This window comes from Molossus molossus, unplaced genomic scaffold (genome assembly GCF_014108415.1).
Source record: "Molossus molossus isolate mMolMol1 unplaced genomic scaffold, mMolMol1.p scaffold_m16_p_3, whole genome shotgun sequence".
Taxonomy (NCBI): domain Eukaryota; kingdom Metazoa; phylum Chordata; class Mammalia; order Chiroptera; family Molossidae; genus Molossus; species Molossus molossus.
The window spans coordinates 102,005,507-102,077,595 of record NW_023425366.1 but is presented as its reverse complement, the minus strand read 5'-3'; the positions used below and the strand labels follow the sequence as shown (position 1 = coordinate 102,077,595).

The 72,089-nt window shown below is 43.0% G+C and overlaps 1 non-coding gene across 1 annotated transcript; it reads left to right on the top strand.

Moving 5' to 3' along the window:
• The first annotated feature begins 49,400 nt into the window (after nucleotides 1–49,400).
• On the top strand, nucleotides 49,401–49,507 carry LOC118642979. Its single transcript, XR_004961886.1, has one exon. It is a non-coding gene; the product is annotated as a U6 spliceosomal RNA (small nuclear RNA).
• Nucleotides 49,508–72,089: the final 22,582 nt, after the last annotated feature.

The window sequence follows — 72,089 nt, the reverse complement described above, 5'->3', positions numbered from 1 at the left end:
TCAATTTGACTTTGGACATATAAAGTTCATTGTTTCTCGGAGGAAGCAAATTATAATTTATTTCAAGGCTGAATTTAGAGGTGGAAGGAAGCCTTCCATTTCTTGTATGTCACATAATCATTTTTAAAAAGAGCTTTGGGTTGAGAGACATCTACCATCATGTTTGAAATAGTTTCGAACTGAATACAGAAAAGGAAAGACCCGGCCGATTCAAGACACTTTGAAGATGACTGCATTGGTGGGCCCTCGCTGTGTGCTGACCGCCGCTGCTTCCTGCACAATCCCATCTCTTTCCCGGGGTCAGGTCTGGAGTTCAGTTTTCTTGCTGTGTGTTTGAACCTGGATCCACTGTAGGTAGTATACACACTCACGATCTGTCCCCTTCACTTTCTCCCATAGCCCCTGTTTGGTTATTAGCAATAACCATCCTTTAAGTTATTTAAGATAAAAATGTTCAGTGATCTTTGACTTCCCCGATTCTCCCAAACCAGTCTAATTAGTCAATATAATTAAACATCAAGTGTTGTTGTTTCTAGCTCAGATTGTCTCTCTAACCCATTTCCCCCATTTCTGTGACTAGGTGCCTGGTTCGGCTCCTGTTATCTCTCCCCTCAGACAACATCAGATCTTCCTGGTTAATCCTTCTGCCTTCAGTGTCTCCATCCTCTTTGCCAGGAGTTTTCCTGATGCCTGTGAGCTTCAGAAAGTCCAAATCCCACACTCTAACTGTTTATAAAATTTTGTGCATATGTATATTGTTTCCTCCCGGGAGAGACTCTATAGTTATCATAAGATTCTCAGAGAAATTTTTGAACCAAAGAGGATTAAGAAGTGTTCTACTTTATGACTAAAGTGGCCAGAGTGATCTTTCTAAAACATACATGTGATCACGTTATTTCTTAGCTTAGAAATGTTTGAAACTTATACTGCCCATATAACCAAATAGAAGTTATTTCTCTCAACCTATGTAACTAGACCACTGTTAAAGTTCTCCATATGCATCTCTTCTTTACAAACAGTATATTTATTTTGTTGGGGGGGGAGGCATTGTGCCCTCTAAAAACACTAACCTTCCCAGACTTTCTTACAGCTAGAAATGTCCATTGGATCCAATTCTGGCCAATGAGAAGAGGTGAAAGTTCATTGGGTAGGATTGGGGGGAGAGCTCTTTCAAGGGGACAGATTCAACTGTCCAGCCCCTTAGGCCCTTTGCTACTCACTCTGTACTTTTTTCTGCAGGAGTCCTGATGCACGGTGACATCTTGCTCTTACAAAAATGAAAGACAAAAACCAAGTGCTAATGATGGTGGGAGCAAGAGCTTCTTTACCTGCTTAGGACAGCCTATGCTTAGACTACTTTTTTTAAATTTTTTTTATCCTCACCCGAGGACATTTTTTGTTCAGGTAGAGTGGGAGGGAGAGAGAGGAAGAGAGAGAGAGAGAGAAACATCGATGTGAAAGGGACACATCGAGTGGCTGCCACCCGCACGACCGACCAGGGCCGGGGACAAACTGCAACCAAGGTACATGCCCTTAGCGGGAACCGAACCCGGGTCTCTCGGGACCGCAGGCTGATGCTCTAACCGCTGAGCCAAACCGGCCAGGGCTAGACTACTTTTTTTTTGTAATAAAACCCTTACTTGTTTAAGCCACTGCTGACCTAGTGTTTCTAATTGATGCAGCTTACAAAACCCCTAGAATCTGACCCCAAATACCTTTAAGCTTTATCTCCCCTCCTCGTCTCAGCTACTCGATACTCTAACCATGCCAGATTTCTTGCTCTTTCTCCAACTTGTCCTATACTTAAAGAAAACCTCTTTGTTTTAGAATAGTTTTAGATTTACAGAAAAGGTGCAACGGTAGTTCAGATCATTCCCATACACTTCCCACCCAGTTTACACCGTAGGTAACATCTGATATTACCATGGAACATTTGTTGCAACCAAGAAACCAACATTGGCATGTTATTATTAACTTGAGTCTTTTTTTTCCCCCCTTCTTTTACCATATTTCATTTTTTTTATGGCTGAATACTATTTCATTGTGTGTATGTTCCACTTCTTATTTACCCAGTCATCTTTCAAAGGACACTTAGGTTGTTTCTATCTTGGTTATTATAAATAATGCTGCAATGAACATAAGGATACATATGTTTTTTTATAACTAAGTGTTTTCATAGTTTCCAGGTAAGTACCCAGAAGAACTATTTAATCATATATTAGCTCTATTCTCAATTTTTTGAGGAACCTCCATACTGTTTCCCACAGTGGCTACATCAATTTACATTCTCATCAGCAGTGTACAAGGGTCTTTTTCCCCCCACATCCTCTCTAGCACTTATTTCTTGTCTTTTTCATAATAGCAATATTAACAGGTATCAGGTGGTATTTATTTGCATTTCCTTAATAGCTAGTGATGCTAAACTTCAGTCTTTGTTTGGTTTCAGTAGTATTTTTCACGAATGTCCTCTTCATTCCAGAATTCCATTGAGGATACCACATTACATTAGTTGTCATCTCTCCTTAGTTTCTTCTGGTCTGTGACAATTTTCCTTGTTTTTGAGAACCTTGACAGTTTTGAGGAATCATCTTCTCTCAGTTTGGGTTTGTCTGATTTTCGCAGGGTTAGGCTGGGGTTAGGGGATTTCAGGAGAAAGTGTACAGAGGTGAAGTTTTTATCTCATCGCATCAAAGGCATATACTATTGACATGACTTATCACTGATTTTATTTATTTTTTTCCATTTTTTGTTCAGATAGAGTGGGAGGGAGAGAGAGGGAGAGAGAGAGATAGATAGATAGAGAGAGAGAGAGAGAGAGAGAGAGACAGCGACATGAAAGAGACACATGGAGTGGCTGCCACCCACACTACCCAACCAGGGCCAGGGACAAACTGCAACCGAGGTACGTGCCCTTAGCTGGAACTGAACCCAGATCTCTCTGGACCACAGGCCAACGCTCTAACCGCTGAGCAAAACCAGCCAGGGCTTATCACTGATTCTTGATCATCTGATTCAGAAAGCCTTTGTCAGCTTTTTTTTTTTTTGCTGTAAATTTACTTTTATTTTTTACCCTTTGTAGAAGATTAAGCTCCATCTCCTGGAGCGGGGAGTATCTGTGTAAATTATTTGAAATTCTTCTGTAGTAAAACCCTGTCTCCAAGCCTATAGTTATCTATTTATTTGGTCACTTATAGCAATATGGACTCATGTATGTTTATTGTATGCTTTGGGTTGTTATCCAATACTACACTATTTTGTTGCTCAAGTTATTACAGTTTGGCTTCTGTATTATTTTGACAAGCTCCCATTATTTTGTTTTTTGAGTACTTCCTTACTTTTTGGCACTATAAGCTGTTCTGGGGTCATCTTGTATCTTTCCTGACCCAGTCCTAGAATCATCCGTACCTCCAAGGAGCCCTGGCTCCTTTTGGAGAATAGTGTGAGAAACCAAGATATGGGCACTTGGTGTGCTCATTGTTACTCAGGCGTCATTGCTTCTAGGCTGACAGCTGACAGCGCTAGGACATACATGTGTGTATACTAACTCATGACTACACGCATATCCATAATTATTTCTGTATGTGTCCATGTCTATATTGTCTAAGTGTGAGTTCATGTTAATGTTTCTGACTCAAATCCAGCACCCTCTGGTGTAGTCTAGCCTTTACCGCCTGCTTGTCTGTCACCCCTCTCCTCGGCCTCCATAGTGATAATCCTGGCTCCCACCACGCATCATCTATTATTGGTTCAATCCCAATATATAAAAAACAGTCTAAGAATTTTTAATCTGTAACCTTGTGAGATCAGTGCTTCTTTTAACAACTCCCTCACACATTTGCAAAACATTTAGGTGCTTTTGTCATAGTCTGTGTTTCATCCTGGGACACCCTCTTCCCCATCTCCTGTTTGATTAAAAAAAAAGAATCTGCCTACTTTGAAACTCACTCTTTGTGATGCAAACTTCTAAGTGTCTTGACAAATGCATGGTAATGTATCCACCACCCAGTTCCATACAGAATAATCTTATCACTCTATAATTCCTATTTGTCCCCTTTGTAGTCCCTTGCTTTCCTTCCCACATTTTTACATTGCCGAAAACTGCCTTGTGCTCCTGTGCTAGTGTCTACTCCCCCAATTAAGGATGACTCAAACATGTCCTCTTCTGTGAATTCCATTCTTTGCATTCTTACCTCCCAATCCCAGAACACACACATTGCTACACAAATATAATCATTGCTAAGGTTCCCATAGTACTTCAGTACTATTTTTATTATAGAATTAAAATATCATGATACAATTATTATTTTAGTTATTGTCTTCCATAGACAAGCACCTTTGGACCAGGGACTATGCTCATTCATTGTTATTTTTCAAGAACTAGACTTACGGTTTGTGCTCATTAAATGTTTGTGGTTTTCTGAATTGGATATGTGATAGCTAATATTCAGATAAACCAGTTAATTAAACTAAGCAAGTATTTACTGAGCATAAGGTAAATTCTTGGCAGTTTAATAGGTGCTGCCTGTGAAGATTACAAAATAAGTATCCTATTTTAAAATATCTGTGAGCTTATAACGTCATTGGAACAGTAGTGGTTGATACTGACATGTGATTGTGGTCACGAGGTTGGAGCTGGGGATGAGGAGATATCCTTGTTTGTTATTTTGAGCAGGAAATCTACAGAGGTGAAGGCCAGGCAAAATTCCAGTGATCCAGGATTTGAATTAGGGTATCCTAAGAAATATTGGTTCAGATAAAGAAAAAGAAAAAACAAAAACAAAAGCCAAAGGTGACTAGCTTTTTTTCAGTGTCTCTTCTTAAAAGGAAAAAGGGCAGACTAGAGGTCCCATGGTTTACCTGCCCAGCTGTACGTATGCCAGCAAAGGCAACACATGACTTTGTCTGGTCTTTGTCCTGAGCTTCTGGCACAGAGCTTCTAAAACCCTTGGAATTTTCCAAGAGATAGGAGTGTCTTTGTTTATTCATGAACTCCCAGATCTCATGGGAGTTAATGCTGATGAAATAACTCATGGGCTCCTGGTAGCTTCTGGATGGGGAGAGGGGTGGTCACCAGGAAGATCAACCTTGGGATTAAAGAGTTGGAACTTTCAGCCATCTGGACCAATAGACAGCAAGGGGATTGGAGACTGAGTTAAATCACTTGATCAATGATTTAGTCAATCAATTTACATAATGAAACCCCAGTAAAAACTATGGACTCTAGGGTTCAAGGAGCTCCCTGTGTCCTGGGAGGGTGACATATGGACTGATCCCACAGGGGATGGTATGGAAGCTCTGCCTTTGGGACCCTCCTCGACCTTGCCCTGTGAGTCTCTTCATTTGGCTGGTCTGGATTTGTATCCTTTATAGTAAAACTATAATTGTATGTATAAAGCTTTCCTAAGTTTTGTGGAGTCATTCTAACAAATTATCAAATCCCAAAGCATCATGGGAATCCCCAAGTTCGTAGATAGTCACATGTAAGTGCAGATGGCTCGAGAACCCCTGATGTGCAGCTGGCATCTGATGCGAGGACAGTGTTTTGGAGGACTAAGCCCTTACCGTCTGGGGTCTGTGCTAACTGCACGTGGTTAGAGCCAGAACGAAATTGCAGTAAATATGTTTGGGTTGGAACAGAATATGTGCACCACTAATGAGTGAATAAAGCATCAGTACAGAATTCCAGGCTTGACATGAAGTCAGAGTTATGTCTGAGGGACTGGTCTTTTAAGTTTCTTCAAATCATAACTTGTGGATTTCTTGTCATATAATAATAAAGACAGATAGGTGGGTGCTATAGACTGAATGTTTGTGTGCCCCTCCCCCACCAATTTATATGATGAAACTTAATCCCCAAAGTGATGGCCTTAGGAGGTGGGGACTTTGGAAGATGATGAGGTCATGAGGGTAGAGTTCTCATGTGTGGGATTAGTGCCCTTATAAAAGAGATGCTAAAGAGCCTCTTTGTCTCTTCCACCCTGTGAGGACACAGTGGGAAGACAACTATCCGTGAACCAGAAAGTGGGCTCTCACTAGACATCGATTCTGCCAGTGCCATGATCTTTCTGTTGTTTATAAAGCACATAGTCTATGATATTCTGTTATAGCAGCCTGGATGGACGGAGACAATGGGAAAATATAGTTTGTAAACACGGTGAAATGTAGGCATGGAGCCGGCCATTTGGGAGACCATTTAATGGTGCTTCTAGAAACACTACAGCATCCAGTCTGTATCTCCTCCAGGGATGGATGCTCCTAGCTTCAGGGGCCGCAGACCTGCAGGAACCGCCATCCTAATGCCTTATACAGGGAGGTTCCTAATTCCCAACGGTCATGGTAGTAGGTGTTTAATTTTTTCTTCTCTAAAGGTAAATGTTATTGATATTGATATCCAAATGCTGTGCTGCTGAAAATAATCACATTGCTAAAGTCCAGCTTTGTGCTGACAGACCTAATTCTGACTGAGCGCAGCTCACAAATCAATAAACTGTTATTATTTAAAGTTCCATGCCAGGATCTGAACACCGCCCTAATTTAATAGGACTTAACACAATTCTGCATTGCATTTCTCTCCTCTTTCTGTCAGCTCAAAGACAGTACAAGTATGTTTGAAGTAATGACACCCTGGGTTACACACACCTGACTCCTTTGAATGTGACTTTTGGTGACAAAGTTGCAGAGTAGGAAAATATGTCCATGGGACTTCTCAGCCCATTGCTTATTTTTTCTGTTTCCCACCAGGCCTTTAGTTCCCACAATATCTCCCTTTGTCAGGAGAACAACCATTTTCCAACAGGAATTGGCTCATAATGGTGGTACCTTTCCCAGGGGCACTTGCATTTTAGTAAGAAACTCTTGAACAACTGAAAGTCAGCACGGCCCATAGGAAAGTGTGGAATGTGCTGGGTGGGAAAGTGCCTAGGAGCAGAGAGGTAGCACAGGTCCCGCATCCGCAAGGTCTGCGTTTGAGTTTCATTTCTGCTACCCTCTGGCTTTGTGACCTTAGGGAAGTTTTTAATTCAACTGGGGCGCAGTTTCTTTACTTATAACACCATGGAAGGGGAGAACTAACATTTACTGAGGGTTTTATAGAATCATCTCATTTAGTCCTCTCCATAATCTTACATGGTAAGCAGTATCTTTTCCATTTTACAGAAGAGAAAACTGAGGCTAAGAGTAAATATAGAAATTGCCCAAGAACGCGAATCTGGTGGTAAAAGAGCGAGCTTTTCAATGGTTCTGATACTGATGACCTAAGACCATTACTTTGAGTTGTCCTCATGAGATGATAAAGTGTTCTTACTCTCCAAACAGTACCCTTCCCACGGGGGTTTTGGGCAGCAACGAACAGTGATTTCTGACAGGCAATGGGAAGGCAGGCTTCCACCAGCTCCTCAGAACGGGGAATGGCTTTGGACTGGGAGGACACCCAGGCCAATGCCATTTACCCACTGGTCATTCCTCCTACCTCCTTGATAACAGGACCCACGTTTGTTCAGATCACAGTAAGGCAGCCGTGGTCATCCCACTCCCTTAGAGCAGACCTGCACGTGCCTAGCAGCTCGTTCTGGCCATCTGTCCCAGCTCTGGACAATGAGACCCGAAGGTCAGTGTGCTAAGGAGACTTCTAGAAAAGGTATTCTCCTCTAATAAAAATAGAGATATGGGAAGAAATCCCCTTTCTTTTCTTCGTTCTCTGGGTGGTGTTGTGGCAAGACCCATGTTTGGAAACGACTGCAGCCGTATTGTGACCATGAAGTCCAGGCGAGGAGTGTCCCAGAAATGCTGACTCATCCCGGTAGAACTCTGTTCCAGGTTTCTAGTCAGACGAGATAATTACATATCTCGATCATCTAAGTAACTCTTTGCCCCATATTCTGATACTTGCAGCTGAAGGAATCCTACTGATCGTCCTGGTCTGCAGGAATCTATGTTCCCCCTTTGTCCTCTCCCTCTGAGTGTCCTGTCCTAGGTATTTTTATGTGGTAGCGATGGCTCTGGAATTTCCCGGTTGGCTGGGACCTGTGAGATACACGCGTCTTTTAGCACCTGGGAGCTCCTGTCCTTTACCTGTAGTGACTGAAGAACAACAGAGTGGGGAAAGCGTCTTCACTTCAAGGTCCAGTGCAAAATAAAAATCCAGAGCTCCTTGTTCAAAAAGTATAAAGAATTTCAAGACAGTTACAGCAGAGCCTTAAAGCAAGCATGAGGCCCTTTTAGGCACAGGCCCTTGTATGACTGCTCAGACCATCCGTTCATGAAACCATCGTTGCAAGGAAAAGACGGTTGAGGACCACTGCCTGCCAGTCGGAATCTAGCCACATGGCTCTCTGTTGGTGGGAAGGAGGTTTCTAGTGTCCTCCAATTCCCACTGGGTTTTTCCTACTCAGATTTCAGGTAAAACACTTTGGAGCTTTTGTGTTTTGGGTTAGGATCCTTAATTTTGGCCTGGGTCCCTTCATATTTGTTCTGATATGTTTCTTCTCTAAATTTCTGTAGGGAGAAAGGGAACTAAAATTACTGAGCCCCTTTGCACCAGGCATTTTCATGTGTATTATCTCTTATCATTACAACCTGTAGAGGAGAGGTGTCTTATTTTCCTGTTTTACAGATGAAAACAACCCAAGATTCAGAGGCATGAAGTGACCAGAGAGGTGTGGTTGGGATTTCAGTACAAGCTGGTCTATTTCCAATGTTTGGACTCTTTCTTCCGCATCACCCTAGATCTTTCCTCCCTTGGTTACCTCTTTCTACCCAGTAAGTCTCCAATAACACACTTAGTTTCCATGAGAGAGTCCCCTCCCTCTGAGTGAAGTGAGAGCATTACGTCTTGTTCAGCCTTCTCTGTCCACGGCAGGGGATGTTTTAGCAATTACTTTCCACTCTGTTTAATCCCATGGGAGTCATTACTGTTGGAAGGTAACAATAAAACAGGCTCATTGGAATTTCCTGAAGGTAAGGCTCTCCTCTAAACAGTTTCATTGTGCTAAACAGTAATGGCAGAGGCTGTTCCTCTCCATGACATCTTTGATTGGCAGGGAAATCCAGACTGCAGGCTGGAGCCAACAGTCTCTTCTTTTGTCATAGGGATTGGGCCATGTTCCAGGCACCATTTCAGTGTGAGTGCCAAAGCTGATAAATGCCCTTGATAATCACCTCCCCCCAGCCTTCCAGTCCATCCCTTTGCATTCCATAAATATTTCCCCAAGGTCCACTCTAATTGCTGTGCTGCCTTGGGGCCAGAGAGTTGAGACAAAGTCTCTGCCCTTAAGGAGTTCACTATCTAGAAAGAGCGAAAGACAACTTAATACACAGAATACAGTGCAACAGTAAAAGTATGTCAAAGAGGAGGGACTGATTACTTTTCTGCAGGGAATCTGAGAAGAGTTTTTAGAGAAAAAAGACCTCTGAGTTTGACTCTGAATGATTAGTAACAGTTTTACTTGATGGAGGTGAGGGTATGTGTGTGTGGGGGGACTTTCTAAGCAGAGAGAAGAGCATGTGCAAAGGCATAAAGCAGCATTGTGTGTGTCACAGTTAGCTATCACTGCATAACAAATCACCCCAAAACTCAGTGGCTTAAAACAATAATTACTGTTTCTCATGGGTTGGCCTGTGGGCTGGTGGAGTTAGCCTGGGCTCAGTTAGGGACTGGCTGCATTCCAGGTGTCTCCCATTCTCCTCCTGTTGCCAGACCAACTAGCTTCTCTGTGTCATGTCATGAGCAGAGGTGCAAGAGAACAAGTAGAAACACGCACACTGTCATTTCTGCCACATTCTGTCAGATAGAGCAAGTCATAAGTATGAGTTCAGATTCAGGCATGGGGACGAAGCCCTGCCTATGATGGGAGGACACTGAAAAAGTTAAGGGCTTAGAGCTTAGATACAGGGATAGTTAAGGATGTGGGACCATTAATGCAATTTCCCAAGGAAAAGCTTCTCAACACTGGCACTATTGAGAGTTGGGGATGGAGAGTATTCTTTCCTGTGGGAGATTGTCCTGTGCACTGTAGGATGTTTAGCAGCATCCTTGACCTCTACCTGCTAGATGTTTGTACATCTCTACTTATGACAATCAAAAATGTCTTCAGAGTTTCTAAATGTCCCCTTGGCAGAGTGGGGGGTGGGGGGAGTTGGGTTGGCAAAATTACCCCCATTTGAGAACCACAGTACCAGAATATGTTTAGAAAACAAAATATTCCAAATTGTTGGAGTGTAAGATGCAAATTAAGGGAGAAGAAAGGGGGAGGGGAGGAGACGAGAGTAGAAATGGCTAAAAAAGCAGCTGCAGAGCTAGGGAGGGGCTGTTGTTGGAGGATCTCATTTGCCAAAATTAGAGATTTAGATTTTATCAGAGGATATCAGATTTGGGTTTTGGTAGGTTGACTCTGATGTATGGTGATCTGTTCATATGCAGCAGCTAAACCTCTTGTTCCCAACCCAAATGATGGCCAGCCCTGGTGCAGGGCCTTTCTGGGGCATAGCTGCGTGGCAGGGGCAGCTCTCCTAGCCACCAGGGGTGGAAGAAGTGACGCCACTCACACAAAGGCACAGGCCTCTCCGTGCTGCTTCGCGTGGCACGGAGAACTGGCTTATCTCCCCAACTGCATTAAGATTAATGATAGCCTTTTTCTGAAACATTTTGCTCCTGGGCCTCAAGGAATACATTGTTCCAATAATTCCTTTGATTTTTCTCATCAGGGGATGATGCAGCTGAGTAATAGCATTCATATAAATACTTCTTTGCCTTTCAGAGAGCATATACCCTTCTGAATTATACGCTGCAATTTAGAAATTACACTCACATGTGAAATAATATGGCTTGGTGTACTCAGGGAGGCTGGCATCAGTCCTTCAATTGTTAAAGATCCCTGGGTATTTCTATTATGGTGTAAATTAGCTAGTATTTTTTTCAAGTTCATTATTGGTATTTTTATGTCCATTATTTATTTATAAGGCATTAGAGGTACACACAGGTTCATGGCCTTACAAGAGAAATCCCTTCCAGTTAACTTGGCACTGAAGGTCTTAGCACAGAGGCACACTTACTTTGAAATCAGATTTCTTTCAAGTTCGATTGGTTACGGTTTATAGCACTCATACATAAAGGGTGTGTCTTTTTTCTTATTGCATTTTTGCTGAAGGGGACAGAATCCTGTGGGAATGGAGTGTTTCTTGAAGGGTGGCTTTTGACAGTCTAAGCCACTAGTTTCTTTTTCCCCCCTTTTAATTGAATTTATTGGGGTGACAATGGTTAACAAAATTATATAGGTTTCAGGTGCACAATTCCACAGTACATCATCTGTAAACTGTATTGCGTGTTCACCACCCCAAGTCAAGTCTCCTTCCACCACCATTTATCCTCCCTGATCAGGGTGAACCACAATGTCAAGTGGGGCTGTTACTGTGTAAAGTGGTTAGGGCTTCAGGAACGAGATTTGGGCTGTGTGCAGCGTTGAAGCCTAACGGAGCAATGTTTCCCAGGCTTGCTGGGTCCCAAGAGTTACCTAATGTGCTTGTTAAATATTCCTATTCTCGGGGCCCATGGAGAGAGGCCTGGGAATATGTATGTCTACCAAGTCCTAAAAGTGCCTAATGAACGGGTAAGTTTGGGAAGGAAAAGGAATAAGCTAGGTTCTCAGATTGGGCTTTTCCTTCTAATCACTGAGAAGGCCTTTCAAAATCCCAATTCCTGGGCTTCACTTAAAGTCTCTGGGGACAGGTCCCTGGAATCTGTACTTTAAAAAGTTCTCTAGGTGATCACTCTGGTTTAGATTATTCAATCCACAAGGTCAGAAGTTCAGTATCCATCTTATCTACCATTGGGTCCTAAATCTGCCAAGAACCATGCTCATAGTAGGTGCTCAGTATATATTAGTTTAATGAAAGAAGTCTTTTTTTAAATCCTCACCCGAGGATATTCTTTCCTTTATCTTCAGATACAGTGGGAGGTGGAGGGGGGAGAGAGAAACATCGATGTGAGGGAGACACACTGACTGGTTGCCTCCCACACGACCCGACCAGGGTCTCTGATGAACCACAACCAAGGTACATACCCTGGACCGGAATCGAACTGACGACTCATTGGTCTGTGGGCTGACACTCTAACCACTGAGCAAAACCGGCCAGGGCATGAAAGAAGTCTTAATACACCATGCTAGTTTTTGGTCTATTGCCTTTTCGTCTTCTGTTCTTTTTCAAATGCTATAAGCATCAGATTAAACATACTCCCTCCCTTGGACTTTCTTAGTAGAGAAACATCCATTTAACTGAGCTAATGTGCAGTAATTCAGTTGGGGACCTAGGGGGCTCAGCATTCTGATGGAAGAATGTTTGGCTAGCAATTCAGGGTTTACAGAAACAAAGCAAGCCCGAACAAAACCCCTTTATTTTTTTTCACATCCTTGATCTAGAAAGTTCTCACAGGACCTACCTATTTCTGTTTGCAATCTAATTACTCTGCATGGGAGCTGCTCTGAGGGGAAGAAGAGGACAGACTCTCTGGACCAGGCCAGTTACTTTGGCCTGAACACATCACTGAAGATAACACCTTCTCCACAGGGTTATTATGAGGATAAAAGTAAAGCGTTTGAAAGCCTTGAGTGAAGTGTGAGAAGTATATGAAGTATATGTATATTTATATAAAATTAATCTCTTTGCTCTGGGGAGACAGTGTATTAAAATGGAAAGAGCCCAGGTGTTGGCCTCAAACTGAGCTGCATTCACACCTGGCTATGCCACTTACACTCTCTGACGTGCTCTGAGCCTCAGTTTCCTGCACAGCAGTTTAGAAGATTAAAAGAATGTAAGAGGTCAGGCACCTGCACGTGGAGAATTTGATGCTAGAGGGAGATATCCTTTTGGGCATACAAGTAATCAGTCTGATTCTAAGGTGATTATGAGGTGAAGAACACAGCAGCCCCAGTCTGTGGCCAGATGTCCCTCCTGTTGCCACTGTTGGGTCTTGATTCCCACACTGCTAGACGGGAGGGAGGAGGTAAGTTACTGTTATTTGCATTTTAAAAATTGTGGTAAAATATATAACACAAAACTCATCATTTTTAAGTATACAATCAGTGGCATTTAATACAGTCAGTATTGTGCAACCATGGTGACTATTTAGTTCTAGAACATTTTCATCACCCCAAAAAGAAACCCTGTATCCATGAAGCAGTCACTCTCCATTCCTCCCAGCCCCTGGCAACCTCTGATCTGCTTTATCTTTCTATGGATTTACCTATTCTGGACATTTCTTATAAATGGAATCATATAATATGTGGTCTTTTGTGTCTGACTTCTTGCACAGAGCATAAAGTTTTCAAGGTTTATGCATGTTGTAATATTAACTGTACTTTACAGATGAGGAAACTGAGGCTCAAGGAAGGTTAGTAACTTGTCCAAGGTCACCGGAAGCCCAAGTAGTTTGGCTTGGGCCATTCCTCATCTTTATGGGCAGACTGTGCCCTGGGGGAAAAGGCATCTCATCACAGGCCTAATTCAGTGACTATGTGACTATCCTTTCAAGGTTCTCAGTTGAATTCAATTCTATATACTATGGTGATAAGTGATCTATCAAGCTCTGGGTTTGTCCAAACTTCTAAAAATAAACCGTATTTCTGGGTCAGCAGCTTGAGGGCCACGCTGAACAACGACAATGCCTCTGACACATTTAGCTCCAAAGCTTTTGTCCTGTGCTCTATCCACCCTTAGTTAAAACAGCATTTCCTATGCACTCTGACCTGGGCCCACCCCACTCCTATATGTAGGGCCCTGGGAATCTGTGTGTTTAATAACTGGCCCAGTTAAGAAAGAAGACATGGAATACTTTACTACAGATGGGGAAACTGAGACCCAGCAGAGGGGGGAACCTCCCCATGGTTTTGCATTTGGTTCTTTAAACTTTTTATAATGAAGAATGGAAGCCTGAGGTACCAGAGTACTACTTTTAATAAATATTTATGTTTTATTACCTACTTAGCTCTTTGAGAAATGGTTACATCAAAGGCCTATTAATCTATGAGCTCCTGGAAGACGAGGACAGATTGTTGGAGTGCCCTCCTAGCATGTTAAAAATTAGTGACGAGATAACGATGCTGATGACAATGATGATTAAACTCAGCGCCAGGGCCTGGATCCAGTCCCCTAACTTCTCTGGATGAAGTGTCTTCCTTTGTTAAATCAGGATAATGACACTCTCCCGCTGTTGTTTGTGAGGCCAATTAACTACTGCCTTGGAAGGACTCAGACCTATAAACACTCTGTAATCTATTCAAATGTAAAGAGCTTGTTGACTAGGACTTTAGTTTGTGAACTAAAGCATACAAAAGTCAGAAGATGCAAATGTTCCAGTCAGCCTTGTGAAGTTAAGCTGCCAACACCATCTCTATCTGCTGGCAATGGCTTTTCTAGTAATTGAAGCCCTATAAAACAAGCAACTAATGGTTCTGCATTGCAAACAAACAAAACCCTGTGTACAATGAGTATGACTTGGTCTTCAAGAGATTTTTCAGTCATAAACAACGGTTTAAGGAGTGTGTGTGTGTGTGTGTGTGTGTGTTTGGGTGTGTGTTATGGCTGTTATTTTGGAGTTCTTTTTTTCATTTTGTGGTGTCAAGGCCAAAATCATTATATGGCAGATCTGCTTTGGGAAATCATGCCAACTTAAATCATTTGTAATAAAATCCCTGTCTTAGTCCATTTGGGATGCTATAATCAAATACCATTGATGAGGTGGCTTATAAACAACAAAAATTTATTTCTCATGGGCCTGGAGGCAGGGAAGTCCAAGGTCAAGGTGCTGGCAGAGTTGGTGTCTACTGAGAGCCTGCTTCCTGGTTCCTGGCTGGCTGTCATCTGTCCCTTCCTTCACATGGCAGAGGGGCAAGGGAGCTCTCTGGGGCGTCTTTTATAAGGACACTAACCCCATTCATGACCTAATCACCTCCCAAAGGCCTCACCGCCCAATAACATCACACTGGGGACTAGGATTTAGCATAGGAATTTTGAGGGGACACAGCATTTAGTCTAGAGCAATTCCCAGCAGAGAAATCTCAAGTGGTATCGCTAACTAGGAGCAGTCTGCAGGCAGCTCTTCTGCCCAGGTTCACGCTGAAGGAGGGGAGCACAAGGAAGAGGGATGTGGGGAGGAGTCGCCCTGTCTGAATAACCCCACGGCAACTCCCACCCACATCAGAGCCTTCACTCTAGCTCCTGGGCCTTCCCCTGTGAACTAGTATCTTTTATAGCTTCCATAATTTACAAAACACTTTAACATCTCTTACTTCATTAAGCGTGAGAATAACCCTCTGAGGTAGTCAATGCCTTTATTCCCGCTCCATTTTACAGCTGAAGAAACTGAACTCCGGCGATGCGAAGCTTGCCCTGGCTTCTTGGTTTGGGCTCATTCTTGTGACAACCCCCACGCTTCCCCTGCATGAAAGAAATCCCCCCAGTAAAGTTGGCGCTGGGGCCCAAATGGCACACATGTTAAAAGAGTTTGTTCTGTGCGACGGCAATAGATGGATTGGGCAGGGTATTCTCTTAGGTATGGGAAATCGATGTGAGTTTTGGGGTTCCCCAAGCTGTGGTCCAGGGGAGGCTCACATTTCTTGAGCACTTTTAGCATGCCTGACCTTGTGCTCAACTATGGATATGCAGTATAGCCTAGTGGTTAAGGGTGAGGTTTTAACTCCTGATCTTCCCATTTATTAAGTTTTTTAACTTCTCTGTGCCTCGGCTTTCTCGTCTGTTAAAAATAATGATAATAATCATCACAACAGCCTGTTTCTCATAGAGTGACTGAAGACCAAATGTGAGGATTCCTATAAGGACCTAGGGACCATCCCAAGGCTGCACAGGGAGTGAGTGGCATGGCTAGAAGAGGCATCCAAGCCCCAGCAGAACATATGTTCTTAAACATCGACCTCTTCCCCTTTGAGACTACCTACTTTTAAGTACCAACACACCCAAGCTCTGATGTCACCCATCTATTTTATTTTTAATCCTCACATGAGGATATTTTTCTATTTATCTTCAGATAGAGCAGGAGGGAGAGGGCGGGAGAGAGAGAGAAACATTGACATGAGAAGGACACATCGACTGGTTGCCTCCTGCACGACCCCGACCAGCGCCAGGAATGAACCGCAACTGAGGTATGTGTCCTTAACCAGAATCGAACCCATGACTCATTGGTCTGCGGGCCGATGCTCTAACCGCTGAGCCAATCCAGTCAGGGCTCACCCATCTATTTATTCAAGTCTTTAATTAATGAGTGCTTACCATGTTACGGGCCACTTTGAACGCTGGGATAAGATCTCACCATGAATAAGGCGCTGTTCTGGCTGCAGGGCACAGGGTGAGGGGCTTGGCGTCTGCAGCAAGAGAAGCTTATGTGGCAATGCCAGGTGATAAGTACCACAATGGCCAGAAGCCGGCGAGGCTGGAGGCCCAGAAGAGAGGCACCCAACCCCATCTCGAGGAAGAGGATGACCCCTACACTGAGTCCTGAAGATAGGCCGAAAGGCCAGGAGTGGATGTGGAGTGGTAGAGGCTTCATGGAGAGAGCAATCCACTGGTAGCAGGGCCTGCGAAGCCAGAGGACTGCTGTCTAGGAAAGAGTGAGGGCAGTAGGGGAGGCTGCTGAGAGGGGAGGCTGGAGAGGACACGGAGACTGGATCTGGAGGGCCTGTGCTCCAGGCCACTGAATGTGAGCCGAAGGCAGTGGCCTGTGATCACATTCACATCCAGGAAGGATTGGTGTCTGCAGTGTGGAGAACAGAAGGGACAGGCAGAAGGACACTAACCAGAAGCAGGGAGATGAGCTAGCCATTTATTTAAAAAAGGGGAGCAGCAGGAAAGATAAGGGTGCCTGAATGAAGGCGGTGGTAATGGTAGTGGGGGCTGGAGGGAGGGGCTTCAGAACCTTCTTGCAAGGCTGGAACAGCTCCATCTAACTTTTAAAAATGCCTATTAAGTGCCCTTTGGTGACTTTGTCCTTCAAATGCAGTTAACCAGATTTCTTGGGAAACCATTTGGCATGAAGTGGGGGAGTGTCCTGCCCATCTCTTGGCAGTCCCTGACAACCAATCTCTGAAAACTTAATTTAACTCAGAGCTTAAATCTTTGCAGGTGCTTGGTTAGCAGCAGGAAATGTACTGCTGCCCTGAGGAAGGCTCTTTAAACTATGAATGAGAGACTTGGATAGAGTTTAGAGATCCTGAAGATGCCAAATGCTTTAGTGCTGGCTTTTAAAGTCCAGCTGCCTGGCACCCCAAAGCCAAAGACTGCAAGGCAAACAGATGGAAGAGGCTCCCAAGGACTGAATAATTCTTAGAGGAGGAAGGTGTTGCGAAGGCCTGGGTCCTATGTGAATGAGGAACACCCTGCCTTTGTCCAGCTCTTCACCTTAGTAGGATGCTGCTTCCCAGAGCCCTGACCTGGAAGAGCATTTGCTAATTTCCCTGATAAATATTCCATCACCTCTGATTGCAAACTACCAATGTGACATTACCAAATCCAGAGTTGGGAAGAGAAGTGCACACCGTCCTATAATATTCGCAGCGCTGAAACAACACACGTAAATGACCTCAAGAGCATAGACTGTAGTAATAGCAAAACGTAGCAAAATAATTATGAAGTGATAAATTTTAAATATTTAACACCTTTGTTTTCATATAGTTTATTGAATTGTAACATTACATCATTTAATATTTAAGAAGGTGCCAAATTTCTGGTAAGAGCTGGCTGTGGGACCCTCCCTGACTTTAAGGCAAGTCTTGGCCATGTTTACCCATTTTGTTGCATCACCTTGCGAACTGTTATTACATCTGGGGTTGGATAGACTTGCTGTTCCAAACTTCCACAGCAGACCACTTTCCCATTAGCCTGAGTTCAGAGAGCTTCTCTGCTCATTCCTCAAATGTCAGGTGTTGGCCCTTTGTATTCAGTTGTTTTCCAAGAGCCTGGATTCTGGTCCCACCACTCTCTTTGTTCCTTAGGGGAGATATCTGGCAGTTCTAACTCTGATTCCTATGGTTTCCATTCCCCACTATTCAGACAGTCATCTGATCCATGTCCTTTCCTACAATTTCTCCTCTGGAGACTCCCAGCAGCATCTCTTCCAACCTTCACCTAGCAAAGGTCAGGATCCATCCCCCTCCTGCTAATTGCGGTGGTGTCTGCCCTGGCTGTCCTTTCTTCTGCTCCTCGCTTCCTCCAATCATCCAGCCCGTGGAATGGAGTCCTGATCACCATGCTGATCATGCCCCCTCTCTGTTTAAGATTCTGCAGTGGGATCTGTTCCTTATCAGATCCTTCTGGGCTTCCTGTTCTTTTATCAGCCACCAGGGACGTATGCCCCCTACTGTGCAGGGCAGACCCAGTGCCCTGGGACTGACGGTTCTCTATTCTTATTATACCCAGGCCACCCTCATGCGTTTGCTTGCATGTAGCATGTTTTGTTGGTCAGACCTACTGGCAAAACTCTCCTAAATAATTTCTGTAACATGTTTCCTCCTACTGATTTAACTCACCTCTCGGAGGAATTTTAAAATTAATCAGTTGCACGGAGGAGTAGAGTGAAAGGCATGGAAGTCACATTTGCAGCAAAGATGAGTCTGGATGGATTCCCAGGTCTTTTTTGGGACACACGGGCTGAGTCCTTGCTCTGAGAGGCAGGAGTGGGGAGGACATAAGACCACTGGCTGATAGTGAAACACGGAGGCCAGCCGTTGTTGGCATTACTTAGGCGAACAAGTGCGCAGCATTAGTACTGCTGATGAATTGGAGCAGTTGAACTGTACCATGCAGTGCACGAGGGGAATGGGTGGCCTAGGGAGGTAAGAACATTTCTCTAACAAAACAAAACAAAACAAAACAGAAACAAACCCCATTAACTGTAACTATTTATAAAGCTGAAGCAGAATGGGTGAGTCCTAAAGCAATTCTTAATCTAAAAAGAATTTCCCCCTGTGTGTAGACAATGGCCAAACTAGAACAGAAAGATTCAGAGAAATAAGCTAGATTCACAGCTCTGGAGTCAGGATGCCAAGCTGGCCATGCCCACTCTTCTGGGACCTCCTACCACCTGGCAGAGTCCCCACCAGCCAGTAGTCTCTTTGAGCTTCTAGTAAATCCTCCTCCTTGGTGCAGAGGAGGCAGATGTCTCAGACTGAGAATAAATTCCCTGAAGCTGAGCTGATTTAAATAGTGTTTGGAGGGAACGTTTTCCAAAAAGTACTGTCAAGTTCTTTCTAGTGACTTAAGGTGCATGATCTCTAAGTGTCCTATAATAATGATAATTTAATAAGAGCAAAAATTTATTATTTACTAGGTTCCAGGCACTATGCTAAGTACTTTATAGGTATTATCTCAATTAATTATCACAAGAGTTTTATAATAGAAGTAGAGTGGATATTAAAAATATTTAACAACTAGTCCAGCATGAATCTTTTAATTACAAGATGATAGAGAGTTCTAGGGGAATAGGGCCGGGTCACTCAGGGGGCTGGGTAGCTGCTATTCACTGATTGGTATGGGAGTATTTTAACAGTTGGTATGACCACACAGCTGCATACTATCTGATTATCGGGTATATTAATATATATGTTTTTTGGTACGTGCAGCTAGCGGGAACCAAACCCTGGACTCTCTGGTTCATGGGCCGACGCTCCAGCTGCTGAGCCAAACTGGCCAGGGCTACATTAATATATTAATATAAAGTATATTAATAAAAATTAGGCTTGACTTTGACTAATAGGGAATCCAGAATGTCAGTAGCTTAAGCAAATAGGTGTTTATTTCTCACAGAAACAGTGAATACACTAAGAAATGTTACTCAGAGCTACAATGTTCTGGTCATTAAGAGAAAAAGCTCCATTTTGGGTGCATTAAAAAATAGGTAGGATGCCTGGCCAGCGTGGCTCAGTTGATTGAGTGTCATCCATGCACAAAAGGGTTGCTGATTCGATTGAAGGTTTGATCCCCAGTTGGGGAGCATACAGAAGGCAACTGATCAATGTTTCTCTCTCACATCGATGATTTTTCTCTCTCTCTGCCTTTCTCTCTTTAAGAATGTCTTTGGGTGAGGATTTAAAAAAAGTATTTGCATGGGTAGGTCTTGCTGTCTACCAATGGATAAACATAATATCGCATATTCATACTAGGGAATATTATTCAGTCTTGAAAAGGAAGAACATTCTGACATATGGTACCACATGGACATTAGGCTAAGTGAAATTAACCAGATGCAAAAGACACTGCTTGCTTTCACTATGAGAGCCAAAAATCCTAACTTTCTTGAGTTCTCTGTCAGCCTGGCATGGTCAAATAGCAAGGTTTGGCCAAGAAGTAAGCAGAAACCTATTGGGGTGATTTTGGGGAAAAGTTTTTCTTTGAAAAGAGAAGCTAACATTCACTCTCTTTTTGTGCTTTGGTGATACATGTGATGTCTGGAGCTATGGGAACCATCTTGTGACCATGAGGGAAAGACCAAGAGAGTCACTGAAATGTTATTTCTGCCATTACTGAGATGCTGGACCAATACCAACTGCACTTGCCCCTGGCTTTCTTATTGTATGGAAAAAAAATAATACCTAGTTGTTTAAACTATTTGATGTAAGCAAAAACTTCCCTAGCTGATACAAATAGCCTAGCTAATTATTATATGGGAGTCAACATAGAAGACACTTTATTTAATCCAAAAACATTTGTTGAGTACCTATCCCGTACCTGACTCTGTGCCAGGTTCTGAGTTTATGGTGGGTTTCAGGAAGTCTTCCTTAACCTCCTCAGATTGAGTGAGACATGCCCTGCCTGTACTCATGAAGAGTCTACAGTCTACATGTGCAGATTCTTCATTTGATGGTAAGTCCCTGAAGATAGAGATCATATGTTGAGTCATTTCTATATTGCAATGCCCAGGGCAGTGTCTGACACACAAAACAGCTCTCGGTTAGTTAAATAAATTACTGAATAAAACAAGTACCATTTCAGGTGTCCAGGATTTGAAAAGCATGAGAGCCTCATTTGCTAACTTCTAGGTGTGTTGAGGTCTTTTCTCTCTCCTCTCCTCTCCTCTCCTTTCCTCTCCTCTCCTCTCCTCTCCTCTCCTCTCCTCTCCTCTCCTCTCCTCTCCTCTCCTCTCCTCTCCTCTCCTCTCCTCTCCTCTCCTCTCCTCCCCGACACACACACACACACACACACACACGCACGCACACACACATACCACTGAGCGCTTATTCCACTGGACAGAGTGTTGGCAATGATTACTGTCATGATCTCACCTGAATCAGGCACATGGAATGGGGCTGAGGAGCCAAAGCCCTTTATAAAATTAATTATGAACAGGCTCTGAGAAGCTGCTACAGAGATGCTGGCAGCCAGGTTCTTAGCCTTTTGGCTGCAGGGATCGGACACTGCTGGGAGGAGCAGCATAGGTAAAAATAAGCTAATTAGGCCTGGCATGTGGCTGTGCTTTGAGAGTGTCCCGAGCTCCCTGGGTACATTTTTTTTTTTTTTTTTTTTTTTGGTATTTATCTTCAGATAGAGCGGGAGGGAGGGAGGGGTGAAGAGAGAGAGAAACATTGATGTGAGAGAGACACATCGAGTGGCTGCCACCCACATGACCCCAACCAGGACCAGGGACAAATTGCAACAGAGGTACGTGCCCTTAGAGGGAACCGAACCCGGGACTCTCCGGTCTGCAGGCCGACACTACCTGCTGAGCCAAACCGGCCAGGGCTCCCTGGGTACACTTGCTGTCACTTTGCCCTGGAAAGAGGTCAGAGGTCATGCCCTGGACTAGGGAGCCTTGGCACATTGTTGGGGCTGCCACATGGGGGAGGGGATTTCACCGTGTAGGATGGGGTTGTCAGCTCAAACAAGACTGGCAGCTCAAACAAGGAGAAACTCACCTTTCTGAACCAAAGCTCACGTTTATGTACTTGTTTGCATTACATTTTTTACATTTACATTTCTCTTTAGCAGGCTAGATAGACATTTCCGAGTAACACTTAGCAGCTTTCTCTCCCTCAGTGGAAGATTGTACAGCACGGTGATAAGAACCTGGAGGTTGGCGTCTGGAGCCCAGAAGTTCATCTCTGGGATCTGCTACTAACTACTGTGTACTCAGAGGCAAGTTACTTCTCCTCTCTTAGTTTCAAGTGCCCCATGTCTGAAATGGGATCCTAGTCATCCTCTCAAAGGCTGTTGGGAAGATGGAAGGAGTGTAGATAAAGTGCCTAGTAGAGCTTGGCATGTAGTAGGTGCTTGGTTAGTGGTAGCCATAGTAGCATTATTCCAAGGAATACAAAGGAAGACAGGCTAACTCTGTGTGTGTGTGCGTGTGTGTAAAAAACATGCATATCCATCTCTTTTTTAACTTCCAGATTCAAAATATCTGCAGATGGAAGCTTACCTTGGACAGATAATTTTCGGGTCTCCCCTTAGCAGTGTGTTTTGGTTACTAATCGGAGCTCACATTTACTGAGCCAAGCACATGCCTCATTTCATTTAATCTTCACAAACAACCCCATCAGTTCGGCACAAATCTCTCCATTTTTGAGGACATCAAGACCCAGGGAGGTTCATATTTGCCCAGGGCCTTGCAGGATTCATTTCCTGGCAGTCCCCATTCTCAGTTCTGACCCCAGGCCACCCTGTCTCTCATAAAGATGCACCCTAGCTCCTGCCCTGCTGTGCTGTGTTGTGGAGTGTGTCTTGTTGAATAGGCAGCCTTCTGCCTTTGTAACTTCATTTGAACTGTTGACTCTGCTGGCTTGCTGTGCTGATCCCTTTAGTTGAGATCAGCTTGTTCTTTTCTCAAAGCCAACCTATTTGCACAAAAGCACTAAGGAGCCCGAAGATTGCTGAATATTTAACATTCACAGGCAACATGCCACAGTAACCAAAAACACTTGAAACAGGCCCAGACAAGGGGGTGGGGGAAGGAGAGGACTGGAAGAGGAGGCCCAGCAGACTGCTGGCCAGCAGCGGTGTCGTTCAGGCACTTCTCATAAGCTGGAGGAAGCGCAGCTTGGTTAAGTCAGAGAAATACTAGCCAGCGCTGCTATTGTTCACATCTGCCAAGGGTAAGTGCCTTTGGCAGCAGAGTTTGCGAAACCCCAAACAAAAGAACTATTGATAGAGATGAGCTCCTGGGTAAATACATGGATGGCAGTAACATATTTAGACAGGTAGTGTCTTGGAGTTAGGGCCCAGGGTTGCAGCTAAATCACACCAAGTGCTTCATTTTGGCCCTTGAATTTCCCCTTCATATAGAAGGTGGATAGCTGGGAAGGTTCCCCAGCTCAAGGAGTGAGGAGAAGAAATGCTTGGCCAGGACAGAAACCGCTTAGAGAAAGGCAAAATCTACTTGTGATCAGCATTTTGGATCTTAGCTTGCTGTGAGTTTTCGTTTAAGCCAGCTATAAACATTTTTCTTCCTGCCCTAACACGTAGGGGGTACATGGACCATATTTTCTTCTTAATTGCGGACAGAGAGGTACAAATTTACTGAATGGAAATGTAATGCTTGCGGCGTGAATTGAATTGGGTTGTCAAGTTACATTCAAGAAGGTGTTCTTTAGTGGGGAGCAGGTACATAAGGCCAGAGTTCTTGGCTGGAAAGGCGAAAACACAGAGGAGTTAGAAATGCCAGGTGTATGACACTGCTGTGGCTGGCAATTGCATAAGCCAGGCAAATGAAATAGCTCATGTGCTTAGGGAGAGCAATGCAGCTTAGAAACACAGCATCATTATGATGACATCTCAAACCTATGAGGGAATGGAAAGAATAAAGAGCTTTGTTGGTGTAATTTGTTTAATTTTGCATATTTTACATAGGAATCGAGGTACTTTGATGAACTCTAAGAAGCACTTCCAGGAATGATTTTATTTAGCTAGGTGTACTCCAGTCTTTTTTACTTCGGAGTGGGAGGGAAGTAGTATATCTAAAATTAAGGTCACAAAATACCAGAATCAGAAGTTCAGAGCCCTGGAATGCTCATTTTTGACAAGCACTTTACTGGTTTAAACTTATGGCCAAATTCCTGTGACTGGCAAACAACCAGCTCATGGGGAAATGGGGGCCATGTCTCCTTCCATCTGATGGACTTGGTGGGCAGCCAGGGCATGCTGGTGAACAGCTGCTTGGGAGGACCCTTGTCCCATTTTGCAGTGGCTCTTTGGAATCTAGGCCGATGCTTCCAGCCTCTAGACTCTAGAGGAATCCCTCAGAGCTGGACACGGACAGAGTCGAGCACCCACATGCAGCTGGGACTGGCTTCACGTGAGGTAATACATTACGCACATCTCTTTCAGTCTGGGCAAATGGAGTGAGTTGAGTGATGGGGAGACATGCCAGGCAGAGAGGACTGGGGAAGGATCTCTTGGCCAGGGGAAAAGGCAGATACAGAGTTCTGGTCTAACTCAGAATTCCTGGACAGCTTGCCTTGCCTTCGTCATCGCTGAACTTCACATTCCAGTGGTTCAGATAGACACCGAGCAAGGAAGCACGTGGGTACGAGTAATTCCAGATTGTGATAAGGAGAAAGGAGAAACCGAAGGTGTGCTGTGATAGAGAGGGGCAGGGGGATGGGTGAGGGCAACAGGAGATGGGAGCCAAGGACTAGCCGGCATAGGTGGCGTTTCAAACACAAGCTCCAACAAGGGGCGATTCTAGCGCTCCACTTGCCTTGGGCCGTGGGGGCATGTAGTCCGCAAGCCCCATCCACACTTAATCTTTAGCTTGGACCTTGTGAAAAGCGCACGAATGCATGTGGGTGTAAAGTGAATTCCCCTGATGAGGAGAAGCCACAGCGGGTGTGAACCTGCTTCGCCAACCGAAAGTGGGGAGGGTGACTGGATGTCAAGCAAAGCTTGGTCCTGCTGGAGATTTAGGAAAATCCAGAGGAAAGCAGAGAGATGGCTGTGGAGAGTGTATCAGAACCACAGTCGGACTTCTCGGCTTCCAATACCAGCTCTGCCACTTGCTGCCCCTCTATCCTTGAGAACATTAAAGGACTTTCCTGAGCCTCAGTTCTCTCTGCCTTAAAATAGGAGCAATACCAAGCTCAGAAGGCTGTTTTCATGGTTCAGGGAGAAGACACATGCAAAGTGCTAGGCAGAGTGCTCAGCCTGTAGTAGTTGTGTGTGTCTCCTCCCTCCCTCCCTTCCTTCCTTCCTTCCTTCCTTCCTTCCTTCCTTCCTTCCTTCCTTCCTTCCTTCCCTCCCTCCCTTTCTTTCTTCCTCTCTCCCTTCTGTCTTCCTCCTCAGCCCGTCCAGGAAGTACTGATAGCAGAAGAGATTTAGATGCTTCTGGCTTCAGATTGGAGATGAATGAGCTAACACCCACCCTTGGCCTGTATTCCAAGGTCTGTCAGGAGAAATCTGCTGAAGGTGGAAAAGCTGGGTGACTTTGCTTGTGCTTGTCTCTGAAAGAGAAAAGACATTCTTTTGATTCTGTTTTTCCCTCCTTTGAAAAAACACACAATACCACGTAGCTGCAACAAGAGCCTTTCTTGATCCCCTCCTTTATCTTCCTCTAGCTGGCTTTGGGCTGCCTTATTTGGGATCTCCACGGAGGGCAGAAGGAAAAGCTTCTAAAGGGGGGGGGGGTGACGTGCACCTCCTTCGCAAGGCAGAACTGGAGTGAGTGGTTCTTGGCTCACCAGCTGCTTGGATGAGTGTGCTTAGCTGTTTTTGGCAGCTAGTTCCTGGTTTACTTGGCCCCAGTTGGATCTCTTGATTTCAGCTAAGAAGGGCTGTTATGTCATTTTAGAGGGTGGGTATATACATTTGAGCCTTAGAAATTGCATTCATTGAACACCTACCATGTGCTTAGCTTCACACAAAGTAAACTCTAGGGAGGGACCAGATGTGTGCAAGTCTAGAATTGTGAGTATGAGCAGAGTTGGAGAGCTTTAAGGAGGCATGACTTCTTTGAATTTCAAGAAAGTCTAGTTCATCAAACACTTGCTGAGCATCTACAATGTGAATGGGATGTGGGAGAGAGATGAGTAAGAAATTACATTATAAGAGGACATATTATATAATAGAAACACAAAGAAGGCTCTGTGGGAGCAGAGTGGGGAGTGACTGAGTGAGGCTGGAGGAGGAAGCAGAGGACATCAGGGGCTGAGGAGAAGGGGTGCCCGCAGAGGGTACTCTGCAGGGGCTCCCAGGGGCATGAGACAGTCAGAATATTAACAAGTTGACTTCTTGCTGGGCCAGACATTCACCCTTGATTGCTGGAGGTAGCGGGTGAAAGGGCTGGGGTAGCAGTGGGCACCTATGGCTTGGGCCAGTGGCTATTTACCACCCTGTTCAAAAGTCTTTTCTTATTTAAAAACTGCTTCTGTCCTGGTGGTCTGTATCGCTGGAATGTCAATCTACTCTGAGGAGAAAAAGAAATGGCCCATGGACAAGGGGGGATGGTTTGGAAATGTGGAGTGGGTGGGACATAGAACTCATGCCAAGGAATGCTGAAGGTGAGACCGACGAGGCAGCTGGGCACGAGACCCTAACGGGTCTCGAATACCATGCTAAAGCACTTAGAATTCATCGTTGTAGGCAATGAAGAGCTGTTAAACATTTTAAAAGGTGGCATGACCCACACTTATTTGAGAAAGATTTCTGGAATTTTTCAGTTAGTATTTTCTGACCATGGTTGACTGCTGGTAAGTGAAACCATGGAAAGTGAAATCATGGCTGTGGGGGGGACTACTGTAATGTGAATGTTCCTCTGCTCGATGTTATGCTATGGGTCCCTTACACTAGCTTCACTTTTTTTTTTTTTTTTTATCCTCACCTGAGGACATTTTTCCATTTTTTGTTCAGGTAGAGTGGGAGGGAGAGAGAGGAACAGAGAGAGAGAGAAACATCGATGTGAAAGGAACACATCGAGTGGCTGCCACCCACACAACCGACCAGGGCCGGGGACAAACTGCAACCGAGGTACGCGCCCTTAGCGGGAACCGAACCCGGGTCTCTCAGGACCGCAGGCAGACGCTCTAACCGCTGAGCCAAACCGGCCAGGGCTAGCTTCACTTTTTAAAAGTCTTTTTTCATTGGCTGCTCTGTTTGGGTGAGTTTTACTGCACTGTTTCCCAGGTTGCTGCTTAGTACCTTGCTTCATCTGTTCTGCTCAACCCTCAGTGTATTAGTGTACTCTTCAGCTCGGTGACTTCTGTTGGGTATTTGTTTTTTTAAAATATGTTCTTCACCCCGGCCGGTTTGGCTCAGCGGTTAGAGCGTTGGCCTGCGGTCCAGAGAGACCCGGGTTCGGTTCCCTCTAAGGGCATGTACCTCGGTTGCAGTTTGTCCCCGGCCCTGGTTGGGTCGTGCGGGTGGCAGCCACTCGATGTGTCTCTTTCACGTCAATGTTTCTCTCTCCCTCCCACTCTATCTGAACAAAATATCGAAAACTGTCTGTCCTCGGGTGAGGATAAAAAAAAATGTTCTTCTTTTTGTTAAAGTTCTAATCGTGTTTATCCAATCTTTTCCTGAGTTCGATGAGCATGCTTATACCCATTACTTTGAACACTTTATCAGGTAGATCACTCACCTCTATTTCATTAAATTCTTTTTCTGTGTTTTTTTAGGGGAGGGGCAAACGTTTCTCTGTTTCCTCATTTTTCTTGGTTCTCTATGTTTCTGTATATTAGGTAAAACAGCTGCTTCTCCCAGTCTTGAAGGAGTGGTCTTGTGTAGTGGACGAAACTTCCCATTGAACCTTTCCCTAGCTCTTAGCTGTCTCTCAAAACTTTGTGATTGTCTAAGTAGGCGGACTTATTCTTGATATGTCCCAGTTGCTCAGGGTGTAATGAGACCTGTTAGTATTCTAAAGGGAGTGATCTCAATCAACACCTAGTTTTGAGCTGGTTGAAAGCCAGTTCCTCAGGCAGCAATTTTTAAACTGTGCAAATATACAGTCCTGGGGGCCCACAGTTGTAAACACTGCTGACCTCCATAGCAGGGGATCTAGAGGTGTAAAGAATGCCATTGGGATCTTAATAGGAATTTCACTGAATCTATAGATGGCCTTGTGTACTATGGACGTTTCAGCAATATTAATTCTTCTTCTGATCCCTGAACACAGGATATATTAATATTTGTATGTGCCATCTCTAATTTCTTTAATCAAAGTCTCATTGTTTTCAGTGTACAGATCTTCTACTTCCTTGATTAAATTTATTCCTAAGTATTTTATTGTTTTTGATGCTATTATAAATGGGATTGTTTTCTTTATTTCTTTTCAGATATTTTGCTGTTAGCATATAGAAACACAACTAATTTTTGTATATTGATTTTATACCTTGCAGCTTAACTAAATGTATTGACTAGCTCTAATAGTTTTTGGGTGGAGTCTTTAGGATTTTGTGTATATATAATCATATCATCTGTATATATAAAATCATATCATCTGCAAAGTAAAAATGAAATTTTACTTCTTACTTTCCTATTTAGATGCATTTCTGTTTCTTGCCTGATCTAGCTAGAACTTCCAGTGCAATGTTGAACAAGAGTGGTGAGAGTGGGTACCCCTTTCTTGTTCTTGATATTAGAAGAAAAGTTTTCAACCTTTCACCATTGAGTGTAATGTTAGCCGTGGGCTTGTCATATATGGCCTTTATTATTGTGAGGTATGTTATTCTAGATCCAATTTATTGAATCTGTTAATATGATTATATGATTTTCACTTTCATTTTATTGTGATGTATCACATTTATAGACTTGTGTATGTTGAACTATCCTTGTATCTGATAAATTCCATTTGATCATGGTGTATGATCTTTATAATATGCTACTGAATTGGTTTACTAATATTTTTGAGGATTTTTACATCTATATTTATTAGGAACACTGGCCTATACTTTTATTTTCTTGTAGTGCCCCTTTCTGGCTTGGGTATCAGGGTAATGCTGACCTTGTAAAATGAGTTTGGAAATATTCCCTCCTTTTTAGTTTTTTTGGAGGAATTTCAGAAGGGTTGGTGTTCATTCTTTAAATGTTTGGTAGCATTCACCAGGGAAACCATTTGGTCCTAAGCCTTTCTTTGTTGGGAGATTTTAAATTACAGATGTATTCAGTCTCCTTACTCATTATTGGTCTGTTCAAATTTTCTCCTTCTTCATAATTCAGTCTTGGTAGGTTGTATGTTTCTAGGAATTTGTCCATGTCTTCTAGGTAGTCTATTTGTCGGTGTGGGATTGTTCATAGTAGTCTCTTATGATCCTTTGTATTCCTGTGGTATTAGTTGTCATGGCTCCTCTGTAATTTCTGATATCATCTATTTGAGTCTTCTCTCATATTCTTTATTAGACTAACTATAGGTCTGTAAATTTTGTTTATACTTTCTAAAAATTAGTCCTTAGTTTTGTTGATCTTTCCTATTGTTTTTCTGGTCTCAAATTTATTTATTTCTGCTCTGATCGTTGTTATTTCCTTCTGCTCACTTTGGGCTTACATTTGTTCTTATTTGAAATTTCTCTCTTGAGTAACAGAAGAAGAACAATGGTCTTACACAAGGCAAAGGAATTGGGGTTTCTTCCTTCTTTTTTTATTAGGCTATAAGGTATGAGCAGCGCATATCATAGTAAACCTGGGAACCAAGCTCAATATACTGTAAATGGAAGAGACCTAAGGGATCCTGGAAGAGCTAGCAATAGTGCTTACCACCTGGTGCTAGAGAAAGTGTCCCTATGGAATGCTCTCCTAATCTGGGCACAGTAAGTGAGATGAAGGATATGCACATATAGGAGGAGTTGGTTGATTCCAAATATGTTCAGACTTGCTTGGCAATTCCTCCCACCTGGTCTAGTCCAGCAGTCCATGGTGCTGTGAGCAAAGTAGTGGCTGATGTAATGTGTTTTGTGTATTTTCCATGGAGTTATATTTAGTCAATTTATTTATTTTTATTTATTTTTTATCCTCATTTTACCACTTTTTTATTCAGATAGAGCGGGAGGGAGGGAGAGGAAGAGAGAGAGAGAGAAACATCGATGTGAAAGGGACACATTGAGTGGCTGCCACCTGCACGACCCAACCGGGGCTGGGGACCAACTGCAACCGAAGTACGTGCCCTTAGCGGGAACCGAACCCGGGCTTCTCTGGACCGCAGGCCAACGTTCTAACCGCTGAGCCAAACTGGCCAGGGCTATATCTAGTCAATTTAAATGAATGTCCTTTCATCTGAGAATTGGTTCTTTCTAAATTTGGGGGGTATAAATACCTATTATTTCATGAAATGTTGCTAATGTGTTTTTGTTTTTGTACGTTTGTTCTTGTTTTGGCAAAGGAAAAAGACAGGCAATTCTATTTTAGTCCTAAAAATCTTCTTAGGAAAATGTTTCAGGGCATGAAATCCAAATTCTTGGGAGCCATAGTTTGAACTCTAGGTATTTAGTGAAAACATCAGTGGTTGTGACTTTGGCCTCATGGACACTCTTGAGACTGTCCCTCCTCTCCAACTCCGTTCCATTTTAGACCTCTTTCCTATTTCCTAGTCCACCTGGCTTGTTCTTGATTTTTCTGCTCTGCCTGGCTCTTTTGGCTAATGTGAGCTTTGGACCACCTGCTTGGCTTTTGATTCTGCCATTATCCTTGTGTGTGACCTTCAGAGCAACCTCATTTCATGTGCTAACTCCCAGCCTATTTCCAGGCACTAGGATCTCAACCCCAGACCTATGGCCAAACTCCTCACAAAACCTCAGAAGACAGTTTGCATGTACATTTTCTAATTTGATACTTTTATATGTTGTTGATTAAATTTCTATTCAGTTAATAGTCTCTGGCATGCCTTTCTTGGATATTGGGCATTCTAAGGAGTACTGATGATGGGAAGACTATACCAGTTTTGGACAATATTATACAAAATGTGTTTGCTGAGGGTCTAAAGAAAGGGTGGACTGTCCTGAGGGCATGTTTGTTTATCAGTATAAAAGCACGATGGGCAGTGGAGTGTATGCTGAGCTGAGAGGAGGCGGGTATTCAAGTCCCTGTTTCACTGTTGATAGTTATAAGGCCTTATTTAAGTCACTCAAATGCCTCGTTTTATGGACAAATACAAGGAGGTTTGATCTGGATTCTTTCTATGAAGATCTTTCTAAGTCTGCAGTTCTCTGGTGGCACACTTAGTTTTGAGGTCACCTGTCACCTCTGAAAAGTATAGTTGGAGATTACTAGTGATGGTAACTAACAGCAGATGGGACCTAATTGATGAACCCCCAGCTTGGGTGAGAGTAGCAGAGTCTGAGATCAGGAGAACCTGGCTCTGGCTCTCAAGGGTTTTTCATTTCTTTTTTACTCCCTCTCCATGACTTCCTACCCCACCCCACCTCACCCCACGATTCCTTCTTCAGTGGGTGCTAAATTCTAAGCTGAATTGTCCTTGCATCATTTCATATGTATCAGTTTGTTCTTTTAAAGTAGATATTGCTCTCAGAAAGCTCTGAGACTGGATCTTTTCAAGTGATGTGCTGGTAAATGTTTTAATAAGTGATTCTCTGGAAAAGAAAGCAATTTTGGTTTGTAGCATTTGCAAGTTTCTGAGGTATAAAAAGCTCCCACTGTGGCTGATTTTAAACTATTAATGAAATGTCACCAAAGCCAAAAAGAGATAACTACAATCAGCTCTCATGTGCCAGTATGAGCCAGTATAAGCCAGTATGATCCAGTATGAGCTAACTTCAGCACATTCTTGTGGTTCTGAGAACAGATAGCTTGGTGCCTGGCACACATAGTACATTCTCAGGAATTGCTTGCTTGGCAGCATCCCCACTGTGAGGACAAGCAGGAGAAGGGAGGGCAGAGAGAAGGTGTTGCTTAGACCTGCCACGTGGGGCATGTGTTGTTAGCACCTTTGGAAAGAGAGCCTCCCCCATTGTCTTTTTCCTCTTCCATCTGTGGCTAAGTAATCTTTCGCAAATACATTTTAGATCATGCCACCTTTAAAAATCTTTAACAGCTCTTTATTGCCTACCCAGATGAATTCTAAGTGCTTTAGGGTCTCATGCCCAGCTGCCTTATCAATCTCACCTTCAGCATTCCTTGGCATAAATTCCATATCCCACCCACTCTATACTTGCAAATCACTCAAAATGTCATGGTTTCAAGCTTTCCAACCTTTGCATGTGTTGTGGCCTCTGCCTTGCTTGCCTTTCATCCACCCACCAGCTGGAGAATTCTCACTCATTCTTCAGCCTTAAGGGTAAGGCTTGCTCATGTGTGGCTTCCTTTATGGAGCCAGACTTGACACCATGTGGGCAGTTAAACTCCCTCTGAAGTGCTCCTTGCGATCTTTTTTTTTATCCTCACCCGAGGACATTTTTCCATTTTTTGTTCAGATAGAGTGGGAGGGACAGAGAGGGAGGGGGAGAGAGAGAGAGAGAGAGAGAGAAAGAGAGAGAGAGAGAGAGAGAGAGAGAGAGAGAGAGAATCATCGACGCAAAAGGGACACATCTAGTGGCTGCCACCCGCACGACCCAAGGCCAGGGACAAACTGCAACCGAGGCACATGCCCTTAGCAGGAACCGAACCCGGGTCTCTCTGGACCGCAGGCCGACTCTCTAACCACCGAGCCAAACCAGCCAGAGCACTCATTGCAATCTTTAGATAACTCTGCTAGAGCTCGGTCACATTGTATAATATTATTATACAAACGTTTATCAATCTAAGCTCCTTGAGAGCAGAGAGCATTTATTTGTTTTATCCCTCGACCCAGTGCTATGCTTGGTACATAATAGCTGTGCAACAATCATGTTTGAAATGTCTAACCAGAGAGACCACTGGACTTGGCCTCTCCTCACTGTCCTTGCCTCTGATTCAGGCGCCTAATTTGAAATTGGCAGTGGCTTCGGTTTTTCCCTCCCCACCTGGACTTAAACCAATACTAAGAAGTTGTATTTGGTTGACTGCTGTCCTTCCAGGCAGATGAAAGTGGCAATTCAACCCTCTCTTTCTTATCAACTCCTGCATGTGTCAGAGCATTTAAAGATGTTGTGTGTGGGAGCTGTGGCTCTCTGGTGACTTCTCTCAATTTAATTAGTCTGACCTTCTGTGATAATCCCCCTCGGATGTCCCTGGCTCCCCCCTCCACTTCTGTATCATATTCAGGCTTCTGCTTTCATCAGCAAAAGACTAACTGCTCAGCTCAGCCTGTAGCATAATTCACAGCTTCACTCCCCAAAATGAACTTTTACTCCGATGGAGCTGCTCTTAGCATTAAAATTGGCCTGAGAGAGCTAGGAAAGTTTATCTTGGAGCCAGCATGGGGTCCGTCCCTCCAAGTCAAATATTTCTCTTTAAAACTAGAATGAGCTTTAGTGTGGCACGACCAATAGCTTCCTGAAATATTGGGATATCTTTAAACATGAACATTTAGTTACAGTGCTGAAGGCTTTCTGGAGAGTTTTTAAGTCTCCCCTGCTCTTTTGAGTAACCAGGGTTTTCACACATGCTCTTGTTTCCTTTCAGACCATGAGATCTCTCAGGTCAGGAGGGGAAATGCATCAAAATAGCCCCAAACTGGCTTCATCAGACAGCTACTTATTTTTAGCCCATCCACATAGAATTTTCTGAATGAGGTAGAGAGGCCACTTAGAATGACCCAGAAAGTCAAAGTGGTATCCCTGGAGCTTCCGGTTTTTAGGATGCTGGGGAAATTCTAGGGGGTTTAATGCTCTCCTTTTAACCCTCCGCCCCATCTCAGGCTGAGCTGTATTATTATTTTCTTCATTTCCTGCTTCTCTCACTATTTGGGAATAAAGGGTAGCAATGTATGAAGGAATGACTTATTTTTCAGCAGTGAAAGATGGATTGGGGCCATTTGTAACATGAATTTATTCAATACCTATTGATACACACCCTGGGGCAGGAATTATTCTATGCACTGGAGATACAGAGGTGATAAGGTAAGGCCACCACCCATGAGAAATCCACTGAGGGAAAGAGATGGACACATCAAGAAATACAAGTGGGGCACGTTAACATGGTGTCTGGAAACCAGAACAAGGGGCAGCCAGCTCTGTTGGGGAGAACTGGGGAAACCGTCACAGAGGACAGGACACTGCGCTGGATATTGTAGGTTCAGTAGAGTTTCTACAGCTGCCGCAGATTGAGAGGAGCACTCCGGGCAGTGCCATGGCACCTTGAGGAGTAGGCATGAGTTTGGGTGGAGTGAGCACAGGAAACAGAAGATTAGGGTATTGAGTGATGATGCTAGCAGGGTCTTTGGACCAGATTACAAAAGGTTTTTCATGCAGTTTTAAGGAAAATGGATCAATCCGTTAGCATTGTGGCTATGGTAGGATTAGAAGCAGAGTAAAGGAATACTCAAATTAGAATTTGTAAAAGATAAGGGACAGTGGCATGGAGGAGAGAGGAATGAAAATAAGATAAGAGCACTGTGATAACAGAGTCAGAAATGAAATAATGAGAGCCCCAGTGAAGTCAGCGGCAGCAGAGAGAGATGGGAGAGAGTTGTCCATAGCTGCTAATTAAAATCACTCTGTGATGCTCTGGCTGGTTTAGCTCAGCGGTTAGAGTGTCGGCCCGTGGACCAATGATTCTCAGGTTTGATTCCGGTCAACGGCACGTACCTCGGTTTCGGTTTGTCCCCGGCCCTGGTCGGTGCTAGAGGCAACCAGTGTATGTGTCGCTCTCACATTGATATTTCTTTCTCTCCCTCCCTCCCACTCTATCTGATGATAAATAGAAAAATATCCTTGGGTGAGGATTAAAAAAAAAATTAAAAAAACATAAAATCATCCTGTGGGGGCCCAGAGAGTGACATTGGTGATAGCAGCCATCAAGCACCATGGCTACCAAGGTGAATTATCAGAATGGGTGATAAGAATCTTGGCATCACAATAGATGTATGGGGAGGTGATTCAGGGTCATAGGGCCACTAAAATTGTGTAGCAGAGCATTTACTGTTCTTTGAATATCCATGTGCTCACCCAAATTTCCCAGCCCCCTTGTAGTTAGATGGGGTCATGTGACTAGTTCTGGCCAATGAGTTGTAAGCAGATATGATCTGTTGGTTTTAAGATGAAGCAAGTAAGAGCTGGCTTTTCCCTGGCCAGTGTCCCGGAAGCCATGTCTTCCAGACGTGCAAGTCCCCTGGATCCACGAGTCACCACTCGAAAGGAAACTTCCTTGGGGGAGTTTCCAGATACACAGTGAACTTTGCATGAATAAGAAATACGTTTTTATTGCTAAACCACAGAGATTTGAGGACTCTTTGTTACCATAGCATAACTTAGCCTATCCTGACAAAAATACTTCCTTCTTCTCTAAGGCTAGTGAGGGCCTGGGGGAGCTGGGATGAGGCCAGTACCTATGAGTGCAGGTTATTTGAGCTGCTTTACCACAAACTGATGCTTATCAGAAAAGCATTCAGAAGGAACCACATCACAGAGGCCTGCTTATCTGCCTCAGAACACTGGCTCCCCTTGGCTGAAGTATATGACAGTTTCTTCAAGCAGGCAGCCCTCTGGGAGAAAAAAAAAGGATTATATGGTGAAATGCTAGAGTCCCTCACCATGCCAGAGAGATTGACAGCAATTCTTAGTACTCCTGGAGTATGTGTCATCCTGAGAAAGCATAAATGTATTACAAGCCTCTGGGGGCAGGATGAAAGCTTCTCCAGTCATCAATAGTATATGCCTCTTGTCAAGCCTGAGGCAGAGAAGCAGGCCTAGGTGGGAAGAGGATTCGGAATCAGGTGCTAAAGGAGGAATGGCTAAATGACCTGAGGATCTTAGGCCTGGAGGAAAGAGGACTTGGTGGGGTTACATGATTGGGTCTTTAAAAATTCAAGGCCTGTTATGTGAAACACAGAGTAGATTTGTTCCTGGTGGCCCTGTGGGGCAGGGTTAGACCAATAGGTGGACAGTAACATGGAGACAGATTCCAGATCAATAGAAGCTTATACCTGCTGCAGATGGAGCTGTGGGAAGATAGACTGTTAGGGCTGCCTTTGTGGGTGGTGAGTCCCTCATCACTGAAAGAGCTTAATCAAAGGCTGGAAAACCACTTGGTAAAGAGGCTGCTGCAGGAACAGGGAGTGTGAATTAGGAGACAGTCCTGGGTTAAAATACCTATTCTTTGGTTTTCACTTGTCCACCCAAGGCTGTGTAGTCTTGGGCAAGTCATGTGAACCATTCTGAACTGGTTTCTTTAATTGTGAATAGTAATATTTTACCTCTCAGGATTATGGCAGATATATGATGTGAAATACATTCACAGGCTGACTTTGAAATATATTGATAATAATAACATCATCATCGACCACTACAAAGACAGGACCTCCCAGTTATTGGACACTTATTCTGTTGTAGGCACCATGCTTTGCACACATCATCTCATTTGACACTTATAATAACCATATGAGATAGGTAGTGTTATTATCTTCATTTTATTCATGAGAAAATGGAGGACTGGAGTGACCTCCTAAGGTCCCACAGCTAGAGAGTTCCACAGTTGAGACTCCAATCCAGATCTGTCTGGCTCTGGAGTCAACTCTTAGTTATTAAGCTCCTCATGATCAAAATAGAAGATGCTACGCTGAATACTGCAAAAGGACCAAAGTTTTATTTAAAGAGACTCATTGTATGAACAACTGATGAAGTTAAGTTTTCTTCTAATATCTTCTTTTATTGTATGCATATTGTTTAATTGTGTTTTATGGCTATGATGTTTTACAATGATGTGTGCCAGTTATTCATTGCTGTGTAATAAACTACCCCAAAACTTAGTGACTTAAAATGATAATAATTGTTTTATCATCCACTCTCATGGTTCTGGAGGTTGGCTAGGCTCAGCTAGGTGCTTCTTGCTCAAGGCCTCTGATGCACTTACAGTCAGATGATGGCTGGGGCTAGAGTCATTGCCATGACTTCCTTATTACATGTCTGTGTGGTGGCTGTTGCTGCTGGCTGGACACCCATATGTGTTCTCTGCATGTGGCCTGGGCTTCCCTATAGCATGGCGACTCAGTTTCAGGACTGAGCATCCAAGACAGCCGGGTGTTTTTTACCTGGCCGTAGAAGTCACAAGGTATCAATTCCTCCATAGTTATAAGCCCTCCCATATTCAAAAGGAGGAAGCAAAGATCCCCCGCCCCACACCTCCCAACAGAAGGAGTGCCAAAATCACATTGTAAGAAGTACATGTGAGATAGGAGATGTTATTGAGGCAACTTTAAGACAATTCATTCTGCCACCGGCTGATAGGAAGCATTAGTTCAAGATGACATTTTGGGAGAATAGTGAAAAAGAGCTAGGAAAGAATGGGCTGAGAATTTCTACATCATTTCCATCTTGTGGTCATTTCATTATAAAGAAAACCATTCCAGTTGGTATATTGAACATTTTTTGTTAACTTAAACGTTGGTCAACACCTCATATGATTTTTGTCAACTTCAACATTGGCTTTCAACCAAGCCAATGTCTGATATCTACCCTTCCTGAGCTATAGTTCATTACATATTTATATGTAAAAATTAACATACCATAGCTTACAACTTAAACATTTGAAGTTATGTCTTTTTCTGCCCATAGATTTCTCTAGAGAGTACTCAGTGGGCATTTGTTGACTGATTTTTAGAAGTTTCCTATTCTTTTAATACGAATAAAGGGGGAGCAAGGAGAGTGATACTAGTCATGACTTATTGATGGAAAAGAGAAATATGAAAAAACAAAACAAAACAAAAAAACAAACTAAGAGACTGTGGCAGGTTCACAGTGTATAGCTTTCTTCTTTGAGAAATTGTCTTTAGCAATTTCTGCCTTGAATGGTACTATTAGGAACTGAAGAGGCCTGGATTCTCTTTGACTAAAGTGTATTCTGAGGAAATAGGGTTAGGGACTAAAGATTAAACATCATCTTTGGATTTTTTAGTTTATACTCTTGATGGAAAGAATTCTGTCAAGGGAACCTGGGCAAGGTGTTGGGGAATCATGTCATCTACTGTTGAATTTTGATGATTGGACTTTAAGTGCCTGCCAGGCTATTGTGGCAGGGAGAAAGAAGAAGAACATAAAAATATAACTGCAGGAGGGAGACACCACCTTGGCTCTTCAAGACGTTTTGGGTGGCTTCCCAAGGCACTGCTTTGCCCTCGTTTCTGACCTTGCACATGCTCCTTCTTCTGGGGCCGCACTGGCCCCAAGGGCATTGGACTTACTGGCTTCCCCTTCTCGTCTCTTTACTCCCAAGGAATCCACACAGTGAGATCCTCATAAGCACTTTGATTTGCAAATCAGCACTTTTTAGAATTTATGTCAATGAATGGGACACGGAGAGAAATTGATGAACTCTGTATCATGGACTGCAGTGGGACCAGGAATTTATAGAGGAAAACCAAGGCAGACAAAAGGGCAGATGGAAGAAGTGATTGCAGGCTGAGTGGAATGTCACTGTGTCCACTGAAAAAATGACTGTATCTTAAAGTATATACATGATATATAAAGCACATGGCCTATGTAAACCAAGATGGATGTGAGACTCTCACTTGCCCACTGAGACCAAAATAGGGAGAGGGAGAGAGAGATGAAGACAGATAGAGAGAAATACTTTATATGAATAATTGTTTTAGATTTTTAAAAACCCAGTCTAGAGAAATTAGCATTTAAAAATGTGTATTTTATATATGTGTACGTATACACACATATATACAATTTGAAAACGCACACATACACACATAGAAATAACAAATGCAGTTTTTTTTTTCCTTTTGGGGAGGGTATTATTTGCATTACCTTACATAAAGTTATTTTACTTTGCCATAGAATCCCCGAGGCTGATCAGTCCTTCTCCCTCCTTTTATCCCTCTCTGCCCCTTCCCTTCTTCCATTTTCTCCTCCCTTTCTTCCTCTCTTCCTTTTTCATCTTACAAAAAAATTTCAAACATACACAAAAGTAGAGAGAAGAGTATAATGGACCTTTGCAAAGAATCCTTCTTTGGAACATTTACAGTAGGGTTTATATACCGACCCCCCTAAAAAAAAAATTGCCTGGGAAATTTAGGAAGACTTCTCTTTGTGTAAATTAAAGAATAAATATATTTTACAAAATTATTCTACAGAGATGTGTACATGTGATAAAATTATAAAGACCTCCTGACCTTATATAGATCAGTAAACCTAGTAGAATATTAGCAATGTCAGAAAGGCCCCTTCTCCACTTGTAAATTTTTTAAAATTCAGCCTCATGAGACTCTAAATTTAAGAAGAAACACTGTAAATATTTGTTTAGGCCAACACTTTTGGCCAGTTTTTCATGATATATGACATATGATGCAACTGACCAATTATTTCAGTGACATAATCAAGTGGATATATTTTGTTTCTTGCCAAATTAACCAGTGGTTTCACCCCAGAGCCATGTGGCCCAGTGAGAAGAAAGAAGACTTATTGGAGCTGGAAGGCACAGCTTAGACTGGGGTTAGTGTCATCCAGCAGGGCTGAGGTGGATTGAGCAGGAGAACCTGGTCTTTGGGCCTGCACCTGTGAGGGGTTCCAAAGGCAGAACTGAATGTCTGGAGTTGGCAGATGAGAGCCAAGAGGTGGACTTGCCTCACAGTTGAGGAGTTGAGTGTTAAAAGTGTTGCTTCTGAGGGGCACGTGGGAGCTGAGAAGCGGAGGAGCTGAGAAGATCAGAAGTGTATTAGGAATGAGAAGGAGGACAAATAGTTTAGGATGAAGTCTGTGAACCAGGTAAAGGTGTTAGAAATCCATTCTTAGTGGAACTGTCCCCATGGCAGGCTAGGACCACTGCAAATGCTGAACCACAGTGAAACAGTGGTAGGTGCCACCTGCACGGAACCATCGTGGGATTCGGCCTAGTGCACGGTTCTCACACTGTGGCACATTAGAGTTCCTGGGGAGCTTTTACCAATCCCCATACTTAGGCTGCACTCCCAACAAGCCAGAATCTCTCCAGGGGGGACCCGTGCATCAGAATTTAAAAATGTTCCTCGGGTGACTCCAATATGCAACCAAGTGAGAAGCAGTGGAATAGAGTGTGAGACAGGTAAGGAGTCACTTGGGTTCTGTCCTGCCACTAACACAAACGATGTGATCTTGGACAAATCACTTAACATCTCCAAGCTTCAGTTGTTCATCTGGAACTTGAAAGGGTTGAGCTAAATGATCTCACTGGTGGTTTAAAATATGACCCCCAATTTTTTAAAGAAGTGGAGCCTGCATCCTCTCCCACTGAATCTGGACTTTGTGATTTCCTGACCAATAAAATATAGTAGAAGCGATGCAGTTGCTGGGTTTTTACTGATATCTCTTACTTTCTGCCTCTTGGGACACCTGCTTTTGGAGCCCAGCCACCACGCGAACAGGAAGCCCAGGTCACACGGGGAGGCACACGCAGGTGTTCCAGCAGACAGACCCATCTGAGGTCCCCGTGGATCTCTAGCATCAGCTGCCAGATGTGCATGTGGTGATATCGATCCCCAGCTGTTGAGTCACTCTCAGCTTTGAATCTCTTTAGCTGATGCCTTAGATAGTCTTTGTGGGCAGAGATAAGCTGTCCCCACTGTGTCCTGTTCAAATTCCTGATCCATGCTGTCCATGAACATAACAAAATGGGTGTTTTGCTTTATGACATTTTGGGTGCTTCATTACACAGCAATGATAACTAGAACAATCTGACAGCTTTACCATTTAAAGAATATTAGAGAATGATAGTATAGTAGAGTGTTTAAGGGGTGAACTCTGGAGGCAGACTGTCTAGGTTCAGATGCTGGCTCTACCTTTCTCTAGCTGTGTGAATTGAAGTAAATTACCCCTTTCTATGTTTCTATTTCCTCTGAAATGAGATACTAATAATACCTACCTCAGAGGATTGTCAGGAGGATCAAATAGTATATTTAAAGAATAAGTCCCATGCAAATGTTTGCAATAATTATAATAATGATAGTGATAAAGAACATGACTTAGCCTGTGTTATCTGTAGTTTGCAAGATGCCGGGGTGGGTGGGGGCTGTTGCATAAACTGGGCAGGACCTGCGTTTGCCCAGCACACGTCCCATGTTGCTAAGGACAGCCAAGGAGCCACATTGTTCTTAACTATTCAGCAGGTGTTCAAAGGCACCTTGGAATTGTGTATCATGTCTCTGGACCTGTCACTGTCACATTGCTCAGAAATTGGATTCTGCAGAGTGGAAACATGTGGCTTGTTGGCAAGGCAACTAGTTCAGAGCAGGGACATTTCCAGGCTGAGAGAGCTCGCCTTTGTCAATTGGGTTACAGCCCTCATAAAAACCTGTGTGTTTGTGTTCTTTTCTGGGTGCTCAGAGACGTCAGCCACCTTGGGAGGCGAGGGGCGAGTGCTCTCCATGCACGGGGCTCCCGCGGCGCTCTTCTCCCCCAGCTCCCCCTCCTTCGTGTGGAGAGTGTCTGGGCCTGGCGATGCTGGGACCATCTCCCTCCCTTCCAGGCTGGCTGGGGAGGGCCTGCAGCCCCGAGCGCTCCCCACTTTTCTCGCTTGGCCTCCAGGTAGGTGGAGAGACTGGGAGAGGGTTACAGCTCCTGCGCTCTTGCCGCCATGTCATCAATTTCCATTTAAAAACCAGAAGGGTAGCCGTCTCAAATAGTGACGTTTGGGTGTGACAAATAGAAATTTATGGCACAAGGGGTAACTGCCAAACTGTTAAAATCTGTCAGCAGTGCCATTATGAGTAAGATGAAAGGATATAAAAGTTGAGAAATTTAGATGCTCAGGGTGGCATTGTGGGATTTGGGGGGCTGATGGCAAATGCATGGCTTAAATGCTGGCTTTGTCATTTGTGGCCCCTTGACTTAGAAAAAGTTAACCTTTCTGAACCTCCACATTTATTTATTTATTTATGTTTCTGACCCGAGGATATTTTTCACTTATTATCAGATAGAGTGGGAGGGAGGGAGAGAGAGACAGAGAGAAACATTGATGTGATAGAGCCAAATCGACTGGTTGCCTCCCGCATGACCTGACCAGGGCCCAGGATGAACTGCAACCGAGGTACGTGCCCTTGACAGAATCGAACCCATGACTCATTGGTCTGTGGGCTGACACTCTACCTGCTGAGCCAAACCGGCCAGGGCCCTCCACTTATATTTGGTAAAGGAATGATGACGGCATCATATCTGTTGTGAGGCTTGTAAAGGGTCTAGTCTGTGCAAAGAGTTTTTTAAACCAGTTGGATAGATGCCCAGCTATAGAGGCTGGGTTGGGGTAACTTCATAAAGGATCTTAACACTCGGTTGTCAAGATCAGATAGTATTCCTTTTTTTTTCATTTTCTCATTCACTCACTCATTCATTTATTCAACACATTTTTACCGAGCACCTACTATTTGCCCTGCACTGTACCAGTTGCTGGGGATATAATTAATGAACAAAACTATAAAAGACTCTGTTTTTCTGAGCTTGATTCTGGTGTGTAGAAACACAGATAAATAAGTAAAATGTGGTAGGTTAGACAGTGATAATTGCTATAGAGGAAAATGAAGCAGGAGGGGAAGTGGGGACTTGCAGGGTGAGGGAGTGCTCTAGTCTGAAATACCATGTCAGGGAAGGCCCTGCAGAGAGGGTGACATTTGAGTGAAGACTTGAAAGAGGTGAGGGAGTGAGTCATGAAGTTACCCAGCTGAAAAGCTTTTCAGGCAAAGCAGACAGGATGTATAAATGCCCCAGGAGTGTACTGGTGTGTCTGAGAAACAGCAAGAAGGCCAGGTAGAGAAATGGAGTTTCAGGGCCATATCATGCAGGGCCTTATAGGTCATTCCAAGAACTTTGATTCTTTCTCAGAATGAGACAGGAAGCCCGTGGAAGCTTTGGAGCAGCTGAGGGATATGATCCCACTTAGTTCTTAAAAATATATTAAAAAAAGCTTAGATTTAAAAAATAATTTTAATTTTTCTCTAAAGGGAAGCTTTTTTTTTTTTCCTCACCTGAGGACATTTTTCCATTTTTTTGTTCAGATAGAGCGGGAGGGAGAGAGAGGAAGAGAGAGAAAGAGAAACATCGACGTGAAAGGGACACATCGAGTGGCTGCCACCCGCACGACCAACCAGGGCCGGGACAAACTGCAACCGAGGTACATGCCCTTAGCGGGAACCGAACCCGGGTCTCTCTGGACCGCAGGCCGACGCTCTAACCGCTGAGCCAAACCGGCCAGGGCAATAATTTTAATTTTTAATTTGCTAATTAAAAACTTTGAAATTATGGTAAAATGTACGTAACAGAAAATTTGCCGCTTAACCATTTTTCTAGGTTACGGTTCATTAGCGTTAAGACCATCACATTGTTGTGTGACTAGTGTTATTTTGCAAAACTAAAATTCCATCCCATCAAAAAACAACTTCCTACTCCCCGCTCCCCAAAGCCCCTGGCAATCACCATTCTGCTTTCTGACTGTGACTGATTATTCTAGATGTCTCATATAGGTAGAATCATACAGTATTTTTCTTTTTGTGACTGGCTTGTTTAACTCAAGTTTTATTCATGTTGTAGTATATGTTAGATACCCTTCCTATTTAGATGTATAATATTCCATTGTTTGATATACTACATTTTGTTTATCCTTTCATCCGTCTATAGACACTTGGGTTGCTTCCACAATTTAGCTATTTTTGTGAATAATGCTGCTAAGAACATGGGTGTACAAGTATCTGCTTTCAGTCTTTTTTTGGAATAAACCCTAAAGTGACATTGCTGGATCATACGGTAATTCTATTTTTAATTTTTTAAGGAACCACCATATTGTTTCCCATTGTGCACTGTGGCTGCACCATTTCAGATCCCCACCCACAGAGCCCAGGGCTTTCCATTTCTCCACGTCCTTGCCAACATTTGCTATTTTCTGTCTTTTTTTTTTTTATATATATAGCAGCTGTCCTAATGGGTGTGAAGTGGTATTTCATTGTGGTTTTGATATGTATTTCCCTAATGACTGTGATGTCGAGCATCTTTCCATGTGTTTGCTGGCTATTTGTATATCTTCTTTGGACAGTCCATTCAAGTCTTTTGCTCAAATTAAAAAATTTTTTTTTGTATTTGAGTAATAGGAGTTCTTATTTATATATTCTGGACGCTAATCCCCTTGTCAGATATATGATTAACAGATATTTTCTTTCACTCTGTAGTTTGCCTTTTCACTCTGTTGACTGCATACTCTGATGCACAGATGTCTTTTTATTTTTGATGTAATCTCATTTATTTATTTTTACTTTTTGCCTGTGGCAACTTGATAAAATTTGACATATCTATATGTCCTTCTATCTCTCTATCTATTATCTATCTATCTATCTATCTATCTATCTATCTATCCATCCATCCATCCATCAATCTGTGAAGCCATCACCACAATCAAGATGGGAAACAAACCCAATACCCCCCCAAATTTCCTTATGCCTCTTTGTAATCTCTCCCTTCTGTTCCTCGCCTCCCCCTTCCCTGTGACTTGTCCCCATGTAGCCACTGATCAACTTTCTGTCATTAAACATTAGTTTGTTTTTTTCTAGTATTTTATATAAGTGGAATCATAGAGTATGCATTTTTCTTTTTTCTGGTCTCTTTTTCCACAGCATAATTATTTTGAGATTTATCTATTTTGTATCAATAGTTTGTTCTGTTATGTTGCTAGGTAGTATTCCATTGAATGGGCATATCACAATTTGTTTATCCAGTTTCTCTAGATGTTTGAGTTGTTTCTCATTTTTGGCTATTAAAAATAAAGCTGTCAGAATGGCCGCCATCAACAAATCATCAAACAACAAGTGTTGGCGAGGGTGTGGAGAAAAGGGGACTCTAGTGCACTGCTGGTGGGTATGCAGACTGGTGCAGCCACTATGGAAAACACTATGGTGTTACCTCAAAAAATTAAAAATTGAACTTCCATTTGACCCAGTGATTCCACTTCTAGGAATATACCCTAAGAAGCCTGAAACACCAATCAGGAAGAATATATGTACCCCCATGTTCATAGCAGCACTATTTACAATAGCTAAGATCTGGAAACAGCCCAAGTGTCCATCAGTAGACGAATGGATAAAAAAGCAGTGGTACATATACACAATGGAGTACTACGCAGCTATAAGAAAGAAAGATCTCTTATCCTTTGAGACTACATGGAAGGACCTGGAAAGTATCATCCTAAGTGAAACAAGCCAAACAGAGAAAGACAAGTTTCATATGATCTCACTTGTTTGTGGAATATAATGAACATAACAGTCTGAGGAATGGGGTAGTCCCAGAGACGTGGAAGTGGGGTACAGACTGACAATCCCCAGAAGAGGGGGGTGGTGGGGGAGAGATAAACCACAGAACTTATATGCATGTATGCATGAACAGTGGACATGGACAACAAACTGAGGACAGGGCAGGGAGGGAGGGGGAGGGGGGAAACAGTGGGGGGGGAAAGGAGAAACATCTGTAACAAAAATAATTAATAAAAAAAGAAAAAAGACGTAAAAAAAAATAATAATAAAAAATAAAAATGAAGCTATGAACATTCCTGTACAAATCTTTGTATGAGCATGTACTTTCTATTCTCTGGGGTAAATACCTAGGAGTGTAATGGTAATATTATATGGTGTGTGTAGGTTTAACATTTTAAGAAATTGCCAACTCGCCCTGGCCAGTTTGACTCAGTGGTTAGAGTGTTGGCCCGAAGACCAAAGAATTGCAGGTTCAATTCCGGTCAAGGGCACACTCCTCCGTTGTGATTTTGTCCCGGGCTTGGTAGGGGTTGTGCGGGAGGCAACCAGTCAATGGGTTTTTCTCACATCGATGTTTCTCTCTCTCTCTCTCTCTTTCTCTCACACAAACACACACTCTATCTGAAGATAAATGGAAAAATATGGGTTTCTCACATCGATGTCTCTCTCTCTCTCTCTCTCTCTCTCTCTCTCTCTCTCTCTCTCTCTTTCTCTCACACAAACACACACTCTATATGAAGATAAATGGAAAAATATCCTAGAGTGAGAATTTGGGGAATAAAAGGAATTGCCGAGCTCTTTTCCAATGTGGTTGTACCATTTCACATTGTACTGCCAGTTTGAGAGATCCAGTTGTTCTGCATCCTTGCCAACACACGGCACAATCAGTTATTTTAATTTTAGTATTTCTAATACACTAGCTGGGTAGAGATATCTTATTGTGGTTTTAATTTATATTTCTCTAATAACTATTCATGTTGAGCATCTTTTCATGTTCTTACTTGCCATCCACATATCTTTTTTTTTTTTTTGGTGAAATGTTTGTTCAAATCATTTCCCAGATTTTAAATTAGATTGTTTATTGTCTTATTTTTTAATTTTGAGAGTTCTTTACATATTTTGAATACAAGTCCTTTGCCAGATATATGCTCTGTGAACACTGTCTCCTGGTCTGTGGCTTATTGTTATTATTGTTATTTTAACAATATTTTTGGCAGGGTAGTTTTTTAATTTTGGTGAAATCTGATTTATTAGTTCTTCCATGGATTTTTTCTTTAAGGTGTCCTCCCCCTTTGGTTTGAGGAGTATCCCTCTGCCTGCTGGAAAGAGTGAATGGTGGGCACAGGTGGAGGCGGGAGGCCAGTTAAGAGGCTGTAACAAGAAGACAGGTAAGACAATGGCGATGTTTTGGACGGGGGTGGAGATAGTGGAGGTGATGAGAAGAGGAGGGATTTGGGTGTATCTTGAAGATACAGCCTATTTTCTGATGGATTAGATGTGAGATGGAGAGAGAGTGAGGTCAAAGAGACCCCAGCCGAGAAGCACAGCATTGCTGTTGTCTGAGATGGGAGGGCGTTCAGCAGGGAGGACAGGTGAGAGTAAAGACCTGGAGCTTCGTGTCTGACACATAAAATTTGAGAAGCCTATTTGACATCCCAAGTGGAGTGGTGTTTGGACATATGAGTCTGAGCTCAGTGTGATTCAGCCTCTGGTTATGCGAGGTTCTGTGTCATCCCCTGACATTTCTCTTCTGAATTTATATCCTTTGCTGAACTTGTCACTTCTTTTATTGGAGCTCACAGGCTAATCGCATACGTTCTGACTCATGTAGGCGGTTGTTCACGATTCAAGCCTGTGACAATCCAGGAGCTGAGAGTGGAGAAACTTCCACTGATGCCCTTGTCCTGGGTGGAGCTGTTCAGGCCTGGCTGTCTTATGGGGGAGACACTGGAGGATGCCTGTAGCGCGTTCCCTTGTTACTCTGAAGCCTGTCTGGTGGCTGGAATTGTTCTCCATTTATAGGTTAAAATCTGAGGCTGAAGAAAAAGACAAATACCACGTGATCTCACTTATTTGTGGAATATAATGAACATAACAGTCTGAGGAATAGGGTAGACCCAGAGACGTGGAAGTAGGGTACAGACTGACATCCCTCAGAAGAGGGGGTGGTGGGGGGAGGGAAGAGATAAACCACAGAACTTATATGCATGTACGCATAACCAATGGACATGGACAACAAAGCCGGGGTTGGGGTGGGGGGGATGGGGAGGAGGGTGTCAATGGGGTAAAAAAGGAGAAACATCTGTAACAATAAATAAATAAATAAATAAATAAATAAATAAATAAAATGAAATAAAATAAAATCTGGGGCTGACACCGGCTAAGTCTTTCCTGCCCATGGATGGTAGATCCTAGTCACATGACCAAAGGGAAAAGTAACCACACTGTCCTTGGTCCTGAGATGATGGTGCTCACCACAGAGCAGCTCCCTTGGGATGTTGCTGTTCACCAGGAGTGACCTTGGACCCATTTCCCAACTACCTGGAGATTTTCTTGAGATATTTCTGAGCCTCAGTTTTAAGAAGAAAAAGAATTAATTTTTAAGGAAGACTGTAAAACTAGCACTAGTATATTATTGAGGCCAATAAATGCCTTCTCAATCCCTTGGGCAAGTAAAACAGCGCCATCCGCTGGCTGGTCCCCCACACCACACAGCATCTCCAGGGGAGATATGCACTGGATTTAGTATTTCAAGTTAATATTAAGCTCCCCTAAAGATGCCAATCCATTTTAGGAGACTTTTCTGGTATATTCTAATTTTGTTTTTCTCCAGATTTCTACTTGTACCAAAAACAAAATAATTTCAAAAAGAAAAGTTGTCTATACTCTTGCCTTGCTCACCTAGTAGCCATTTTCATTATTCCTTTCTCTTGCTGGTCCTCATCCATTTGCAGATGTTTACATTGCTGTAATCACATTGAATGGATTCAGTTTTGCCTTATCATTATTTTTAATTGATTGAGTGCTGCTCTGTGCCACACCCTGTGCTAAGAACTGCATTTAGTCCTCATAAGCACTCTTCAGTACTCCTCTGAGCTCTGTTTTATGAATGATGGAACTGAGGCTCGGGGCAGATATTTCTAATCGCACCTTTAACATCAAGAGATCGTGGACTTGGTAGGAGGCATTTGAGAGCCACTGGTTGTGTGGTTTTGTGTAAGTCACTTCATTTTTCTGAATCTTAGCAACTCTTACCTATCTCCTGGGAATGTGCAGTTAAGTATGTAAGGGTGCTTGATAAATTGTAATTTTTATTATAATTATAAATAATGATTCATAACACTTCCTTAAGAATTCCTCTGTTACTACCTTTAGATCATCTTTTATATATTGATTTAGGTTGTTAGAGGGACGCTGCAATGAAAATTTCATGTAGTTTTATTTTTCATTTATAAATTTCTTAGGCTAAAGGGGTACTGTGGAATTTTGAGATAATTCCTGAAATGAATTGTCAAGAGATGATACCAATTTATATGGCTACCCTACAGTGTGTGAGTAGACTAGTTTATTGCAGTGTTATAATACTGGATCATTTCTAAAATTCCTCTAATGGAGTGGGTACAAGATGCTACAGTGTCATTTGAGTGGGCATTTCTTTGATTACAAGCAGAGTTGAACATTTTCCCATGTGTTTTTTTACTAATGGTTTCTCTGATTTCATGAATTATCTGCTTATGTTCTTTGTGAGTTTACCAATTGGCTACTTAATTTTTTTTTGCATCAACATGTACGAACTCTTTTCTTTAAAAATGTGTTTTTATTGACTTCAGAAAGAGAGGAAAGGAGCGAGAGAGAAACATCGATGTGAGAAACATCTATCGGCTGCCTCCTGCACACCCCCTACTGGGAATCAAGCCAGCAACCCTAGCATCTGCCCTGACTGGGAATTGAACCCATGACCTTTGTTGCATGGGGCTATGCTCAACCAACTGAGCCACACAGGCCAGGGCAAACATGTATAAACTCTTTACATAACATAGAAATGAACCCTTTTTAGATTTGCTGTGAAAGCTTCCTCCAGATAATATTTTCCCTTGCATACTGGTTTTGTCAAATGGTTATTTACTTCTATAATGTATAAACTGTCCATCCTTTGGTATTTCTTTCAACGTCTAAGGTTATCATCCTTGGGCTGGCTTTAGCAACACATTTACTAAAATTGATACGATATAGGGAAGATTAGCCTGGCCCCTGTGCAAGGATGGCACACACATTCGTAAAATGTTCTGCATTTTTTATGGTGCAAGAATTATATCTCAGTAAAGCTGTTATAAAAAAGTATCTTTCCTCTAAAGATCTGAAGTAGTACAGTAAAACAAGTTCCTTTTTAGAGGTGAGGATTTCACTTAAGCTTTTCCTATCCATATTCATTTGTGCTGTATGCCCATAATGTTCTCTTTGTGTGTTTTATCTTTATCAGGCTTTATGAAGAAGATCATGCTTGCCTAATGGACATAAAGGTACTCTGATCTCTTTTTGCACTTTGGATGTTTTATCCAACATCGAAATCATCTGTTTCTTTCTTTTCTTCCTTTTTTTTTTTTATCCTCACTCGAGGACATTTTTCCATTTTTTGTTCAGGTAGAGTGGGAGAGGAGAGAGGAACAGAGAGAGAGAGAAACATCGACGTGAAAGGGACACATTGAGTGGCTGCCACCCGCACGACCAACCAGGGCCGGGGACAAACTGCAACCGAGGTGCGTGCCCTTAGCGGGAACTGAACCCGGGACTCTCTGGACCGCAGGCTGACGCTGTAACCGCTGAGCCAAACCGGCCAGGGCGAAATCATCTGTTTCTTAAAAGCATGAAAATTGTTCTGGTGCAAACATTGGGACTAGCTGCGTTTTTTTTTTTTTTAATGTTATCAGAAATTTCCTCAGTTTCTTTTTTGGCCCTTATTCTGTTTAGATTTATAATTTTTGAGTCATTTTAAGTAAACTATATTATTCTAGAACTTATTCATTTCATTGAGGATTTTAGTTTATCAGCCTACAAGTGTGCATCACATTCTCTTTGGATTTGGGGGCAAAAACACTATTTTCTGACTTTGTCCTATCTCCAGTCTCATTTTAATTAAAAACCTTTTCTTAATTATATTTGTCAGATGTTTGTTTACTTTAGTGGTCTTATTAAAAAACAGCATTTGAACTAATTTATTATTCTTCTGCCTTATGTTTTACTATTTATTTCAGCTTTTATCTTTACTTACTGCCTCTTTTAAAATTAATTTTCCCTTAACTTTTAAATAGAAGGCTTTGTTAATATGAACTTGGGCAATCCCAGCCTGAATAGGATTCTGAAGCTCAAAACAAGTCGTAGGGAGAGAAGCTGACATATTATCATTATATGTTTATCAGTCAGGGACCTACCAGGACAACAGAGCCTGCACCAGCCAGTTTAATAGAGGAAGTTCATAGGGGAGCTAGTCGTGAGGTGTCGGAAGAGCTGGAAAGCCAAATGGGCTGGTGAGTCAACACAGAGATGAGCAGCAACAGCAGCAAGCTGCTCCTTCCCACCCAACCAAGCTGGAGGGAGAAGGGGAATGCTCCCAGACCCCAGGAGCTGGGTACCTGGTGGGAACCAGAGGCACAGGTCTGACGAGAAGCCACAGAAGGCAGAGATGGGGTTGGGTGGTGGAGAAGGAAAGGGGGAGGAATAATCTGGCTTTTCTGCCTTCCTCCCCCAGTTTCCTGCTAGTGCCTTTCTCTGGCAGAAGCCAGTTGGCGAAGGAGCCTGAGAAATGTAATTTGCAGGGGTCAGGCTAACAAGGAAGGGCTGTTAATGGGCCTGAGAACAGACAATGACTGGCACAGACACCTTCCCTTCACTGCAGGTGAGGTTGGAAGAGCTTGTGATGCTAGAAAGATGACAGCGCTCCACCGGGATGCTGTAAGATCTTTGCTGACTCCCGCCAGGTTTCAGCTTCTGCACCCCTTTCTCATTCTCCCTGCTTGCTTTTAATCATTGAATCCACTTTAAAAAGGTGAATCCAGTTTGTGTCCCAATTCTTTCCTCAGCTATCTTACCCAGGGCTTGATTCTAACCTGGACCTCATACCTCATGGGGTGCTCAGATCTTTATCTACTGCTGACTTCTTTGCTCAGCTCCAGACCTGGATTTCCAGCCGCCTAATGGCTATCTTGGATGCCTCAGAATCCTTGTACGTGGAATTTATGATGTTCTCTTCTCCCCACCTCTCTTCCAGCACCTGCATTCCTTTTTCAGTTGATAGCACCTCCTCCATCCTGGTATCAGAGCTGGTCGGCCTGGAAAACCTTTAACCCTTCCATCTCCCTCACATCCCATACAGACCTCTGCACATCTGCTCAATTCTGTGCCCTAATATTTCTGTGTTCCTCTCTTATCTCACTGCACCTGCACCAGCTCTGGCCTCATTGTTTATGCTCTGGACTCTCTCCCTCTCTCTTTCTTATTTTGGTTAACTTTAATACTACATGAAATAGAGAAATTCATAAAAATCACCATTACCATAGTAGTCAGTATCTTTTCAGTCTTTTGCTATGCATATTTTAAATTATCGAATGCTTTTCGAAAAGAGGTAGTTTCCGTTTTGACCACCTGTTAGTTGTGAAGCAGTGTTAGGCAGTACTTCATATTTCAGAAGAGTAGCAGTCTCTATGGAGACCTTCCTGCCTGTCGCTTAGAAAAGCTGTGCCCTTTATTAAGCTAAAGCAGCAGTGTTCTAAATGTAGTGGGAAAATTTGGGATTGACTGGATAAATGTTCAATACTATTAAAGCATTAATACTATATTGTAAGCCATGATGCCTTTCCAATGTGCAGTCTCTTCTGATTATCATCAGCTGGTACTGCATGTTTTTCAATGGCTGCAAGAGGGTTACAATGGATTCAGAAAGTACCAATGAGCCATTCACAGATGGCAAGATCCCCCAAAAAGCCAATGGATGATTAAGTCCTCAATAAGATGGCTCAAGGAAATAGACTGATAACCAATCACTTCTATTTATTTCAGGACATACTATGTATATGTGTATCCTCACCTGAGGACACCTTTGCATCTATCTTCGGATAGAGCGGGAAGGAGAGAGGGAGGAAGAGAGAGAGAGAAACATCGATGCTAGAGAGACACATTGAGTGGCCGCCACCCACACAACCCCAACTGGGTCTGGGAACAAACTGCAACCGAAGTACGTGCCCTTAGTGGGAACCAAACCCGGGACTCCCTGGTCGGCAGGCTGAAGCTCCAACCGTTGAGCCAAACCGGCCAGGGCCATAATATATTTTTTAGACCCATGGATGATACTAAGTTATAACCCTGTAGGGTATTTTATTTTTGCAAAGATAGGTTCTAAAAATCATAAAACCAGATAGATTAATAATAATACACATATCACAATTAGATTAAAAATGTAGGTCATGGCTCTCATTCACCATCCTGGTGTTAAAGATGTTACAAAGATACATACTTAGAATACCACCAAGTATCCTAACATTTACAGACATAGTTGTTGTCAAAAAGATCTTTCTCTGATTTTAGCAAAGAGAAACTGTTCTCCCTTCCTCTAGTCTCCCTCTGTTCCAGTCCATTCCCATGGTGATGCCAAAGTGATGGTTTGGAAACACAAACTGATGATGTTACTCAAGGCTGTGAACTCCCAAAGCTCCCCAAGTGTACAGGATTCGCTCCAAGTTTCTTCGCTTTGGGATCAGCTTTGGCCTCCTTTTTCCATCTCCTCTTTTGCCATTTTCCATCACTGCTTTCGGATCCGATCATGCCAACGACGCTCTCTGCCCTGAGCCGGCCAGGCTGTCTCACAGTCCCGCCTCTGTGCCCGTGCTCCTGACTCCGAAACGCAGTGGCTCTCAGAGGGGTGTTTGGACCAGCAGCAGCATTACCTGGGAACTTACTAGAAATGCAGATGATCAGATCCCACCCAGACCTACTGAATTAAAAACTCTGGGGGTGAGGCTTGGGAATCTGGGTTTTAACCTTCCAGATACAAGTGCAAGGCCAGGTTGAGAGCCCCTTTTGTAAAGGACCTCTCAGTGCACCTTGAATCCTAAATCACGGAAGGCTGTGTGCAGCCTTCCCTGTTACACTGGGCGGAGTTAACCCTGCCCCCCGCGTGTTCCCTCAGCACACCACCAACACTCCTACTGGAGCTGTTAAAACCAGTCTACGTGAAGTAAACTGAGTTTATCAAAGGAAAGGCCTGTCTTGTTCATCTTTATTTTCCCAGTCTCTAGAAATTTCCTACAAACGCTCAACAAACACACACACACACACACACACATAACTATGATTAAAGATTATTTAACAAACACTTGCATAATGCTTATAGCCAGGCATCGTCCTGAGCATTATAATAATTTAAAACCTTTTAATCCTCATAAAAACTGTAAGCCTTGGGAGCTGTTATAGCTAGCGCTTTTCAGATGAAGAAATAGAAGTTCCAGGGACTTGACTCACACAGCCAGTGAGTGGTGGAGCAGTGGTTTGAATCTGGTGGCCTGGCTGCAGATTCTGCCCCCTATACCCCACTGCTCATCAGCGGTATTAGCTGTACTGAAAGAATGCGTAGAGGCTGTCTGGTGGGCAAACCAGACTGCTCCGCCTTGCGGAAGTTCTCGGTCGTGCTGCCTGTGGCTCATTCTTCAGCGTAGGCAGCCCCCAAAGCCACGGGGCAGCGCAGGGCAGCTTCTTACCAGGCTCACTGGTTCTGCTTAGTTTCTCTCCCTATAGCAGGAGAGGCCCTGGGCGAACGGTCTGGAAGAGCTAATTTGTTTTGATGACTAATTACCACAGCTGGCCCAGGAGGTCTGAGGATCTGGCTAAAGTTGTAGTTTTTAATCTTGAATAAGTCAGACTATTTCTTGAAGCATTTTGGAATGCTTTAAGAAGAGAATGTATGACATGATTCTCCCCAAGATAGCACAGGCCATGCTCAGAAAACCGTTGGCTTAACTAGAGATGTACATAAGTCTGTTTCAGTTTGGAAACATTGTCCCTCTTCCATTCGGTTCCCTAGCGCACAAGATTTCTGGAGTTCTCCCCATGAAAGTCCCTCCCCCAGTACCGAAGCACTTAGCACATCTGCATTTCATGTCTGCACCACGTGAAGGTGTGAGAGAAGTATATGACCGGCTTACAGGAGCCTCCTAGTATAGTTGGAGAGAAAAGCTAAGGCACAGCCATGAAGAATTAGGACAAGGCGTGATTTTACATATTAGCATATGGTCATTAGCGTGGGTTCACGTGCCAAATTGAGTGATACCAACAATTAGAGAACAGGACAGCATGTTGTAAGATGCAGATTATGTGTTATGAATAGTAAGTATAAAATGAGTTAGAGAAAGTAGATAAATAAAGGTTGGGGGAGGGGAGGTGTTAGGAGGGAGTGTGATTTGATCTAAATAATGCAGGAAGATGATGCCCGATAGCACTGATCACTTGCATGGAGAACTTTTCTGTGTGCTACATGCTTTTCAGAGTGCTTTTCATGAATCCATGTGATTTTCACAATAGCCTTATGAGGTAGGCGTTATTAAAAGCCTCATTTTAGCCCTGGCCTGTTTGGCTCAGCAGGTAGAGTATCGGCCCGCAGACTGGAGAGGCCTGGGTTCGGCGTCTGCTAAGGACACGTACCTCGGTTGCAGTTTGTCCCCAGCCCTGGTTGGGGTTGTATGGGTGGCAACCGCTCGATGTGTCTTTCTGACATCGATGTTTCTCTCTCTATATATATATCTGAAAGATAAATGCAAAAAAAGAAAAAAAAAAAGCCTCATTTTACAGATGAAATCAAGGCCCAAAAAAGTTAAGTAATTGTTTACAGTGACACAGCTGGAAGGTGGAGGAGCTTGAACTTGAACCCCCAGCCTACCTTCAGCCCTTATACTTAACCAATGGACTACAGAAAGAGAGTTTCTTCTTTCTTTTGAGACACTTGGGAGCCCAGCACCCGGGGTGACTGAGGGTGGAGCAGGACCAAGCAGTGAGCAGCAGAGTATGGGGCAAGGGTGCTCTGAGAGACGGGGCCCACGAGGCTGGCTACCAGGTGTCAGGCAGATAACTCGGCCAGGTAACCATCTACAGAAGCTGGTCAAATATGCAGAAGCCAAGCACTAGCTACAGGTGGGGGGGAAATGTGGCTGGCTGGGGGGAGAGAGTTCAGCCCCTCAGCCTTTACCTCTCACTCTTCCCTCTTCATTCTGCTCAGAGCCCAGTGTCCTTCATTTCAGTGACTTGTCTCAACAACCTTCCTTCCCAGCCTCCCCTCAGCTCCAATTCATACTCTTCCAGTGAGACTTCAATTCTGAAAACATCCAGCTTTCTCTGAGCTTGCTTCAAGCCTGTAGATGAGCAGCCAGACTCTCCTAGAAAAAGTTGCCCATCAAGGCTAGCGGGGTTTACCCAGAATTCATGACTGCTGGTGGCAGCTGCATCCTCCGTACTGCCCATCCAGCCTACGACAGGAGCAGCGCCATGATCTGCTGTCCAGATGACTGAATCCGCCTCCTAACTGCTCACCATTCTTATCCCCCTGCAAACCAGTTCCCACCAGCACCTAAAATGACAGAATTAAGGAGTAATCACCTGATGCCACTCTCTGCTTACCCTTTGGCACCCCCCCACTTGCTTCCCAACACCATGGGAATGAAGTTCACAAGGTCCTTCATGACCTAGTTTCTCCATGACTCTGCCCTCATCTCCCACCATATCCCCTGTCACTCCCTCCCTCCACTCACTGGGGGGCTTCAGGCCTCAGCACTCATTGTTCCCCCTTCCAGGGGTTCCCCTCCCCACATGACTCCATGGAGGACTTCTTCTCATAAGTCCAATGCCACTTGTTTGGAAAAGCCTTTCCTCCCTGCCCTGGGTGCAGTTACTGCCTTTCTATTCTCCTAATCACATTTTTCCCCCTTCAAAATAACACCAGCTGAAATCCTTATTTGTTTACCTTTTATGGCAGAGACTGTTAAATACCTACTCAATACTTATTCTCCTCTTTTCTTTAAAACAACAACAACAACAACACAGATTCCTATTTTCTTTGTGGCAAAAATATAACCAGCTGGGATTATATTTTCCTCCCAGCTTCCCTTGAAGGTAGGAGTGGCTAATAAGTTGTATGTATTACTATGGGCTGGGACTTCAGGGAAAGCTCTTCAAGGGGCCTGACTCAGTTGGGAGACATCCCCTCTTGCCGTTCCCCGTTTTTCTTTCTTTCTGTTAGCCATTTTGGAAAATGAGGTGCTCTGAAAGATGGAAACCATGTGCTAAGGATGGTGAATCAGGAGAATAGGAGGAGTCTGTCCCTGAGCCACCCTATGAGTCTTGGATTGCCAACTCCAGACTTATTTTATGTGAGAGAAACTAGACCTATAATTTGCTGAAGTTGATATTATTTGGGTTTTCTGCTCTGTTGAGTCAAGCTTATTCCTAACAGATAGATTTATATTTACAATCTGTCTTCATTGACTAGAATGTAACCTCTATGAGTCCAAGGACTTTATCTTTACTGTTACAGTCCTACTAACTCCCTAGTGCCTATAATATCATCTGGTACATTGTAGGTACTCAATAAATATTTGTTAAATGATGAGTGTATTATAATGGAGAGGGCTTGATGTCCTATTTATGGGGTATGGATCAGTAGGGTAGATGAGGTTATGCTAAAGTAATAACACCAAAATATCAGTGGTCTAACAGAAGTTTATGTCTGCTCAATTATGTTTGCCGACGAGTCTGAGCAGATTTCCGGTTAGCTGTTCTCTGTGTCCACTTGGTGGCCTTGACTTTGTAGTATCTTTACTCCCATCCACCATGCTTTAGACTTCACCATAGCAGAAGAAAGGAGCTCTTACATGCTTCTGCCTGAAAGCGACGCATACCGTTTTTGCTTACATTTCATTGGTCAAAGTCAGTCATATAGCCACGGCTGACTTCAAAGAGATGGGAGGGGCGAAGAAATGGAAATACGGTGGAGTATTAGGAGTGCCTACCATGGGCTCTATGCAGCCTCTGAAACTGATGGGGAGGAGTGTGTAAGAGTCCTGAGCACACTCAGGGAAGAAACGGTAAGTAAATCCATCGAGGATGTCTTAAGTAAGGAGAAAGCAGGCCCTTGCACACAGGCGCTTCCTTGAGATGGTCTGAAGTGTGAGGATGACAACTTCTCGATCACGTGGACCAGCCTGTTGCTCAGCCAGGATTGCTGACCTCACTGTGGGTGCCATCAGACGATACTCTGCTCTCCCACTTTGTCCTGCTCCGTGGGCCTGCTCTTTAGGAAACACCTTTTAAACCCCAAACCTTTGCAGCATCTTTGCTTATGGCCCTGTGTCCCATCACTTCAGGATTTTGAATTAAGCTATAAACTAATTCAAGCTAAGATGTGATAGTTTGATAGAATAACTCACCTAACATATTTGCATTTTAATGGAGGCTTTCAAGGCCTTAAAGCAGACGGGCTGTAATTTCAGGCATCCCGGTAAGCAGGTTGGGAAAATATATTTCTCCAGAGGAACCTTTTAGTGCTCCTTAAATCTTATCACACTGCTCTGCAGATGGAACAGGACTGACTCTCCTGGCTGATTTCTGTCACGTCTAAGCCAGGTACTTCCTGGGGAGAGGGTGCAGTGATAACAACACAAGCCCGATTTTATTAAGTATATTGGTAAGAGCAGAAAGGAAGCTTATTCAGGGGAGACGGGCTCAGGTGCGCAGAGCAAAACAAATAAACCACCCCACTCCTTTGTGCCCCGATCAAACATGTTGGTGTTCATGGCAGGATTATTCTGCTTTCCCATAAAAGACAACTCAGGTTTTTTTTGTGTGCTTGTGGAGACAGCTAGGTCTCTTCCCCACTGTTTGACATTTTCCATGCTTGTTGCTAAATCTTTGACAGAGGCATTAGCTGGGCTGAAGAATAATAGTGTTGTAAGAAAGCTGATAATGGCCTAGAAAAAAAAATATGTATAATACATACCTTGACATTGAACCACTGAATACTTTAATAAGTAATGCACACAAACGAAGGCCTTTTGTGTTGACATAAATGTAAGCTCTACCTTTCTTCTCGTTGAGAAGCATAAAGAACAGGAGAGGAAAACAGATGGAAGAAATTCAAATATTTTCTTTTGGGGACTTTGATGTGTCAATGTGCTATATACACCAACAGGTTCTTTTTAATTTTCTTAAGTGTTAGAGAATGAGAGTGCACAAGAGGAGGTGGTGCGTTGTGTTTCTTGGGGTTTTCCAGAGGCCAGTTCCAGACGTGAGAGTCTTGTTCCAATGTGGCTTCAGAATCCCAAGGGACTCGGCAGCTTACTTGAAGTGAGCAGCACAGAAGGGTGCTCAAAGGGGCCCTGGCTCCAGTGACCAAGAGCCAACCTCAGTGACAGAATGAGTTCATATGAACTTAAACAACAAGTCCTCTGAAGTGGAGCCATTGGGCAGGAGACAGGATCACCGACACAGCCATCAAGGTGGGAGTGAAAAACAGCAATGAAAGTAGTTGAATGTGTGAGCAGGTTTTGTTGACTCCTGACATTTTTTTCTTTTAATCCTCACCCCAAGGTATTTTTCTATTTATTTTCAGATAGAGTGGGAGGGAAGGAGAGAGAAGGAGAGAGAGACACACACATCGACTGGTTGTCTCCTGCACAACCCAACCAGGGCTGGGGATGAACCACAACTGAGGTATGTGCCCTTGACTGGAATTGAACCCACGACTCATTTGTCCGTGGGTGGACGCTCTAACCAATGAGACAAACCAGCCAGGGCAACTCCTGAAATTTTTTTATTTAGACTTTTGGAGAAAAAAAACATCTTTATATGTTTCTATCATAAAGACTTCCCTCCTGGAGTTCCAGATGATAAACTTGAAGCTTTTTGTTTCTCTCATTTTCAAGCTTTCTCCACAAAAGCTGTTACTGCCTCCACCCCGTCTTCCCATCTTTCACCCATCCTTCAAGCAGTTATTGAAATGCCGCTTCCTTGCTGACAGCTACTTTCCTACCTTATGGCATGGAACTCTGACCCTGAGTATGCCTAGCTGCCTCTGGTGGATCACACTTAGCCCTGCCGAGACTTTGATGTGGTTCGGATGTGTTTCTGACTGCCAGTAATAGAAAATAGGGCTCACAGTGGCTTGGAACAAGGAAGGCAATTGTTTCACATAATAAGAGGTCTGCGGTTAGGGCTTCATTTGTTGTTTGCTTAGAGTCCCCACCCATCCAGGTTTTTAAAAATGTGGCTAGTGTGATTGAAAACATTAATGTTTAATTTACTAACAAGAGGTCTGCTGTTAGGACCAGTGCCTTCCCAACGCCATCAAGGACCGGGCTCTTTCTCAATTTCCACTCTGTCGACTCTGGGTATGGACACAGACCTCACGCTTACTGCCTCATGAGCACCATATGGCTGCTGTAGCCCTTTGCATTCAGGGAAGGGATCAGGGATCTGGGTGAGAAAAATGATCCTCCCTTTATCAAGGAGGAAAAAACAACAGCATTTCCTGGAAGTCCACCAATAGATGCTCTCAAATCTCATTGTGTAGTGCTAGTCCGGGTGGCTATCCCTAACTGCAAGAGGGACTTCAAAAATTAGTGTCTTGCCAAGTATCTTGTCATGATTAACTCAGACTCAGTATGATTCATTGCCTGGAGCTGAATAAGTCCTGCTCGAAGGAAAAGCATTGAGGGTGGATAGGCAACTACAGTGTATACCAACGTGTAGGTGGTACATTTTTATCCTGCTGTTTGCTTGTGCCACAAACATACATTTTACTCTGCAGGGTGGGTATGTCCCTGGGTGGTGACTGTAAATATTTATACATGAAATAATTTTTTATGGGTTTTCATTAAAGATCCTAACATGGGTTTATAGAGAAAGTATTTTGCCCAAGATTATTCCAAACCACGTGCTGAAAAGAGTGATAATACAGATATTGAAATACAAAGCCCTATAGGTAATTTCCATATTTGAGCAATAGATGTGTCCCAGTAAAGTGCCCCTGTGGTGACTTTATGTAAAGTGAATCCTGTACCCCTTTAACCATCATTATGAAATTGGAGATATATTCCCACTGAAAAACTTTCTTCTGTAGGTGGTAGATGCGGCTGAAAACGATAGCAGATGCAGTTTCTATACGGGGGCTCAGCTCCCAAATGGGGCTTTGTGTCAGAACCACCTGTTGGGTTTTCTAAAACTACAAAATCCTCAGACTTCTCCTCAAATTGGCGGAATCACCATCTCTGAGATGGAAACCTGGGGAGCTGTAGATTTATAAAGCTCCCCGAGTGACATTGATACACAGGCAGGTTTAGGAATCATTGTTATAGACCTATAAAATCGTGGAGGATTTAATTACAGATGAGGAACGAGAAGTTGTGAGGCTTGCTAGTGGATGTAGCGGTCTGCAGGAGCTGAGACTCAAATTCATCCTCTTGACTGACATTTGTGCTCTTGCCAGAACGCCACCCTGCTGGGGAAGAGACAAAGGATACTCCCTATGGTGCTTCTAGAGTTTCGTAGTATTTTCTGAACCTGACTCTTCCTCTTCCTTCACATCTCTTAGTCCTTTCTTTCATAAAAACATCCTCAATATATATAATTGTCTATGAGAGTCATCAAACTCTGTATTCTTGGAAATTTGTCCTTTGGGCCAAAGATGTACACTGCTGCACAGGGCCAGACTACATGATTACAACTCGCAGGGGCAAATATTATCAAAAAGGATGTACACCAAATAGAAATATTAAACCTGAAGGTGTTATAATACTTTCTGTATTAGCAATTTTGTTCAAAATTCTGTAAAATGAGTTTATTTGCATCAATAAGTTATTAATGACAGACTCACAAAGCTAGCTTATAGTAAGAGAAAAGGGAAAGGCACAATGATTTTATTTATTAGACAAACTTTTTTTTAAGAATGCTTATTATACAGTAGGTACTGTTCCAGATGCTGCAATGAGAAAGTGGTAGAAAGGGCTTGGGATGGTAAGACAGGGAGAACTAGTAACAGACCACTGTAACAGCGTGAGAACGGCAGCGTTCAAAGAAGGTCCAAAGCACAGGGAGGGCCTGGAGGAAGAAATCAACTTCTGGAGTTCAGGTGGGGGATGCTTTCTATGTGGGATGTGACTTCTGACTTAGATCCTACTGAGAGTACAGACATCCAATGTCTTTTTAAGAGGCCGAATCAAAAGGATCTAGAGGCTAATTGGATATAGAAGATGAGGAGGAAAGAGTCAAGAATGATCTTTATATTTTATTTCTTGGGAACAGAGCAAGAAATGGTTTAGTATTGGCCCTTGACATGAGGTACCAAAAAGATATATAATGAAATTTCCATAGTCAAGAAAGAGATTTCTGGGGCAATAGCTTTGAGAGTCATCATTTGGTGTTAATACATCGATCTCCCATGTTGAGTAAAGGGAGACCTGAGGCCCGAAACCAGGGAGCTTCAAACATTTAAAGAGTGTATTTGTCAGCTTTTGCTGTATCACAAAGTCACTCCAAACTTAGAAACTTAAAACAAAAAGCATTTGCTATTTCTCATGATTAGTGGTTTGGCTGGGTGGTTCTTCTGGAGAGGACTGGCCCAGCTGAGACCAGATAATCTATGGTGGTTACTCTCATGTTTGGTGATTGGCTTGATGGGACAATAAGGTGATGTGACCACATGCCTCATTGTCCAGCAAAATAGCTCGGGCTTGTTCAGATGATGGTGGTTAAAAGATCCCCATGAATTACAAAAGAGGGGAAAACTCCAATGCACAAACGCGTTCCAGGTTTCTGATTGTGTCGCATTCGCTATGTGCCTTTTGTCAAAACAAGTGACCCAGCAAGCCCAGAGTCAGTGGGGAGGGGCACAGAGACAGACAGTGTCATTATTGTGACTATTTTTGCACTCCTACAGGGCATGGCGGGTGGAAAGGGAGCTCATGACTACGTGGGCACCTACTTAGTGTCTGGCAGTGTGCCTGGCAGCTTAGAGAAGCTGAGAGAGGTAAACTGTCACCTCAGAGTCCTGCTAAGTGACCGAGCTTTCCAGACCTTACTCCGTCTAGATCCAAAGTTCGTGCTTGAATATGCTCCCACTGTATCTAGGTAGGGCAAGCTCCTTGTTTCTGTAAACCTTAACGCCGTGCTAAGAACCCCTTTTGCTGCCCCCGAAACAAACATACAAACAAACAAAAGTATAAAGTGACCCTTTAGCATTTTGAGAGCAGAGATGATATGCTTGTATTTGAGCATTTGTTCCGAAGGTAATTGCTTGTCTTACAGCTGGTTGGGGATTTTAGCATTGGAAGTGCAGCTAGCACATTCTGGGTTTGGCACCACTCGCTTGGGATGACTCATAGGGAGTGTAAGGTTTGCCTTTGAAAGGTGTTTATTTTTTCTCATTAAGTCTGTGTGCAAGCTATTCTTCCTGCAAACCACGGATTCTTTCTTAAGGCTTGCTTTCAAGAGGAGTGTTCCAGGGCAGGTGCCTGACTGTCCTCACCCGCCTCATGTCACAGAGTCTGTTTTACATGGTTAGCTCTTAGCGGCAACTCTGTGTGTGGGGTTTTTATTGAATGAGAAGGTGTAATATGCAAAGATTATCGGAAGGCCCTGGGTGAGTTGCTTCCTCTCCCGGTGACTCTTTTCCTGACTTGTGGAATGAGACGACTGGACTAACTAATATGTACGTTATGGGAGTTTTCCACCATCTCCTCTGTCACCCATGTTCCCACAGTATTGGGAACCCTTTTCTCTGCCCTCCAGTGTCCTGTGTATATCTCAACTGAAGCAAGATCCCCTGTTTTGTAATTTTGTGTCTCTTCTTTGGGCTGAGAAGAAACATTCGTGAACGTAAGAAACGTTCAAAACTATAGAGAATTTTTGTGAGTTTATTTGAGTCAAACTAGACAGTTGCAGGGAAGCAAAATCTCAATGGATTGAGACAGTGCTCCAGAGAACTGTAGTTTTGTACCTTATTTTATACATTGTAATTAAAAGAGAAGCAGCTAGTGGGTTACATGAAATTCATCGGTGATAGATTAGGGAGGCGGGAGAAAGCAAAGCGCGAACACCTTTTGGTGTTCACCCAGGCCTCAGGTAAAGGCTGCTTAATGGAAACTATGCTGTTTTTATTTATATTTTTATTTTTCAAACAAGCAATTAGTACTTGGAAAGTACATTGGGAATTCTTACTTATTCATTGTGGTAAAATATACATAAAATGTATCATTTTAACCATTTTTAAGGAAACAGTTCAGTGGTATTAAGTATATTCACGATGTTATCCAACATCTGGGATTGGATAAAAAGTAAGACAATAGACACAAACTTTTTTTTACCTAGGTGGATATAGGATAGTTAACAGTCAACAATTAATTTAATAACAACGAGGGGATTTGTGGTCTCTGCAGAGTGGTGTCTGTGCTTTGAGGGGTCCAGAAAAAGGAAAATTACTTGGATGACATTCCAAAGGTATGTCATCGTAGATGTAAAAAGACAATAGGCTCAGTTAGGGTAAAGATTGACCTTTGTCAGGGAAGATGAGGGCACATACCTCGGTTGCAGTTTGTCCCTGGCCCTGGTTGGGTAGTGCGGGTGGCAACCACTCGATGTGTCCCTTTCACATCTCTCTCTCTCTCTCTCTCTCTCCCTCCCTCCCTCCCACTCTATCTGAACAAAATATCAACAAATGTCCTCAGGTGAGGATAAAAAAAAAAAAAAAGATTGACCTTTGTCAGGGAAGATGCCAGCCTAAGACATGACTATTCACCATCAACTTCTTTTAGTTAAAAAGTTTTAATTTTAGACCATCTTTTGTGTTTATTTTAGGTCTCTGAGTTTTCAGGCCTCCCTGAGCTTGTCAGGTCAGCATGTGGCCCCTTTTCGTCTACACCCTGAAGTATGTCGCTTGGTTCTCTGTGTCTCTAGCTGCCTAGGATAGTGCTTGGCACGTAATTGATGCTCAGTGCATGATGAGAGATTGAATAGCTGCCTCCATCCCATCCTGCAGAGCCTTCAACTCCTCCAGCTTTTTCTGGTGGTAGTGCTGACCCCCATCTTATTGTGCTGGGGGATGTATTGAAAGTGTCCCTTCCCCTCTAAACAATAAGGGTAATGTCTATAGGTTCAGCAGAAACATGGAGCACTTCCAGCTTCTGTATGCCCACGACTGAATTCCAGGCAAGTTCAAGTTTCCCATCCCTGTGCATTCACTGACCTCTGGTTTGTGGATATTTGAGGTCCCTGGAACTTCCCAGTATTTACAGAGAATGATCATCACTCCGGTTTCTGACACTTCCGATGGGCAGAGGAGTCAACTAATCAGGGAACGTGCCAGATGGAAGGAAAAGCAGAAGGCAGAGGGATAACATAGAGGGATATCACAGATGTCAGGGAGGTTCCACGCTTGGGTGACTGGAAGGATGGTGATGGTACCATTTGCAGAAGTGCCTGGCACAGGAAGAGGATGAGATGATAAATATTTGATCGTGCTGAGCTTGAAGTGTCTGTGGGACATCACCGTGGAGCTGGCCAGAAGGCAGCTGAAGTGGAGACTTGAAGCTGGGGAGAAAAAGGTCAGAATCTGAGGGAGAAAGACGAGGCTCACTGAAGTTGAGAGGGTAGATGAGATTGCCAAGAGAGAACTTACAGAGATAGGGAGTAGCTGGTGAATGGCTACTTGGAGAACACTGATTCTAACAATGAGCCAGAGGGATGGAGAAAGATATGAGTCCCAGAAGAACATAAAACCGCTGAAATTTATGAAGAAATTTTTGTCAGGAGCTTACTTGGAGACTCTCAAAGGGGTCTCTTACTTATATATCTTTTAAAAAATTTTTTTCTTTTAACATCGATGTGTCTCAGACACATCGAGTGATTGCCACCCACACGACCCCAACTGAGTTCAGGGACAAACTGCAACTGAGGTACATGCCCTTAGCAGGAACCGAACCCGGATCCCTCCGGGCTGTGGGCTGACACTCTAACCGATGAGCCAAACTGGCCAGGGCCTCATATATCTTAAATGAAAAGTAGAGTTTGTCTTTATGGAAGGATACTGTCCTCACCTGTGTGTTTTCAGATTTGCACATGAGGACCAGCTCTCTCGCCCTGCCAATCTGGTTAGCCGAGTCAGTTCAGGGGATGGGCGAGGAGACAGATTTTGCATGGGAGTGGGGGACATTTCAGTAAGATGGGATGATTAGGAGGTCAAATAACATGAAATCACTGAAGTTTTAATACTGATAGAATTCTTGACTGCTTTTTAAAATAATTTTTTTCCCAACTCCCCAGTCTTTCCCTATGAGCAAAAGGTATATTTCTAATTTATAAATATAATAACTGGATCCAGATGGGATGATCTCTGTGCTTTCATTAATTAATTTATTTTTGGTGTTCACCCAGGCCTCAGATAAAGGCTACTTATTGGAAAGTATTCTGTTTTTATTTATATTTTTATTTTTATTAAACAAGCAATTAGTACTTAGAAAGTACATCGGGAATTCTTATTTATTCATTGTGGTAAAATATGCATAAAATGTATCATTTTAACCATTTTTAGGAATTAGTCCGGTGTTATTAAGTATATTCACGATGTTCTGCAACCATACCCACTGTCCATTTTCAGAAATTTTTCATCATCCCGTTCTCCCCTGGGAATTTCCCTTCTCCTTTCTGTTTCTAAGACTTTACTTCGTTTAGGTATCTCATGTAAGTGGAATTATATGTATTTGTCCTTTTGGGTCCGGCTTATTTTCCTTAGCATATCCTTGGAACTTCTTGACAGCTGTCTCTGGAATTTGGCTGTCCCAGTGTCTCAGGTACAGATTTCTGAAGTATGTGGCATAATTTTCAATTATTTTCTCCAATTATTTGCTCTGTCACTTCTTGAAACAGTGAATAGAAGTTTCTCTTCGAAAAGCTATTCTGCACACTTTTAATACAACTTCCAACTGTAACAGCTGTATGATGACAGTTCTGATGGTGATTTTGACTGTTGCCAAAGCCTTCAGAGGAGGAAGCATGGCTCCTGGTGGTTCTGCTCCCCCGCAAGGCAGTTCTGCCCTAGTCATGCACGCCCAGCCCGCAGAGGCCCCTGCAAATCCTTCATTACGTCACGACGTCTCGGACGCCAGGGCTTCTTAATCCTCACTAATCGTGACCCTGTCGTGTGGGCACTTGCCACACATCAAAACACTTCTTCATTTTAATGGCTTTAATAAAATTTTTTTATAAGCCCCAATTTTTTATTATTAGATTCAACAGACATAAAATTTGCCAAATTGCTATAAAAGTTTCTAAATGCTTGTTCCTGACTTCTATAATTATCTTGTTGTGGCCCAGTAGCACATCATCCCCAGACCACACTCTTGAGTATCCCCCCGGGCGGGAGTGCCCCATGTGAGGGTGCCTTGCTTGGACGTACATTTATATATGTGTGTGTGTGTGTGTGTGCGCGTTTGTGTATATATTTAGATTTTATATATGTGTGTGTCTATATACATATATGGATATAGATATACTTTTTTTTTTAATTTTTAGAGAGAGAGAAAGGGAGAGGAAGAGAGAGAGGAAGGGAGAGGTAGAGAGAGATAGAAACATTGATGAGAGAGAACATCGACTGGCTGCCTCCTGCATGCTCCCCACTGGGGATCAGGCCCACAACCTGGGCATGTGCCCTGCCTGACCAGGAATCAAACCAGCAGCCTCCTGATGCATGGGTTGATGCTCAACTGGCCGAGCAGATAGATTTTTTTTTTTTAAAGTTATTTTCTTTCAAGGTGATTTTCCCTCTTATGATTCTTTATCCCCTTGTACTATTTGGTTTCCTGATCTAATCTCTATTACCTAGCTTCTGGGGAAGAGGCTGTGTCTTCCCATTGTTGGCCTCATATTTGTGTTGGGAACTCTTATATGAAGTAATGAAACATCATTGGCTAGAATTCTTATTTGAAACTTGGCAGTTGTCAAATCTGATTGTCTCAAAACACCTTTCCCAAAGTGAGTCATCAACATGCCCCCGAGAAATCCTCTGGGCCACCTCGCTGAGCTAAATGGCGCACTCTGCAACATAGGTGCCCATTCCCAGCCAACGTCTTGGTCTTAATAATGATATTTAAATCTCTGAACAATTCCTGGTGTCTTCAATTGTTCCATAAGCCAGTTCAGTGTGGAGTCTTAAGAGGCAGGTAAGTCTTAAGAGAAGTTGGGATCATGAGAAATCTTATCAAGGCCTATATTTAGGCTCTGTAGGTAAGCAATACCATAGTATTCTTCTGCTTAGCAGCTCATGATTAAAGTAAAAAGATGGCCTCTTAGCATATGAATTTTGAAATTCAGGCCAGTGGACTTCAAATACCTCAGCATAACAGGAGTGCATAAAATACAGGTGTTGCATTTAGAACTGGGCTTTAGTTCTTCCTCTGATAGTTATAATCTCTGTGAGTTTGGGCAGGTACTTAACCTCTCAGAGCCTCATGGATTAACATGTTAGGAGGATTAAATGATATATGTATGGAGCTTGGTGCCTGATGAATAGCAAGCACTCACGTGTTGGTTTTTGTCTCCTTTGTGATTTCTCTGCTGTGGTCCAGAAAGCAACTATGAATGCTCAGGTTCTAAGTGGAAAGCAGTCAATTGCTTCGCGGAAGTGGCTGAGAACAGATTTACACTGCCTGCTGTTGCACTTTTTTTTTTTTTTTTTTTACCCTCCCCTGCCCCCTGAGAGTCTGTAGTCATCGTCTCTTAAAGAGATTATGTCTGGTAGCAGTGAACAGGCTTTTAGGAAAAAGCCTCTCTGATCCTGTTCTGCACTCACAATGGAAATGCAGAGAAAAACAAAATATCACTTTTTACCTATTGGTTGGGCGAAGATTAAGAGTTTGATAGCATGCTGGGTTAGGAAAATACTGAGCAGCAGGCACTGTGGTGGGGAGTAAATTGCAATAATGTTTATGGAGAAGAATTTAGCAATTTCTATTAAAATCTCAAATGTACGTTTTACTTCTAGAAGTGTATTTATGCTTGCTCATATGCAAAATAGAGTGCTTACTTATATAATATCATCTTGAAGGTACATTTTTAAGTGAAAGATGCAAGTAAGGGGAATATATATAGTTTGCATTATATCTATCTATATCTGTATCTGTATCTGTATCTGTATCTATATCTATCTATATCTATAGTGTTTATGTTGAATAAAATAAAAAATTCATTCATCTATGTGAAAAAGAATATTTGGGGTAGACCCAGACATATTTAACTGGAAACACAATGGAAACGAAATGGGACCAGAGCATTTGCAGGAATGTGTAATCACATTAGGTCTTCTCTGTAGGATGTACAGCATGGGTCTTCCATAGCTCTCTTTCCCAGTAAGTTACATGAGCTCAAGTTGAGTCTGTTTTGCTTTTCTACTCTGAGCACCTAGGACAGGGCCTGTCCCAGTAAACACTGTTGAATGAATAAATGAATGAATGAAAGAATGAGGAAAGTTGACATATCTTCTGAGCTTGCAACGGAATGAATCCTGCTAGGGAGTTACTACCACTGTATTCACCTGATGTCCACTGCGAATATTTCAGAAGATCACAGTTGTGGGAGAGAACAACTAGGGCCCATAGAACCCAGGGCTGTGTGACCTGATTATTGTTTGCTGGAAAGTGGCAGCAGTATTGCACAAGAAAACTTAATGCGTGGTACCATGGAGAAGAATAATTTACATAGAAAATCTCTTGTGACCAGGTCAGTTTTATTAGTCATTTAATTAAAAATTATAAATAATTATGATAGAAATTAAAGATAAGCAAAAATAATAATTAGCAATCCCACTAGCCAGATATAGCCACTGTTAACATTTTGGAACTCATTCTTTCCTTCTCCATTTATAACACACACACACACTCTTGCTTTCTTAATAATCCCTATTTTGATTTACATAAAACAAATGTATTACATGTTCATATTTTACAGTTTACATAAAACAAAAATTAGGATTATTAAGTCAATTTAAAAATGTATCTTCCTGTCTGGTCTCATGTCTCCCTTTGCACTTTGCCACATTTAGTAATTTAGCTTTCACCTTCCCTAGGTCATGCCCATTCTCTGAGTACTGTTACTCTACCATATTGTTTTAGATCGTAATACTCTTTTCTGATTATTCTCCATCACATTGAGATGATTTCTCCTATAACCATACAGAAGAACTTTCAGTTTCTAAAATGTCCCATCCTTTTCTTTTTGCCTCCTTTTGGACTTCTTTCTGCCTTAGAAGTCACCCAAACCCCAGTTTCTCACTTAGTTCCTTTGTGTTCTTCACACCTCAGCTCTCAAATGTCATTTCCACAAAGAAGGCTTACCTGGTCACCCATTCAATTAGATGCCCCTTCTCTGCAGTTTTTATTGTTACACCTTGTGCAGACTTCATGATCTTAGTGCACTAACCGAGTACTGTAGTTTTTGGCTTCCTTGTCTGTTTCTCCTACTAGATTGTAATCTTAAGTAACAGAACAATGTTGTATTCAACCTAAATATCCTGGAAGCTGGTGACAAGACTGAGCAAATAGTAGATGTTCAATAAATGTTCATGGATTGAGCGAAAGCATAAAATACAACCAATGTTTTCAGTTTACGTGGGGGCTTTTACATGCTTTATCTTCCTTAGCTGACCCTCCTGATAGTTCCATTTAGGTAGGGAGAACACATCTTATGAGTCACCTTTGGCTGTTCTCTACCCACGTAGTGCTCCTCTTCATGGAGCAGAGGGATCTCTCTGATTGGTCACCTGGACGGAATCATCTGAACATTGCTCAGCTCAGCATAGCTCTCCTATTTCTTTTTGAGGGTGACCCATGCACTGAGGAGCTGAGGTTTCCTCTATTCCTCAAGCCCTAAGCCTTAATTTGACATCCCCCCTTGGCATTCAGAGGCCTGCCCCAGCCCAGGGTGGCCTGGGACTGAATGAGCCATCTCTGAGGTGCAGGTGGAAGGCTTATTTCTGTCTCATTCTATTCTGTCTTCTAATCTTGCTTCTCTCAGACTTAGGAGGAGCTTCCATCTTCCTCATTGTTTCATTTTCCACTTATTTAGTGCCTGGGTGGAGAAGAGACGTGATCTTTTTTATATGCCCTTGACAGCCCCAATAGATGATTTGACTACTATTCCCATTTAATTGATAAAGAAACTGAGACTGAGTGGTCAAACAACAGGTGTTGCTGGGACCTGATATCAGGTCCTCTGATTCTCCAAACTGTGGTCTTTCTATGTGAAATATTGTTTGAGTTGTCCTCCCATTGTCTGGACTGCAAGCTAGAGCCAGAATTTCCACCAAGGGTGGAAGGAGGAACTCAGGAATCTTGAAGTTCCTCCTAAGTCTGAGTCTATAATTCACCTCTGGGGCTGGCATATGATTGTCCATTTCTTTGTTCTCCTTCCCACGGGGCACGTGCTAAGTGTTCAGTAACTGAATGCTTACCATCAGCCTGATGGTTTAGCATGGGAGACCTTCAAGAAGAGAACAGGCTGTGTCAAGATTCACTGCAGATGGTCGCAAAGGAGCTATGAAGTATCATGTCTTCAGTATGGGAAGTGTGGCGAGCACTGGTTTTCTGTCACACCCATAGCACAGGTCAAGGTGCCATCACTCACATACACCATACTTGGAAGTGAGGACTGTCAACACAGCACAAGGGCGGGAGCAGGTGGGCTGCCTGACCCCTGGCTCCGTCCTGGGCTTTCGGGGAGCGGAGCCCGGCTCTCTGATACAGCATGCGGTTCCTCAGCTAAGCTCGGCTTTGGGAAACAGTTTCCCTTCACTTTTTATGTGTTTTCTGGGCTTTCAGACCCATGGGTATTTTGAGGGAAACATAGTCCATATGTTTTTGATTTACTTACATTAAACTTGCCAGAAGTTTCTTTTGTAAAAATCTATTTTATGTCTGGGAAGCCTTTTCTGCCTGTTTTTAAAGGCCTTTACCCTGGATCTTCACACTGAAAAGGAAGCAGAGAATTGAAACAATTATTAGGATATAATTGAGGCCAGGAAACCCCTTCTGCTTTTGTTACCTGAGCACTCCTGGGCGAAGGTGAAGCTAGAAGGCCTCCGTTATAGAGGTACTTGCTCTAGTTATCCACTTCACATTTCATGTGTGGACACAATCTTTACAGACTGATATCTTTCTCCAAAGCATCGTATACAAGATTTTGGTTTCTAGTTAAATTAATCTTGGCTAAGTGTCCCCGGTCTGTTTCCTATTCAGAAATCTCTGAATTTGAGTAGGTTATAAATATGATAAAGTGCTTTTATTTATTTAGTCTTTGCTTGGTGGAGAGAGTGACATAAATCCAAGGAAAAATAAATGTACATAAAACTTTCAAACTATACTACTAACTTTCAAATGATACGTATTATTATTTTTATTAGCAATAAATGTCAAAGCACTGAATAGTGGTTGGGACAGTTGAAGTGGTGGGAGAGAGAATATATTGAGGAGAAATAGGGACAACCCACGTAGGAAACAGGGAAAGCAAATTATAGCTAATGCACCCAAAATACACATCAATTTAAAAAGCTGAAACTCTGCTTTTATAGTCATCCAAATTCCTAACCTAGAAGCCTGGATGCAAGTCAAATGGTGGTATGAGGATCTGGGGTCTCCTAAAAAGCAGAACACAATCCCCCCAACCACCAACTACCAGCTGGGCTGTAGGAATCACATTTTGGCTATTACCTATGATCAATTTCTATTTTTTCCCTTAAACTGTGTAACATTCTCATAAAGGGAAGGTTTGATTTTGGAACCTTATTTTCCACTCAGCTCCCTTTGCA